The sequence below is a fragment of the Vitis riparia genome, chromosome 4, assembly GCF_004353265.1.
Source record: "Vitis riparia cultivar Riparia Gloire de Montpellier isolate 1030 chromosome 4, EGFV_Vit.rip_1.0, whole genome shotgun sequence".
NCBI classification, from domain to species: Eukaryota; Viridiplantae; Streptophyta; class Magnoliopsida; order Vitales; family Vitaceae; genus Vitis; species Vitis riparia.
This window is the reverse complement of record NC_048434.1, coordinates 17,397,470-17,469,558: the sequence shown is the minus strand read 5'-3', so window position 1 is coordinate 17,469,558 and position 72,089 is coordinate 17,397,470. Positions and strand designations below refer to the sequence as shown.

At 32.2% G+C, this 72,089-nt stretch overlaps 4 protein-coding genes across 5 annotated transcripts; 1 reads left to right on the top strand and 3 right to left on the bottom strand.

Annotated features, from left to right (window-relative positions):
- The first annotated feature begins 2,003 nt into the window (after positions 1-2,003).
- On the top strand, positions 2,004-5,450 carry LOC117912004 (serine carboxypeptidase-like 20). Of its 2 annotated transcripts, none has more exons than XM_034826406.1 (13): positions 2,004-2,219; positions 2,305-2,450; positions 2,832-2,890; positions 3,024-3,146; positions 3,218-3,358; positions 3,445-3,546; positions 3,625-3,705; positions 3,840-4,082; positions 4,275-4,340; positions 4,444-4,565; positions 4,692-4,805; positions 4,905-4,950; positions 5,022-5,450. In XM_034826406.1, the coding sequence occupies exons 1-13, from the start codon at positions 2,074-2,076 to the stop codon at positions 5,103-5,105; spliced, it is 1,473 nt and encodes a 490-aa protein (XP_034682297.1). In that variant the 5' UTR covers positions 2,004-2,073; the 3' UTR covers positions 5,106-5,450. The 2 variants fall into 2 exon arrangements, with proteins under 2 accessions (XP_034682297.1, XP_034682296.1); XM_034826405.1 differs by having other exon boundaries at positions 2,005-2,219; positions 2,814-2,890.
- A 5,609-nt stretch (positions 5,451-11,059) lies between these two features.
- LOC117912752 (probable protein phosphatase 2C 33) lies at positions 11,060-16,302 on the bottom strand. Its single transcript, XM_034827446.1, has 5 exons — positions 14,955-16,302; positions 13,290-13,676; positions 13,074-13,191; positions 12,007-12,230; positions 11,060-11,923 (listed from the first exon to the last, which is right to left on the bottom strand). The coding sequence occupies exons 1-5, from the start codon at positions 15,204-15,206 to the stop codon at positions 11,444-11,446; spliced, it is 1,461 nt and encodes a 486-aa protein (XP_034683337.1). The 5' UTR covers positions 15,207-16,302; the 3' UTR covers positions 11,060-11,443.
- Positions 16,303-42,379: 26,077 nt separating this feature from the next.
- On the bottom strand, positions 42,380-50,238 carry LOC117913697 (riboflavin biosynthesis protein PYRR, chloroplastic). Its single transcript, XM_034828755.1, has 9 exons — positions 49,543-50,238; positions 48,752-48,886; positions 46,873-46,972; positions 46,531-46,656; positions 46,108-46,421; positions 45,701-45,820; positions 44,619-44,864; positions 44,412-44,537; positions 42,380-42,785 (listed from the first exon to the last, which is right to left on the bottom strand). Exons 1-9 carry the CDS (start codon positions 49,870-49,872, stop codon positions 42,522-42,524), a joined length of 1,761 nt encoding a protein of 586 aa, XP_034684646.1. The 5' UTR covers positions 49,873-50,238; the 3' UTR covers positions 42,380-42,521.
- An 870-nt stretch (positions 50,239-51,108) lies between these two features.
- Positions 51,109-58,208, bottom strand: LOC117912823 (basic leucine zipper and W2 domain-containing protein 2-like). Its single transcript, XM_034827556.1, has 8 exons — positions 58,095-58,208; positions 57,437-57,460; positions 55,977-56,082; positions 55,821-55,889; positions 53,724-54,217; positions 52,994-53,255; positions 51,993-52,201; positions 51,109-51,347 (listed from the first exon to the last, which is right to left on the bottom strand). The coding sequence occupies exons 1-8, from the start codon at positions 58,097-58,099 to the stop codon at positions 51,281-51,283; spliced, it is 1,236 nt and encodes a 411-aa protein (XP_034683447.1). The 5' UTR covers positions 58,100-58,208; the 3' UTR covers positions 51,109-51,280.
- Positions 58,209-72,089: the final 13,881 nt, after the last annotated feature.

Genomic DNA, 72,089 nt, shown 5'->3' with positions numbered 1-72,089 from the left:
AAATTGATCTTTTAGAGTTAAAGTACTAACCTTTAGGTTTGGATGTTCCTAAACCTTAAATTCCAAGTGTTGAAGACGACTTTGAAGTTATTGGAAGTCTTGTAAAGCCACAATCTTTCGTCGACGATTCGACCTTGTTCTTGGCACACTTCTAGTAGGGAGGAAAGAAGGGTGGAGGCTATGATTCTCTTTATCTCTAGATGACATAAGACAAAAGTGATGGGAACACTAACCCCTAGGGGGTATTTATAAGGTTCCTAATTAAGCTTAAGTGAATTGAGCTCACATGGGTTTAGGTCACTTAATTTAGCCTAAATTAGGTTCTAATTGATTAATTAACCCAATATGACCTACTAATTAATCAATTAACCCAATTTAGAGACCTTGTTCACTTACCCTTATGCAACCTTGCGTAATTATCAAAACGTCCTTATGCACAAAAGTAAATTTAGAGGCAATCCAACCCTCATAACCCATGTTAACAAGGTGTATGAGCTTAGAGCGGGGACCATCAAATTTTGAAATTTATTCAACATCTCACTATAGATAATCAACTAAACTATAGTATCCTATGTAAATAACAATGAGACACTATGTGCTCAGGTCTATGACGTGTTATCCATTATGTTCCGTCTCCCCATGAACTAGTATTCGTAGTCTAACAAGGTGAAAGTTATTGGCCTTTCAAGACTACCTCTACTATTCTTGAGTTACAAATCCTCCCATTGTTTGTTCAACTGATATGTCTTAACTCTCGAAGAGTCTATGTCAAGTTTCACTTAAAGAACTATTATGACCATAGTTTCCATGACCACACCTCCTTAGGATCACTCAATGGGATACACTATCTCAGTCCCATCAGATATCATGGTGCCTCCATGAACTACTATTGTTTGCTACCGGTTTCCATTAACAGTGACCTAATCTATAGGGAATAAATTATCCAATTGCGATCTCACCCATTGGTCAAAGTCATTGCTAATTTTAGTATAAGCTCAATATTCTCTCAAGGTTGAGAGACAACACAATGAAGTGGTTTGGTGAGGTCATGACTACTTGATAGCTTTAAGTCATAACTTACTTAAAAAACATACTTGATATTATAAAAACGACCACATTTGGTTCTAAGAAAATACTAAGAAAAAAGATATTAACAAAATTAATGATTTTTCATGTTTGGGTTTCCCATAAAAAATATATAAAAAATAAATATAATTAAAATTTGTTAAAAACTTATACATTTTAAAATTATTAAGTTAATATATAAAATAAGTGATTTGAATTTAACGTAGTATATGAAAATAATTTATTGACTTTAAATATATTTTTATTTTTCCCCATATTTTTCCTCAAATTTTCTAGAAACTAAACATAACTACAAAGAACTTGAGAAAATGGACTAGACCACAAGAAGGATCTTTGTTTCATAAACTCATAATGTTTCAGATCATGTGATCATCATCCTTTTGTTAAAGGTATATTAACTTAATTGTTAACCTATTTATTACTCATTAGCTTAACTTTAATTTAAAACTCTAAAAAGGGTTAGAATCCTTATGTTATGGTCTCTTATCTAAGTGTTTGAACCTTTAAAACCTTATAGTTGGCCTAAAACCCTAATATTCCCTCAACCTAATCCAGGTGATAAGAGACTTAAACAAGAGAGAGAATTAATTCATGTGATTCACCAGCTGTGTTCAGCGGTATCACAACCACCTGAACTCTCTCTCCCCCATTCCCAACATACAAAACTGATCAGTGGACCCAACAACCCAACTCTCCACCCAGAGTTCACAAACAACGTTTGGAGAAAGTTAAACAAACTGGGCTCCACCGTCTTTCCATCTGCCTGATATAAACAAATCAAATGGTGTTACCAAAAGTAGGAAAGAGCTTAAAAGTCTAATGGAAGTGCCAATTATTTTCCACCAAAGATCCTTCCTGTAAATATTAAAAACACACATGTACATCACTTGTCTTCTTTTGGATTAAAAGATCACAATTCTATGCATTTTTCCCATCCTCTCATTATAAGTACAAATATCATCACTCATTATCTTCTTCATAGAGGCCATGGCCATGACCAGTTTCTATTTGTTCACTTCTTCACTTTGCATCCTTTTTAGCTTTGTGGTATTCACTGAAGCAGCCCCTAAAGGGTCTCTCATCACACACCTTCCTGGGTTCAATGGAACTTTCCCTTCCAAGCACTACTCAGGGTATGTATATATAACATTTGTCATTTTTTTTCAGTGTTGGGTTGTGCATGTTTTGATGGGGTTCTGTAATCTTGGGGGCTTTCAGTTATGTGGACATAGGGGGTGAACCTGCCAAGAATTTGTTTTACTACTTCGTGGTATCTGAAAGAAACCCCGGGAAGGATCCTCTTGTTCTATGGTTGAATGGTGGCCCAGGCTGCTCTAGCTTTGATGGTTTTGTGTATGAACATGGTACTAATTCTCAAAACTGTGAACTTGATACTAGAGTATAAGTAACAGTTATTTTGATTTTCTTGATATTCTGAACTATACACACTGCCACCATACTTACTACATTTCAGTTTGTTTTAATTTTTATTTTTTATTTTTTGGGAGTTTGAATTAGCTGTTGATTTTTTGGATACATCTTAATTGATTCATAAATTTATCAAAGGGGACGGAGCAATATTTAGAATATGAGATTCTTCCACTCTGATGATCATCTAAGTTGTATGAATTGGGCTTTCTTTTTTTGAGGCAAAAGGTATGAATTGATCCACTCCCATAACCTGAAAATTTTGAATTTGAAGAGTTGTTTGATACAAATTTCTGCAGGACCTTTCAATTTTGAAGCAGGAAAGACACCCAACAGCCTGCCCACTTTGCACCTCAACCCATACAGCTGGTCCAAGGTGAGAGTTCCTTTTGAAAACAAATCCTTGATAATTGGTTTTTGTAAGTTGAATTACCATAAATTTCGTCTATCAGATATATACCTAGATGGATATAGCATACATATTGTTTTCTTGTGTTTCCCTTTTTCAGGTTTCAAGCATGATATATTTGGACTCTCCTGCTGGGGTTGGGTTTTCATTCTCGAAAAACACATGGCAATACAATACTGGAGACCTTCAAACTGCCTCTGATACACATGAGTTTCTCCTCAGGGTAAATTTAACATAACAATCACAGATTGATTGAAAAACTAGTATAATCATTTTTTTTTGTCCTGCAACTAGTGGTTTGGCGAATTCCCCGAATTCATCACCAATCCATTTTATGTGTCTGGAGAATCTTATGCTGGAGTTTATGTGCCGACTCTTTCTGCTGCAATAGTGAAAGGCATCAAAAGTGATGCAAAGCCTACTATCAATTTCAAGGTATGTCACATTAGATCTACCCACCTTGAAAATTAAGTGAAATATGTTTTAAAGACTTCAGATTCAGTTTGGTTCGGTTTATGCAGGGCTATTTGGTGGGAAATGGGGTCACAGACATGGAGTTTGATGCCAATGCCCTAGTCCCATTTACACATGGGATGGGACTTATATCAAGTGAGATGTTTGAGGTACTGAATTTTATTAGTTACTTTGAGCTTAGTTCTTTCTTGAAAGCAGCTTAAATAGTTCCAAAACAACTGGTGCAGAAAGCAAGAGATAACTGTGGAGGAAACTATTACTCAAATGAAAGTAAAAGCTGCATAGAAGAGCTGAACAAAATCTATAATGTGAGATGGTTGTTCTTCTCTCATTGATCTTGTCTGAAATTCAGCAAATTCTGAAGAAAGTGGAGCTAGTTATGGTGTTTGATTAGTACTCTATATATATGTATCATGGTTTCTTCTGGTTAATTACCATACAGGCCATTTCTGGTCTCAACAAATACAATATCCTTGAACCTTGCTATCATAGACCAGCAAAGAAAGGTGAAGAAACTGGAAATACGACGCTACCACTTAGCTTCAAGCAGTTAGGAGCTACTAACCGACCACTTCCAGTGAGGACGAGGATGTTTGGCCGCACCTGGCCTTTTCGTGCACCAGTTAAAGATGGCATTCTCCCTCTGTGGCCTGAATTAATCAAGCAAAACCCCATTCCTTGCACGGCAAGTTATTCATATTAGTCTTTGGATTGCTAGAATATGACTGCTAATACTATTTGATAGTAGCTGCCTTAAGCTCATTGTTTTTCAGTTGATGGCTACATAAAGAAGTAAACCAACTAGTACTAGTTCTAAATGAAATCGCATACTTACAACTACTTCATTCGGATAACATTTTCATCTGTCCAATTGCAGGATGATCAAGTAGCAAGTGTTTGGTTGAATGACAAAGGAGTTAGGACTGCAATTCATGCCCAACAGGTAACACAACTACTCTAGCTAGTCATATGAATATTTCTCATCAGTACTATGCATACTCTACTGAAATTTGGAGCTTAATTAATTCAAATTGTTTTTTGTTTAGAAAGATGTGATTGGGGAGTGGGAAATATGCACTGGTAGACTACACTATTCCTCTGATTCTGGGAGTATGCTTCAGTACCACAAAAGCCTAACTGCTGAGGGATACCGAGCACTTATATACAGGTAAACTTTGCCTGTATGAATCGTGTTTTTAGCGACTCATCTCCATTCTGTATGATGTTTTAAAGATGTTTCAAGTACACAAGAATTTTCCCATGAAAATCAACCTCCTGTTAACTGTTATGGCAGTGGGGATCATGATATGTGTGTGCCATTCACTGGGAGCGAAGCATGGACAAGGTCACTTGGATATAAGATTGTGGATGAATGGAGGGCTTGGATTTCCAACGACCAAGTTGCCGGGTACTCGAGGCAGATGAAACCATCGTCTTTCACCATTTTGTGCATAGTTCTTTGTTTCTTGTTGAATCATTGTTCTTGGGTTAACTGTATTTCTTGCAGGTACACACAAGGATATGAACATGGCCTCACCTTTCTCACCATCAAGGTCAGTCTTGTATACATTCTGTTGATTTTTTTCTGAGTTTCTGCAGTGAAGTTGTGTAAGTGATGGTGCAGGGAGCTGGGCACACTGTCCCTGAATACAAGCCAAAGGAAGCACTGGACTTTTTCAGCAGATGGTTGGACGGAAAAGCAATATAACCAACATGGAGAAGCAATGCTTACAAGTCTTTCATCAATCTATCATTCATCTTCTTGGCTTAGGTAGAGAAATGGGGAAAAAAATTGTACTGATCTAATAAGAGTTTAACACAGTTTAATTAGTTGATGCCTAGTTTCTTCATCACATGAGTCTAATTTTTTCATCTCTAAGTCTCTGGTGATGCTTCTCATTCCAAAGGGTGAGCATGGTTCGGTTTGGAATCAAGCCGAATTGGTCGATTTTAATTAGGTCCATCTCCATCTAGAATACAGAAAATGCACTATCAAACAGTTGGTGTTACCTATACATCTTTGTTCCTATCATTATATTTTGATTTAGATCTAGATTTCATCTTATATATTTAACTTTCTGAAGTTGGAGTTCAATAGATATCACTTTGGTATCTTTGATTTTTTCCTTTTAATTAAATTAGAATTGATTACATCAAATTTATTTTAACTCAAATTAACCCAACTTAACACTAATTCAGTTCAATTTGATTTGGTTAATTCAATTTGACGTAAAAGTAGACCCATATGTTTTTCACCTTATATTAATTTGTAAGAAAACCCCAATGATCAACATTATCATTAGGGATGGCAGTTTGATGGGTTACCTGCTCCGCCCTGCCTCGCCCCACCTTGCCCATTTTAAAATAGGTATGGAATTATACTAATCAGGGATGGGACAATTATGGGGCTCTCATTCAAAACCCAAATCGGATTTAGCACGGGTATAGATTTTGTACCAGCATCCTGCCTCGCCCCAAATGTAAATTTATGAATTGACCCTTCTGATAAATAGCTATTTCAATCCACAGTTTAGGGCTTCTCTCATACGACACCTCTTCTCCCCATTTCTTTTGCCCTAAAACCACATCCTCCCCCAAAATCAAATCACCATTTCCTCAATCGGTACCTTTCTTCTTTGATTTTTTGATTCGCAAATTCCAAAGGGCTTTCTGAGATTGCTTTGGCAATGAGAGTTAGGGTTTCGACCACGACAACATTCATTTGAGATCGAGATCTCGTGGCGTTGGCCCAAGTCCTTCTCCTAACAACACCAAGGGCTTGGTGTTGGTCCACTCCTCTAGTTTCTTTCATTGTTGTCAGCTTCGTCATCAAGAGAAAAAGTTTTAAAGAAAGCAAATGCTTTTTAGGGCTGTTATTTCCATTTTTTTCAAATATATGTAGTGGATTTTGGGATGTTTAATACTTATGCACAATAATTGTGTAAAACTAAGAATGAAATTTTGGAATTATTTGGGTTGTTATTATGTTTTTTGATTGTTGGCCATGGGATTTATATATTTGTTTTGATTGGTATATGATTTTGTGTTAGAACCCTAACCCGACAAAATTACTCCTTTGAGGCGGGATGGGGCGGGATGAGATTATTGTTATTTTTTGTAAACAGAGATGGAGGCATATCAACCCGCCCTGTCCCAAGTTTAGGATGGGGATGATAAAAATAAATATGTAATTGGGACGAAAATGGGATAGGGGTGCCCCATCCCAAACACGCCTTATTGTCATCCCTAATTATCATATTAATAATAAAGGGATTGTGGATTACTAGAAGTGGGTTAGTGATACTTGGTAGTGTCTTAATAAGTAATCCACTTATTTAAAAATGAATATGCATATAGATGTATATAAAATTAACCCAATAAAACTTTTTCTTCTTTAAAAAAAAAAAAAAATCATTTTGTGTCTATGCAGTTTGATTTTATTTTATTTTTTGGATTCATTAATTTGTCACTTTTTTTTTTCCTTTTTTAAAAAATAATGTTGGAACTAATTGTAATAGATTTATTTATTAACTTAAACTAACTCGACATAACATTAGTTTGATTTGATTTAGTTCAATGAACTCTATTCAATCAAAAATTAAACTCATATATTTTTCGTTTTATGTTTGTCATAAAACTCAAATGATCAACATTATTATATAATGCTCAACAACAATGAAACCAAAATAAATAATGTGTGAGAATACAATTGTTGGTTACACATTACTAGAATTGAGTTAGTGTGACTATTGATACTAATTTTTTTCCCAATATATATATTGTGTGTGTGTGTAAAACCAATCATAATATTCATTTAAAAAAAGAAAAAGAAAAAATGACCCAATAAAACATATTTATGTTGTAAGACAAGGATAAATGCAATGCAAATCAAAGTAGTAGAGATAAAATATATCTTACTTTGAAAAATAATATATAATAATGAAGAAGGAATTAGAGAAGAGAGTTGAAAAAGTTGAGAGAATGAAAGACAGAGACAATGAGATAAAGTAAGAAATTTCTTTCTTGCTTAGGGATGCATATTACAGGGGATGGGAAGCCCTTTTATAGGCTTTCCAAATGACTTCCATTAATATTCCCATTAATGAATATTAATGGAACTCATAAATAACATTAATGGTTTCAATGAGTATTAATGGTTTCCATTAATGAGTATTAATGGAAGTCATAAATAATACTTAATTAACATTTATTATAATTAATGTGGTGGCATTCATTACTTCAGTTATGACAATTTAATATATATTGACTTGATGTGGTTTTATTTAATCTTATTGGATTCATTAGGTTGACATATTTTTAATAAAAAAAAAATGTTGGAACAATTGTGACAAATTTGTTTATTAGCTCAAACAACCTCACTTAACATCAATTTGGTTTGATTTAGTTTTAATTTGGTTGGTCTGAAATTAGGCATCTATGTTTTTCACTTTATAATTGTCAAAAAAACTCGAAGGGTCAATATTATCATTCTATGCCCAATAATGAAAATTAGGGAAAAAAAATGTGTGAATGAATCTTTAGGTCACAAAATTACTAGAAAGTGATACTAATTATTGGTGCCAATGGTAAGTATTGTGTTAGTTATCACACTCACAAATCTTAATATCAATTATTATTATTATTATTATTATTATTATTATTTTGGTTAATTTTATTTACTTCCTATGATGAGGTTTTAGCTAAATGTACCTAACCCCCATCTCATTGCATTGCATCAACATGTAGGTGCTAGCTAAGCTCATTTATGTGTCTTGCTCATGTCTAAAACCCTACATCATGTTCCTTTAGTGTGGTCAAGCTCGAGCCACATTTTCCTCTCTGACTTGAGTCATGCACTCTTCTCTCTTGAAGAGCATTTTAAACCATTTTTGAAGTATATGGGGTAAACATTAAAGGTGCTTTAGGAGACATAATGATTTTTCATTACTTAAAGAAAATCCACAAAAAAAAAAAAAAATCAAAATTTTACTTGAAAGCCCCATCTCAAAGCTTCCTCTTCAAAGAAGAAAATAACAACATTCCAAAATTCAACATTTGAATTTTGGTCGAGTTAAGTTGTGTCATGTGCTAGATTGCATGTTGAGTCAAATGCTAAAACGTGTTGAGCCACGTATTAGGACTTTCTAAGTCACAAGTTGGGATATTCAATATGCTTGAATGCTCTAAGCCTCGTAAGATGTTCTCGACTGCATGTTGAGACATCATGAGCCAAGTGTTGGGTGTTGCTCTGATGTGCCAATAACATATGTTGCATCTCTAATCAAGGATAAAAATATCAATAATTATGAATATATCGGTACTTCAATTTTACAAATATATTGGATATATCGGAGATATATTGACAGATATTTTGACACAAAATATCAATGGATCTAAAATTGATCAAAACTTATAGAAATGTAAAAACAAAAACAAAAACTCCTAAAAATGAAATTAGAAGTATAATAGATATTTTAAAGTTATTTTATTTAAGAAATTGATATATGTATAATATAATTTATCATATTTCATAATAACACTGTATAAGTTGATAAAAAAATATAAATTTCATAAGTATACATTTATTATTAAATTATTTCAAATATTATTCGATAATAATGTTGTGATATTTGATTATACTTTGTCTAATTTAAAAAATATATTTAATAATAAAATTATAATTCATTTAATATATGTATAATTTTTAAAATTTAATTAATATATTAATGATATTAAAAACACTATGAAGAAAATTATCATGATAATTTTTATATTTTTAGTAATCAATTAAATAAAAAATTTTCATTTAATTATAAAATAATTATAATTACTTTGTTCATTAAAATATTATTTTTAATATTATGTTTATATGATGAGTTTTAGGTTATATATGTTTGGTGCGAAACATGTTATAAACAGCAAGTGGCCCAATGGTTGGCCAAGTTGCAAGTTGAATCTATTGGTTGGGGTTCAACCCCCCTAACTGCAAAAAAATCAGGTGAGCAAAATATCGCAATAAATTGTCGAAAAATCGATAAAATGACGAGATATCGACGAAATTCATGATATTTTTTAACATATATCCAATGTAATTCTGTGATAATTGATTTTATATTATCACTAATTGAATTATTGAAATCAATGATTATGTAATCAAAGATGAACTTGCATTACCAACTATCAGTAGTGTCGTAGGGGGTTGGTTTTCATCCCACAAACATAATGATAACCACTAAAACCAATCTGAATCAATCCAATAAAACTGAGAAGTTTGAAAAGAAAAATCATCTGAACTCGATTTGATTTGTTTGGGTTGATCCATTTCTGACTTCTTTTTCATGCTGATCCAAACAATCAAATATTCCGTACAAACTTTCTTTGTCTTTCCTGGGAATTTCTTTAACAGATATGATCCGACGGTGCCCTTCTTCAAAACTCCATTATTGAAGTAGAATCAATGACGGGCTGAAGCTACTGATATTCGACCAAATGGGTCCCCCAAAAGCTAATTCAAACCTGCGGTTTCAGCAATATTTTCTCAAGTTTTCATGGATTGACAGTGTGATGGAGCCTCTGGATTTTCTTTACACAGAACTGAAGCTGATCAACGATTAATCCTTTGAAGTTGCAGTACTTCTGAGGAATGATTTCCAGGAGGGTACATTGGTCAAGGACGTCTCATTTTCATAGCAGAAAACACCAGGTACGTATGATGATTGGGGACCTAGAAAATATTAGGTGATAGGAACTTGAAGAAAATCTAATAAGAGAAAATGATTAGCAAGAGGGTCACGTAAGTTTAAATGAAGATGAACTTGCTGATATTCAAATAGGGCACGTAAATGTATCATGATTCATGTCACATTCATCTCCTCTTCCTCATCTCTCATCACTCGGTATGAGACAAAGTTTAGGAACCAAACATAATCTAATTATATTTGCTTTTCTTTAATATTTTTCATACACCAAGTCAAATATGAGAAAATTATTTTTCTTAATAATTTTTTCCTTTACTCGATACTTTTTAGAAACCAAATATAACCTTAAATGTCTATTTCGAAACTTTAGGTAGTCATTTCTAATTTACTCCCAAACATATCCTAAGACACTTTAGGGTATAAGATATTGGGAGACCCACATACTTTTTTCAAGTAAAGTTTAGCATGAAGTGTCTGTCCAAAAAACATTCAACTTTTCCATACATGTTTTTTTTTATAACCAAAAGTTAAAACCTTGTCAAAGAGCATTCGATATGCTGCAAAATCTGGGCATGAACCTGATCTCAAAAGGCAAAAACCAGAGCTTTGCTAAAAGTTACGGCTGTGTCAAAGAATCCATGAGAAGGACAAAAACATACAAAATATCTGCATTTTAGAATTGGAATAAGGTGAGATAAAAGGCTTCCATGATAGAGAGACACTTGTCCTGAAAAGGACCACCACATTGCCTTCCTGCCACAAATCCAAGCTTTTCACATTCACACTATGTATTTGTTTCTTTACCATCTGGGTTTCAACATGGCAACTTGAGCTGCAGCTGCACTCTATATTTCAGACCACAGAGAAGTAGAAGTAGTAGAAGAAGAAGAAGAATACGTTTCCAGTCCTGTAAATGTGAAGAATGGTGGCAAATACGAATACAGCAAGAGGGAAAGAAAAGAACTGGCCAAATTCCAAGTTGAAACTAAAATGGAGGCTTCATTATCACAAGATTATTATCAACATAATAGGGACCAACAAATCACACAAGAAATTTGGAAGAACAAAGGAAATAAAAATAAATAAATAAAAAAAACTCGGAGAGTTGGATTTTACAAAAATTCCAATTCTACCCACGCTAGAGAGAAAAAGGACGATTTCCCAGACACACTAATATAGCCGGGTCCACCTCTCCGGTCCAAATGAGACATCAACGACCACCCTACAAATCTTTTTCCCCCTTCTGTAGAGAGAAAAAACCATGAAACAGAGATGACCATGAAAAAAAATCAACAATGAAGAAAATCAATCAAAGCCAAACTAATCCCTTCCTCTCCCTTGGGATTATTTAGGAGGTTTTTCCAGAGACTTTTTTGTCATCTTTTCCAGGCACAAACCTTGGCAGAGTCAGAAGGGTATTTACCCGAGACACTCCCTCAAGAGCAGACCATTCTATGCCTGACTCCGTATGAAACTCTTCCTGCTTTGATGCTTCCTCTTGGCTATCTTCTGGATGGATCTCTTTGCCCGTTCGAACAGTTCCTGAGCGGTCCAATCCAGTCGGGCCTAAGAGATCTTTCTCAATGCCAGCGTCCGTTTGTTCCAATGGTGTCACCTGCTCTTTGGATTTGGTGGAAGCAGTAGAAAAATTGTTTGTGTTGGAATTGAGGAAGAGGCAAACTACAGCACAGTCATCAACTTTGGAAGTTGGGTATTTGAGCCTCCAAGCTCTTACTGCAGTCTCAACCAGGGTTCGAGCTGCAGTGGAACGCGATGAGGCCGAAGCTACAATGTCTACCACTTCTTTGTTGGAGAGCACATCCCAGACCTGTGAATAAATATTCATGTAAACTTTAGTCCTGAACAGAAATGATAAATCCACTCAGCAAACTAAATGCCTTGCTTCTTTACCCCATCTGTAGCCAAGACGACAAATTCATCCTTCTCAGAGAGGCGCCGATAAGAAATTTCGGGCACAGAGATCAGACCAAAATCCTTGAGGCAGAAATCTCCGAAAGCCCGGGCCATGGCAAGACCAGGGGAATCATTGTTTGGCAGCCAGACTCTGGCAACCTCAGGTTCATCCTGAAGGGCAAAAACACGCCCTTTGAATCTTCGAATTCTCTCTGCTTCCCCTATAATGAAAGAACAAAAAGAATTATGCAAGAACTACATAACTAGGAGAGAGTTTTCTGACCATTAATGGATAGCTTTTACAAATAAAAAATAAATGAATAACAACCATCATTTGGCAGGGTGAGCATACAGGGTTATAAGTAGATTTTTTTTTTCCCTATCTTTTATACACTAGCATGTGCAGTGTCTTGTCTATGACAGACATGATCTAACTATTGGATTCCAAGCTCCTCTTGATGCACCTTCAAGTCTCTATTAGGCTGTATCTGTAACATGTAACTGTACATTCTTAACAAGGAACCTCTACTGTGGAGTTTTTTCTCCCAATCTGTACATTCAGCCTATAATTTTCCACGTTCCTTTTCATCATGATGATGTATAACTCAAAATATTTCAACACTTAGTTGCTTTAGTTGATCGGACCCTCATTGCTGAATGATGTATCTAATGCCGTCAGGTCAAATTCTCTCCTAACAGGGAGCAACCACTCTGTTCTTTCTGTATGTTCACAAGTAACATGTGCATGTGTTACATGTGAACCGAAGTATGACCAAATCTCACCAAGCTTCCAAGCCAGACTCCAATAATTCAATTTGGATGTATTCTCTGCAAAAGAAACAACCTTTCTTTTTGTCCTTTTCTCAGAAGCAACCAGGCTATGTTTTCATATGAAAGGAAATATGGCTGTGTTTTCAATCACCAATTACCTATACTGGTTTTGAGCAGCTCACTAGTTACTAATCTTTAAAGTTAAAAAATAAATAAATAAACAGTTGCAAGCATTTTAGTGGGAGTGAAATTGGATTTTATACACACAAACAGAAAGAGAGAAAGAGAGAAACCTGGAAGATTTGGTTTGAGATCGACGGTCAACTGAATGGCAACAAGATAACCGTCCTTATCTCTGGTACCCAATACAGCCCGGGAGTCCCCAACATTTCCAATGACAAGATCCTGACCCTATATAAAAACAGCCAAGGCAATTGTTATTAGGAAAAATAAAGTCCATGTCAGAGAATCCTATCTGAATCAAGTTCGGAATGCTTATGAGACCATACCTGCTTGACCAGAGTAACCGCTGTTGTCCCACTACAGAAGCAATCTATATTTGTATGCATTCTCAGCTCCCTGTCCATGACTTTGAAAGCCTTCAGAAATGATTCTTTCAGTGCCTGAAAGATCTCAGGCTGCTTTTCTGTTTCTTCAAGATCAATAGAGGGCCTGGATTCCTCATCGGCAGATATGAAGGCAGTATCTTCAGAGTTCATGCTTCCGGTGGTGTTAAGGCTGATCTCTTTGAGTACATCCTCATTGATATTGACTTCCCAGTGTGCACTCAGTTTTAGGGGAAGGGAATCCCTCACCCTCTTTGCAACCATATGACCATATGGACCATGGCCATCAAAAACGCCACAGAAAACCGTGTCTGTTCTTGAACCAAAATTCTGGAAAACCAGTCATATAGAATTAGCAACAAACATTATATCTCACAAGAACAGCAGAAAAAGCAATAATAATAAATAAAAAATGACAAAATTTTAATATTAAAAAAGAGAAATGTAATATTTAAAATCACAGAGCTTATAGGCAAAGCCCCTTTTAGTCAAATAATATAATAATTAGAGTGAGGAGTGAAGGACAAACAATAAATGTAAGAAATGAAAGAAACCAAAAAATTCTTATTGGGCTTTACGGACTGGCCTAGAAAAAACTAAGTCATATATAAACCTTGTGATCATCCTGCTTGAAAGGAGCAGCATCTTAACAGTTGCAATATTCTCTTGAAATACCGAGCTCTATTGAAATAATGAGCCCATCACTTCACTCGCCGTCTTACCTGAGAATGTTCCCTATGTTGTGACATTATGTAAATGAGTTATACTAAAACTACATCTTACAATATATTGAACAAACACAGTTACATCACGCTTCTGGTTTTGGTCTTTAAAACACCACATCTAAGTCTCACTAGCTCCAACATATGCTTCTTTTCAAGAATAATACATCATAATCATAAGTAATTAAAAATGAACAAGCTCAGAAAAATTAGCAGTCAACGTTCCAAAGGAAGAAACAAATTAGAAGATTGCAGTAAAAAAAAAAAAAAAGGAAGGAAAACCATGAAGAAAACTGAAATAGGATGAGATCAACTGGTATATATGATGGGACATCATACAAACAAAGAAGAGTCCCAAATACCCATAAGAAAGCTAGTTCTATGGGAACGTTGACTCAGAGAAAAGGTATAAAATACTCATACGACTGGAATAGCTTGTTCAATGAGAACTTTTGAGTTTATATGACAACAAAGGTAAGACAATTGTTTTATCATATCAATATCAAAAGCAAACTAGAAACCAAAAGCATTATATCTCTATACCACAAAAAAAGGATAAACTAAAATTGAAAAACTGCATAAGTGAATATTACATCCATACACGAAAAAATATCAGTTAAGATTATCAAAAGACACCAACCCTTATTCTATATATCATGAGCTATGCAAGTGTTAAACATTAAAATAGTGATTTTGGGGCAAGGACAGGCATGGAACCGGGGAAAGTGCCATTAACACCGATATCCTAACTATGCAGCAGCAAGAACAATAACAACAATATGGAGAGCACATTATTTTATTCAACATATGGAAAAAATATTAAATTATGGAGATTTGATCATTTGAAAAGATAAAGAGTAACTTGGAAGGAAAGAAAAGAGCTCACCTCCCAAACAATCATGGCATCCTGGTTGGTCCCTTTCTTGCCCTGCTGTGTAAACAAAGAGGCGAAATCACTCGCCCCATTCAGGAACATTCGCCCTGGAATCTTATGCAATTGTTCTTCCCTCCGGGAGTCGAAGGAGGAAGTCCGAGACCCCAGTCGTCTCTTGGAGTTCTTCCTCCTCCTGACCCCTAAAGAACCCGAGGGCGAACTGGGGAGAGGGCGACTGCTTTCAGCAGACAAGCAGGACCCCATTCTCAGGGCCCTGATTATATTTAATATGCACTCCAGACCAGCCAGACAGTCACACCCCTTGTTTTCTGTAGACGGATCCGTCAGAACCCGCCGATAAATCCACCAAAAAATTCTTGATTTCCTGGCCTAATTTGCAGGATTAACCCACTAATTTTCCTTCAAATCTTTCCAATTAAGCTCTCAATTTCTCAGCTTAATTACCAGACTAATCCTCAAATTCACCCACAAATCTCCCCAATTATGCAATTCTCAAATCGATCACTCCAGAATTCAACTCCCAAAAGCTTTAAAACTTAACCCAAAAACCTAACCAACAGTACTTTCCAGAACCCTTTTAAAGCTGAAACACAAGGATAACAATCATCACCCTTTTTTTTTCCTTTTTTCCAATCAGAAATCTTAAAATATTCACAAAAAGCTAAAAAGGGGATACAATAAAGAGCAGATCTATGCAGAATAACAAAGGCATACCCCAAGATTGATCCAAAAGCACTCAATCTCGAATCTGCAAAAAATCATTCAAGTTCTCCAAAACCCAGATACAATTTCCGCAAATTGTCAACAAATCAAGCCTCAAATCACGCCCGAAGCACCAGAACCCACCGATTTTTCCTCAGATCAAGCCCCAAATTAACCCAACAACCAGCCAGAACAACCAAGAAACAAAGAAAACATTACAGCTGCAGCGCTTTAATGAAGAAGAGCCCAATTGAGAATTGATGGTTGAGAGAGAAATGGATGAAAAAAAATGAATGGGGAAATAGGGACAACCACCACAAATAAAGAGAGGTGGGGAGGAAAAAAACGCGGTTCAAAGAAGGCGAGCTTTCTAGAAAGAGAGAAATGGAGGCTTTTTCTGAAGAGTTGGTGTCACTTTCAAATCTGGGACGTTCTTAACAACGGAATAAAAAATAAAAAAAAATGATTCCAAGCCCAATCAATGGTGGGGTTTTGGAGATAATTGGTGGGTTAATCTGCAAAATTTGAAGAATTCAGGAACAAAAAAGAACAAGGAAGAAAAAGGGAAGAAAGGGAAAATCTTTTGGGTTTGTGATGTGGGGAGATTATATAGAAAAAGGTGATTGAATGACTAGTGGATATATGTATGCATATGAGGAAGAAACAAATAAGCAACCTTAGATTTTGAGCCTCCTGCTGGATGCTTTTCCCATTTCTATCCTATGGTTTCTGTTTTTTCTTTTTTCATTCTTCATTTTTTTCTTTTTTATATTTATTTATAACTTTTTTATATAAAAATATAATTTGGAACCTTTCTCTTTCCATTCTGGTATCTGGGCTGTAATACCCTGCTTCATTTTATTTATTTATTTATTTATTTTAATTTCAAATAATTATAATTAATATTAATCATAATTCATTATATTGACTATATAATACTCTTATTTTTATAAAAAGTATAATTTAATAAGATAATTTCATTTTTTTTAAATATAATTTCTTTTCTTTTTTTATTTTAGTTTTGGATAAAGATAATATTCCTGAGTGAAGTCTAAGGGAATTATCCTTATATATTTATAATATATAAATGTTTTTTATTTTATAAAATTTTATATATTTTTTTTTTTGGAAAATTATAAAAATAAGATTAGATAAATAATTTAATTATATAATAAAACCATTTCAACATAATTTCTTCTAGATTTAATCATGTAATAAATGCAACACAAACCCTCAAGGTATGCTATTAAATTTATTTTTAATTAAAAAATATAAAATTAATATATGAAAATAAAAAACTATTATGTGTCAATTGAAATTGTTGATTACGTGGTGGTTGAATAAAAAATGCACATTCAATAATACTTTGAATATATTTTATTTTATTTAGTTGTTCAATGGCGTACAGAGAAATTAAGAAATTATCATTTTATCTTATTAATTTTTTTTGTCAAATAAGTAATTTAATAATATAATAATCCTAGATATAAGTATGGTATTTTAATTTTTGTTTATTTCATGAAAGGATAATAATTTTTTTATATACTAAAAAAATTTACCCATTATATAATTGATATAATGTTTTATTTTATCTGTTGTCGAGTTGGGTGGATGCCCAAATCAATCCACCCAAATCAGGTTAACTCAACCCGATCCAATCAAGAGACCAAGGAAGCGGTTTTTGATAATTGAAATTGTAAAAAATTGTCCAAAAAAAAGTGAAAGACTTTTGTATTATGAATGACTTGATTTTTTATTTTAGTATGTTTCCATTCATGATTTGGGATGAAGAATTAAACGGTAAAACAATTATTTTTTAGATCATAGACATTTAAAAAAGACAATCCCAAGTTTTCCTAGATTATCAATTAATACTTTTTTTTTAATTTTATATTGGATAAATATACTCTTTTAGATATATAATATTTTCATAGTATTTTGTTTTAATCAAGGCCTATAATGTATAAATATTAAAAAGAATATTTAATACAAATACTATAAATCAGCACACTCTTCCTAAGTTTTTGTTTGTAAAATAATTAATTTTATATCTAAAATAAAATTATAAAATTAGCATATTAAATTTAAAATTTTTCATTTAGTATATATAAGATAATATTTTTAAAATTTTAGCTTATCATAATTTTTTTTTCCTCTCTACTTTTCTTTTCTTGAAAATTTATTTGGTTTTTAGATTAAATGTTTAAAATATGGAGTATTTGACCATAGCTTAGTTTTTATAATAAGATAACATTTTTAATAATTCAATAAATATTGTCAAATAAAAAAAAATTAAAGGGAATTTTTTGTTTTAGGTAATGATAAATAAAGTTTTTTTTTTAACTTGGATAAGAAAAATGTCATATAAATGTAGACATAGATATTGTTAATCATATTAGAAAATTATGATTATTTTTTGAAATTTTTGCATTTTTATTAGCCTTTCTTTTTTTAATGATACTAGATAAAAAAAATTATCTAATAATAATAATAATAATAATGAATGATTAACTATGTAAAAATAAATTTTATTATTTTTAAAAAATAAATTTTTTTTCCGAGCAAGTTGGTTTGGGTGGGAGTTGAGTTAAGTATATTTTTTTATTTTGAGTTTACTTATACTTAAATAAATTAATTAAAATTTTCAAAAATAGGTCATAATCTTAATTAACATTTTTATGTGAAGCCTTTTAGACTCAATTTGGAACATGGAAAATATTAGAAAATTTTAAAAAGTAAGAAGAAAATTCAAACGACCTTATTTAGTTTTCCTATAAAAAAACTAAGAAAAATTAAATATAAAATTATTTAATGACATGCACATTTTCAAATATGTTTTTCCATGCTTGAGGAAAGGAGGCAAATATATTAAAAAAAGGTTTCTCATATTTTTATATTCCTTTTCTTACGCTTACTTTCAAACTTTTCAATTTAAATAAAGATAGTATTTGTTTTTTTTCATTGAATAGAAAAATATCAAAATGTTTTACTTTTTCTATTTAGTTAAAAGTTAATTTGTTGATATCAACTAATATAATTAAACTAAACTTCTTATCGATATATTCAATTTATTTATGTTGTTGATTACTTTTAACGGTATAGAAAAAAGCAAATATCAGGTAAAAAACAAACATCGCCTTAATATGATTAGTCTAAATCACATATTTATTTCCAAAATCTAAACTTATGATAAAAAATAAAACTATATATATGTATTCTTAGAAATGAAAATAAAAAATTTATATTTAAAATAAAAAGTTGTTGCATGTCAAGCCTAATTAGTTGGCCCCGTAGGAAGGTGGCCAAGGCTTGGTGGACCATGAGCCAACTTGATCCATGAGGTAGTACATAAAATAAATTTCAACAAAATGATGATCATATATTATTACGTTTTTATTGTATTATTAATTTTTAATTAGTTTACTCTACAATGAATTGAAAGATAATAAATCTTTCTTAATTTTCATGAAAGATGGTAAATCTTTATTAATTTTCTCTTTTGTTTTTCTTTAATTGAAAGAATGCAAATAAGATAACTAAAGTCGTCAATCATAACGTTAACATGAAATATTTTTAATATTGGAACTCGTTGGAAAATATCCTAAATTCCTAATTAATATATATTATTTTTTGTAAAGAATATTGTATAAAATATTTTTTAAAACAAATTGTTATTATAATATTAGATTTCCTTATTGAATAAAGAAAGTTATTAGAAATATTTTTATAAATATTGTAGGTCATAAGGCAAAAAAAGTGATGAGATGAAGATGAGTTTGTATAGATTATGCGAAGTGGAGGGAAAAATGGAAGATGTCTCATGGAACGAAAGGGAGTTATATGTGGTTCTGATCTTTGTAGTATTCTCTATGGTATAATTGAATTATTTTCTCTTATTCGTAGATATAAACATGGTTAATCGAATCACATTAAAACCTTATGTATCCCGTATATATGATTATTTTATCTTTATATTTTGGAATTAATATGTTTGTATTAAAACTTCTATTAACACAACGAATTAGTTATATCATACAAATAGAATTAAAAAGGCATACTATAATCACTTTTTCCTCATAAGAAAATTCAAGAATAGTCAAATTCTTTATGTCACAAATGAACCGAAGAATAAGAAAAACAAAGGACATTATTATTGTCTTGTTTCAAGTTTTTCTTATATTCTATAGTTTCATTGTACAAATCTCAAATCAGCAACTACGTTACTACATAGAAAATTATGAGTCATTTGAAAATTTTTGTTTGTTGACAAAAATAGTTTTAAAAATGGGATTGTTAATTATTTTGATGCACGTTTTTCTTTCTTGTACAGCTATTAGGACTCGAGTCTTGTCATTATGCCCACATTATGAGCTGTTTGGAAATCTCTTTCAAGATGGATGATAGTTTGTTTTTCAAAGGAATTAGAAAAAAAAAATGCAGACAAAGAGTGACCCTTCTTTTTATTAAGTAAATAACATTTAAAGGGATGTGGATCTTTTATATATATATATATATATTATACTTTTCCTTTTAACTTTAGTTTTTTCATAGTACAAATCATAAGACAGGTGAGATCTTTCCATAAAATTTAAAAATTTAATGCTGAGTTTAGTTACGAATGTTTATCTAAAGTCGATTTAATCAATTTTTGGATAAAAAATGAATCAAACTAATATAATTGATTTTATATGTGATAAAAACTAAATTGATCGGATTTGGAAAGAAAAAACCAAACCAAACCAAGTCTTTTGAGGTTGGTGTGGTTCAATTTTTTGTGAATCAATTTTCATCCAACTTAATAATCTTTTTTAGTCTTCAACCTAGTTATAAATTTGTTTTTGTTTTGAGTTCAAATCCTATTAATTTGAGTTTATATTAGGCCTTAAGTCTAATTTGTTTTTAAAATTAATTAAAACCAATTTGGATTTTATGTTAAAAATATATTAAATGCATTTAGAATTAATTTAGCCATAATATGAAAACAATAAATTATTTTTATTGGGTATGAGACAAGAAAATCGAAAACCAAATCAACAAGATCGGTTTTCAAAATTCTCAAATCCCATCGATCTTTTTTATTTTTGAAAATTGAACTAATATGATCAATTTTGGTTGGTTTGGATCGGCGTGTCTATTTTTTCGGTTTTGCTTACATCACTACATCTAGTCCTTATAGATTTGAAATTTTATCAAATATTTACCTCATCATTTTTATTTCTTATTTTCACTCACCTCTAATCTCATTCAAAATAAAGAAGGCGCATGATGAAATTTTAAAACTAGATGTACTTAATTAAAACCTTAAATAAGGTAAATGAAATTAACCCAAAACAATATTGCCATTCTTGATATAAATTTTCTTTCCCAATTATAGTATTTGATTGTACAAATCTGAAACATGCATCATGTCATTGTGTTGGGGATTATGAATTGATTGAATGATTTGATTTAAACTTGAAAACTATTCAAGTTTGATTATAGGTACACAATGGCCCTCGTATTGTTGTCTTTCACTATATTCAAATTCACATGAATCACACAAAAACATTTGATGAAATAAGCTTTAATTTTTTGTTTTAATAAAAAATATGTATTTCATTTAAAATTCACAAAATTGCTGCCAAGCAATAATTATTTGGCTCCATGCATTTAAAGATCGACTAGGCTTGGTGGATAATCGTGGACTACACATAGCCTAAATTTCAAATACCGTTAAAATTTTGATTTAATTACATAGATAAACTATTTAGCTAATTATAAATCCATACGAATCAATATATGTCATCATATTTTTGTGTTGCAATGCATTTAAGTTCACATGTATCACGACATAGATAAGATTATTCCAAATAAATTTTTTTTCTATTTAGTTTGGTATTGAAAATGAATATTTGATTTAAAAAATCTCCACAAGTAGAGCATGCAAATATTATAACATGAATGTTGAAAAAAAATGTCTTGATGTGACAATTAGGTAGGTGACTCACTCTCACATGGTGTTTGAATGATAGCATTGAAATTATAGTTTAAAGCATATGGTTTGAGAAGTCCATTATTTTAATTTGGGGTGGACTTGGACATTGACCATGTGAAGCATGCCTTAGTAAGAATCATTGTTACTATGTAATGAATACAATTTGTGGATGAAAGAATATTACCTAAATTTCACACTACAAGTTGAATTTGTCATTTGGACATTCCTCATTGATAGTTTCATTCTCAAGGGTGTTCATTATTGTATCTTAACCTCAATTCTATTGAAAGATTGACATTTTTTTTTTTTACTATGTTATACCTACTCTTAGATGCTCATTTATGATGGATGTATGCTTAGAGGAAAGGTTCTTTCTTAATTTGGTATAGAAATATTACTTGATATTGTGAATGAAATAGTTATATCGTTATGCTTGAGTAGGTGTTAAACAAGGTTTAAAATATTTGTAAATACGGATATATCGATATTTGAATTCAAAATATTGGTGGATATTTTTACATAAATATCGATTGAACATAAATGATTCAAAATTAATGGAATTGTTTAGAAAACTTTTTTAAAAAAATGATAAAATAAGAAACATTTTTTAAAATCACTACCAAATGTACTCGAGTAGTGTGTTTGATAATGATTTTAGAAAGTGTTTTTAGTTTTTCTAACACTTGAAAATTTTTATTTTTCAAGTATTATAAATACTACAAACACTTTTCAAAATCATCGTCAAATACACTCTAAGAGTCCATTTAACAATGATTTTAGAAAACGTTTTTAATCTAAAAAGTATTTTTGTTTTGGAGCATTAAAAGTGTGTTTGATAGTGATTTTAAAAAACGTTTATAGTCTTTCTCACATTTGAATGATAAAAATTTTCAAGTGTTAAAAATGTTAGAAGCGTTTATTAAAATCACTGTCAAACGGGGGCTCTAAGAGTTCGTTTGACAGTGATTTTAAGAAGTGTTTTTAATATAAAAAATGTTTTTGTTTTGGAGTATTAAAAACCTATTCAAAAGTAATTTTAAGAAGTGTTTTTAATTTAAAAAGTATTTTTGAAAAAAAATGAGGTGATTTGCAAATTTTTGGAAATATTTTTAAAATATTTTAAAATTATTTATAATGTTTTTTTTTAAAAAGAATCAGGATGATTTTTCTAAAAAAAACTTATAAAGAAAACGTTTTCATTAAAATATTTTGAATGAAAACATGGTCAACCACACTATAAATATTAAAGATGAAGTTTCAACTTAAAACCCTCTTTCATTTTACAAAAAGTAATGAACTTTTTTTATAGGACATTAATTTTATTTTTTATTTTTTTTACAAAAAATAATAATGTTAGCATGCAAAAATATTATTTTTATTACAAACACTAATATTCTTAAACAAATATTTTATAAACATTAATACGCATTTAAAAAAACACTTAAATTACACCAAAAAAAATATCGATGAACTGACATAAACCCTAAATGTTTATTTTTGTTTTTATTAGAAAAATCCCTTACATATCATTTCCTTTCTAATATCAACAATACAAGAAAAATTTTGAAAAAAAAAAAAACATCTTACATAAACCTTACTTTAAAAATATGAATACAATGATCTTCATTTTGTATTTCTATTGTGGATCAACAAAGATCATCCACTATGAAAAAATTAAATAAAAATTTATTAAGAGCATGTAGGAAGGTATCCATAACTTTATAATAAACTTAGATTGAGTAAACTTAGGAAAAAATATATATGTATATCTTAAGATGATATCAAATGTACATAGAGATTCTCTCATGTGGTGACACATATTGATGTCCCTATATATGGATAGAGGTGCATTGGCACTACATGTTGGGTAGTATTAAATTTTAGGGTTTACCCTAAATCAACTCATGTTGTGGGGTCCTTGTATTAACATTCTTGTTTTTATTGTTTGGGCTTCCCACCACCACATGGTCAACCTCTTAGCCTTCATGGCAATAATTACAACTCAAAACTAATTGTCAAATTCCACCATCTTTGACTGCAATCTTGTAATTGACTCAAGGTTTTTGGGTCATTTGAATTTGTGCCCAATTTTTATTTTTGTTTTTGTTTTTTTGGTTGGAATAATTCATGGGTTTTGACTCCTTCATTCCAACAGACAAAATTATACAATAATGAGTGAAGACTAAACTCCACTCCACAGGGTGCATTTTTATTTATTTATTTTGTTAAGCAATTCCACTTATATTTGGTTAACTGAAAGTCAAAAATGTAAATAAGATTTCTTCCTCTTTTATAATCTCTGGAGATTTTTCTTTATCAGCACATTATCTACGACCAAACTCAAGTTCTATGATGTCCACCTTTAATTCTGGTCCTTCCAGCTTCTTTCCATCCTCTCAAGCTTCCAACCATTTAAACTCCTGAAAGTTTTTAGGCAAACCTTACCCCTTAGCACCCCGGAAAAATGCAAGTTTCCATTTATGGAAAATACAAAAATAGTAATAATAATAATAATAATTAAAATTAGTAAAAAAAAGTTATATTTTTAAAGTATTTAATTTTTATATAGAAGTGTTACATAAGTTAGATGAGTTTAAAGTGAGATATGAAAATAATTTATTAATTTTAAATTTATTTTTTATTTTTCTTCTAATTTTTTCTCACTATTTTCTTCCCTTGTATTTTTTTTTTCTCATTTTTCATCTATTTTTATGAATGGATATATTTTTTTACAAACTCAAAAAATAATTTTTTGGATTTATTCTTTATACGGATAATATTTTGTGATTACTTATAATATAAAAGTTCTTGAAGTATTTTTTTATATTTTCGGTTGTTTTTTTTATAATACTTTATATATGAAAAAAAAACACCTATAAATACCTTTAATATATTTTAAAATAAATTATAGAAAACTATTTTCAATTAAAAAAATTATTAAAGGTGTTTTCTAAAGTAAAAAAAAAAACTATATATAAATAAGTAACAATTTTTGTTTTTTGTTTTTTTTTTTAAGAAAAAAGGTCTAATTGCAAATTATTTAACACAAACATTAATAATAATAGTAATAATAATAAAATAATAATAATAATTTCAAGTAATTTAATTTGGGATTATTTTTGCAAGTCAATTTTCACTCACAGTTGCCATGAGAGTATTGATTGAAGTCAACAAGCCATCAATGGCAATCAACATCATCAAATAAAGTAAAACACTTTTTAAAATTAAGTCATGTGAGAAATGCAAGGCTTTTTTATTGGTTTACTAATTACTATTAAACATTATGGAATCCAAAGTATGTATTTCACTTTCATGCTTGCTGAGCTGGCAACATTCAAGCACTTAACTTGACCCCTCCTTATAATTTTACACTTTATTAAATTATTTTAAAACCTATTAATTTCATAAATATAACAATGGTTGGCCCAAATACCTCTATGAATTTTGAGTCACCCTCCCTAAATGACATAAGATTTTTAGCTTGGTTTGAAATTTATGTAAAAATAATCATTTTTTTTTTTTGGCCATGTGGATGCCATGTTGTTATTTTGATATAAAAAAAAAAAATCAAATGAGAGGAAAATTTTCATACTTGAAAATTATGATGGTAAAATAAAAAAATGCATTTAATTCCCAAAAAACTTGAGGAAAGGAAAATTGAGAGAAAAAGTAGAAGGAAAATGAAAAATAAATTTAAAATCAATAAATTATTTTTATATATTTATTTAAACTCATTTCACTTATTTTTTTTCATTATATAAAGATTAAAAAATTTTAAAATGTACACATTTCTAACTAATTTTAATTATATTTTACTTTCTTTATATTTTTTACTGTGCAACCAAATATGAGAAAACTATTATTTTTTTCTTTAATATTTTCTGAGAACCAAACATAGTCACAAATTAAAAATCAATATTTAAAAATTATGGTTTTTATTACAAATTTAAAATCTATAATTTTGAGAACCATATTAAAAAAAAAATATTAAGAGATTTGTAAGAAATCAAATTTGTTTTAAAGGCACAATTTCTAGATGTGATTCTTTTTTTCTCCTTAAGAATGATTTTCACATATTTGATTATATCATGAAAATAAGAAAGAAAATTAAATATACTTAAAATAATAAGAAACATATATTTTTAAATTATTTAATTTTTATATACAAGAGTTAAATAAGTGAAATAAATTTGAAATGTGACATAAAAATAATTAATTAATTTTAAATCTATTTTTGATTTTTTTCACTTTTTTTTATCCTTTAACTTTTTCTCCCTATTTTCTATCTTTCATATTTTCTCCCAAACTTTAGGGAACAAACATAGCCTAAAGATTTATATAGGAAATGTATTTTAAAAAAGAGTCAACGCAAACCTGCCATCAAACCAATATTACAATGAATGAAATACTTTCCACTCATTTACAGCTAATATATAACAATCTTAAAAATCACATACCACATAAATTGTAGGTATCATGAGAGTTGTAGTGTATAGTTGTAGACTAGTAGTTGTACTTTCTATTGTAAATGTCACAAATTGAGAGTCCTCTTTGTGGTCCAAAACCACTAACATTTCTTAACCAAAATGCCCCACGATGGACCACCACCCCACCTCACCTCCTACTTTTAAATATATATGTACATTTTCTTTATAAAAAAATTAATATTAAAAGTTTTTACAAACTTCATTAAAAATTGAATTGAATCCATTGCCAAATTATCTTTAAAAAAAAAAAAATAAATAAAAATTCAATCTTGGAACATGAGATTCTAGTAAAAGAATTTCTATGTTAGCAAAAACATTGTTTTGCTATGAATATGCTAATACTTGTTAAGGAAAAAACAAAATTATATTTTTCCTGAAATTATATTTTTCCTCAATTATGATAGAGAAAGCATATTTTAATTTGATTTAAAATTTTAAAATGTCAAAATTATTCTAATTTTTAATAAAAGTATTTATCTCAAACATAAAACCGATTATATAATGAAAGTAATATTTCAGTGGTGTTCTTTTTTAAAACTTGATTTCGAATAGAACTTAAAATTAAATAGTATTGAATAGTGTTAAACATTAAATGATTTATTTTTATAATATTTTATTTCTATTAAGTATTAGAAAAGAAAAAAAATATGTTACTTTTTTTCATTTAGAAAAGATCAAATATTTTGATTTTTTTATTCAATAAAAAATTTATAATAAATCATAAAAAAATAAAAAAACAAATAACATTATATTTAACAAAAACTTAAAAAAACAAACACTCTCTTCCATTCCTACTTATAATGCTAAAAGCAAAAGTTAATTGCTACCCTAAATGGTGGTGGACATTGGTTTAGGTTAGCTTGTCATCACATGCTTTAAATAATGTCAAGGGTTCTACATGATTATCTCAAACCCTAATAAATTTATTTATTTATGGTAATGGACTTTTGGGGGTTGGAGAAGATGGGTGGTCCATAGCTTGTATGGTTGTTGTTTTCATTTATTTAGTTCAACAGATTTTCAATGGCTGTGGAATCACATGACTGACTAGGGTTTTTCACCTACATTTCAAAACTTGACCCCAACATTTAAGTTTTTCAAGGGTTTTCTGCATTAAATGATGTTAGGATGTACTCGATATTACTTAATTGAATCTGAATTTAGATGAATTGTGGTTGTCACATTATGATGTTCAGATGTCATCATTTGAATTTAAATGATGTTAAGATGAATTATTGTTTCATGCTTACGGGAATTTTGACCAAAAATAGTGCCTTTTGAAAATATAATCCATAAACTAGATTTGCTTAGTGCATTTTCGCCACATAAACATTCATATCATAAAACTATAGTTGGTAATTATACTTTTGATTTTTTTTTTAAATAATCAAAACCGTAGTCGTCAATTACGGTTTTAAATTTAAGCTTAAAATATTAATTTGTGGCTATTATTTTGAACTAAACTAAAATATTTTAAATGAAATAACATAATTTCATATGTATAAAAAAAATTTGAAGTTAAATTCAAAACCGTAATTACTAACTATAGTTTTAAGCTTAAATTTAAAATTGTAGTTAGTTACTATAGTTTTAATCATTTTAAAAAATATTCAAAACCATAATTATCAACTGCAATTTTATCACGGGGATGCTTATATGGCAAAAACTTATTAGATTGGGAATTATTTTAAAACCCAATCTAGATTTTGAATTTCAGTTTTTGAAGGAACTAATTTTTGCTCAAAACTCAATTTAAAGTCCAAAGTGAAAATGAAAACTATTTTCTATTTTCGAAAAGATAATTAAAATGTTACCAACTATATATTTGACAAAGTTTTCAAAATAAATCACTTTTAGAAAACCTTGAAATTTTATATTTTATGATATGAAAAATAAAAGCATTTTAATAATTAAAAGTGCCTATGGTCAAAATCAAAGTCCTACCTTCAAAACCAATTTCTATTTTTACTCCCCCACACACCCTTAGATTCCAAAATTCTGTCACATCTAATAATAAACTTTAGCCCATTGTTTCCATAACATCAATTTCACCCATGTCTAACCCCCTCAAAAGACAATAAATTGAAATAATATTAAATACATATTCGACGATGTTTTTGAAATACATTATTTTTAGAAAATCTTTGAAAGATTATATTTTATAATTTGAAAAACAAAGCAATTTAACGATTATAAGTGGTCTATTTTCAAAATTAAAGTCATGTCTACAAAACCAATTTTCATTTTCACTATCAAATACATTCTTTCGCATCCAATAATAGATTTTATCCCATTGTTTAGTAACATCAATTTTAGACATAGTAAGCCACTCAAAAGCAATTAATTGAAATGATTTAAAATACATATTTCATGATGATTTTAAATAGATCATTTTTAGAAAACGTTAAAATATTGTATTTTATGATTTGAAAAATAAAACACTTTAACAATTAGAAACAATTCATTTTCAAACTTGAAATTGTGTCTTCTAAACCAACTTCCATTTTCATTATCAAATATAAGCTTAGATTTCAAATTGTGTCACACCCTTTGTAACATCAATATCATGCATATGTAAACCTTTTAAAGGGAATCAAAATGATATTAAATACATATGTGATGACTTTTTTTAAAAAAAAAAATTCATATTTTGAAAAACTTCAAATATCGTTGTGGACCCCGCATTTCGGCTCAATGCATTTCCCACTCGATAGTGAGCTCGATTTTTAATTTGAAAAAAATTGATTTTATTTGATTAAGAAAACTGACTTGGAGTCGCCACTTATTTTTGTTTTATTTTTAAAAGGGTAAACAAAATAAGAAAGAAAAACCTTAAGTGTGACTCCTTATTTTGGAAAAGGCGGTCTGCGAAAAACCGGATAGAGTTCGGGGGTCAGGTTACTTATCGGGAAGGTACGGTAGAGACTGTAGCACCCCTCTAAGTCCCTAAAGTTGGGTCTCTACTAATAAAATAAAGCAATCAGGGCAATAAACGAGTAAAACAGTGAGTACCCAGAATAAATCATGCACACGTGAGAATCAAAATATGCTTAGACAATTACCAGAGTGAAAGTAGGTGCGTACCTAGGCAACGAGCCATCGTGTGCTATCAAGAGAGAGGGTTAGTGCACAATTAAGGAATAATAGCATGCGTGTCATAGAGCAGAATAAGATCAATCATGCATGGCAGTTAAATTAATCAATCAATCAATTATAAAGTCACTTATGTGAGGCCCCCCACCAAAGCCCGTTTATTTTTGCATGAATTAATTCCATAAACTCCATTATTCGGAATTACGAGATTGAATCTATCCTTATTTCAAAACATTTTAAAAAACAGAAGAGTTGTGAAAATTGCTTGCCAGAAAGAAAGATGACAGAAAAATTTTATTGGAAATGGGACTCTTGGGTGATCTTAAAAACTCTAAGGATGAAAGATAGGATGCTTTGAAATGGTTTAAAAAAAGAAGTTATAAAACGAGGATCCGGACATGTCTGACGGGGGAAGTTGAATCGCCCCTCTCTCCCATCCGGCGTCAGGCGTCGGATGTGAGACATCCGAAGAAGGTGGGATGTCGGCTGATAGAATTCCGGATGCGAGGCATCCGGAGAAGGTGGGACTTCGGCCGGACAGGATTCCGGATGTGAGACATCCGGAGAAGGCGGGATGTCGGCGGACAGAATTTTGGATGCGAGGCATCTGGAGAAGGTGGGACTTCGGTCGGACAGGATTCCGGATGCGAGGCATCCGGAGAAGGTGGGACTTCGGCCGGACAAGATTTCCGGATGTGAGACATCTGGAGAAGGTGGAACGTCAGCGGACAGAATTCCGGATGTGAGGCATCCGGAGAAGGTGGGACTTTGGCCGGACAGGATTCCGGATGTGATACATCCGGAGAATGCGGGACTTCGGTCGGACAAGATTTTCGGATGTGAGACATCTGGAGAAGGTGGGACGCGCTTGCATGAGAATAGAGATAAGGGTCATGCAGAGTGAAGACATGTGCATGGACATAAACACAATGGGCAAGCCACCAGCAGACGTGCCTCCACGTCTAGCCGACGAATATGCCTGGTAGCATGCAACCTCGGGTGTTTGTTGACTGTGAAAGCTTGGAGAAAACTAAGAAGGCCTGTTCTCATCATCACTAAAAACCCAGATTCTAGCCACAAGGTTAAGAGCCTTGAAGCTTCACGGAAAGCAGCTGAGACTTTGGAGCCTTGAGTATGCACTTAGGGAGGAAAAGAAAACAAGGGGATAACAGGATAGTAACAAGAAGAAGAACATGAAGACTTTAACCAGCATATCGGACCCATTTCATCATTTCATTCATGGGTCCAACATCCAGTGAGTTAAAATGGAAAAATACTCGTCAGAATAGGGCATAAAACATAGCAAACTCTTCCAATATTTAATCAGTAATCACCAAAACAGAACAACCCAACAAGCAGAAATGAAAAATCACTAAGAATCAAACCTGGACAGTCTGAGAAAAATGGAAATTATACAAAAAAAAAAAAAAAACAAACGGTCATACCTGGAAATCTCTCTTCTCAGCTTTGTGTCCTAGACTCCCCAGCAACTCCACGCTCCTCTGTTCTTGGCTTCCTCCTTCAAGTTCCTCCCATACTCTTTTCCTCTTTTCCCCTCTCTTCCTTTTGTCTTTTTCTTTGGTCTCTTTTTCTTTTCTTTCTTGGTGTCTTCTCTTGCAAGCCACTCTTCTGCACTCCTGTTCACTGGTCAGCAAGCATGGTTTGCCCAACCACTCTCCCTTTTTCGGATTTGCCTTCCCAACGATCCCTACCGCAGCCACCTTTCCTGCACCACTCCTTCTGCAGCCACCTTTCCTTCTCTCTCATCCGCGCCTCCTGACGGCCTACGGGACCCTCTTCCAGAAAGTTCCTCCATGTGTCAAAGTCCTACTCTAGCTTCAAAAAGCGAGGTTGATTCCTTATGACTATTAAGGATGTGACACGTGGCCTGTTGGGATAGTGACACCTGACTAAAAATGTGATCTGCAAAAACAAATAGAGAAAAAGTGACCCATGCCTAAATGGGGGTCTACAATCGTATTTATGATTTAAAATATAAAATTAGTTTATTTTCAAAATCGAAATCATGTCTTCAAAATCAATATTTTTTTTTTCACTATCAAAGGCAACCTTAAATTCCAAAAATTTGTCACATTCAACAAGAAACTTTAGCCCATTGTTTGCATGACACCAATTTCATAACATGTCAAAGATAATTAAAATGATACTATATACATATTCTACAAAGTTTTCAAAATAAATCATTTTTAGGAAACCTTGAAATACCATATTTTATGATTTAAAAAATAAAACACTCTCACAATCGCAAGTGATTTATTTTCAAACTCTAAGTCATGTCTTCAAAACCAATTTCCATTTTCACCACCAAATACTCCTTGCATTCCAAAGTATGTCACATCCAATAATAAAGTTTCGCCCATGGTTTCGATAACATCGCTTTCATGCATATACACCTCTCAAAAACAATTAAAATGACACTAAACACATATGTGACGATTTTTAAAAAATAAATCATATTTAGAAAACCATCTTATGATTTGAAAAATAAAGCCCTTCAACAATTAAATGTGGTCTATTTTAAAAATCGAAATTGTGTCTTCAAAACCAATTCCAATTTTCACAACCAAATACACTCTTAGATTCCAAAATTGTGTCACATCCAATGATAAACTTTAGCTCACTGTTTCCATAACATTAACTTCTTGCATGTTGATGTGTAAGCCTCTCATATCGACTCCCTTTCTCACCAACATGTTGTCATTAGCTGGCTATCTACCCATGTGCCTATGACTTTTAGTTGAAGAAATATGCTATTTCCACTTTCTACATAAAGCTAATTCATTTATTTTGCATGCATGGAAATATAAAACCCCCCTAACTTTTGATTTTCCATGAACTATTATTTTCTTGACAACCAAACAAATCACTATAAAATCCTAATTTAAAAAGAAAATTTTAGGTTGTGGAGAAAATAAGCATGAGATATAAGTTTAAGAAATGATACTAACTTTAGAAACGACTTTTAAAAATGTTTGAATAAAGCTTTCGAATGTAAAGTCTCGTATAACTTAATCTTATCAATCAATATTTTGAAGAAAAAAAAATATATGAAGGCTTGGTTTTGGATGTGTTTTTTAAAATAGTTCTGAAAAATAAAAATTTGTCTCGAAACTTAAAATATTTTTAACATATTTTTTTCTATATTTTTAGATATATCTTAAAAATAACTTTTATATACATAGTATTTTACTTTGGATTATTTTTTCTTATTTATATAATTATATTTTAAAACAACATAAAAATAATTAAAAAATATTTTCTAAAAATACATTATTTTCTATTTTTAAGAATAAAACATTGTTTTTTTTTTTTTTGTATATTTTGGTTGTGGAACTTACTTTTAAATATTTTTCATATTTTTAATTATGTGTTAAACCACCTTATAAAAAAAACACTTGAAAATACCTTAAATTTGTTCTAAAAATTAATGTATCTTTAGAATAAATTTTAAAAAACTGATTTTATTATACAAATTTTCAAAATTGTTATTCAAACTAAAAAATTATTTTCTTTCTAAAAAATTATTTTCTAAGATGATTTTTAAACATGCGGTTAAAATTCCAGCTGCACAACCAGAAACTTCTTTGTCTACTTGTGATCTTTTCAAGAGATCCAAGAAACTCAAAGATTTAATGTTAATTTTAAATGAAATTGAAATTTTGTCACCCTCAATCAAATGCAATAGTGGACTTTTAGGCCGATTTTATTCTTTTTTAGTTCTCAATGGGGTTTCTGCTGAAGTCTTGTCACTAGATTTGAATCACAAGAGAACATGAAAGGAAAACAAAGTCGCTTTTATGAGAGAGAGAGAGAGAGGTGGAAATTGGAAGATGCATTGAATTACTATTCCAGGAAAATGATGGGGGGAAAAGGAAAATGAAGATACCCATAACTCAACTTGTGGCTGAGTTGGGTCTATAATTTAGGCCTTTTCTTTTTGATGGGGGATTTTCATGAGATTTTTGCTTTGCCTGCTCCACATTGATTAATTGCAGAGAATGATTCCAATAAATTGTGGATTTTTCCATCAGAAAATTCAAAGAAATGGGTTTATGCCACATGTGAATGTAGTTAAAATTTGACAATCTTAATAATAATAATAATAATAAAAAGAGAAAAGAGAAATGGATTTGGAAAAATATATAGGAGAAATTTGTTAAGTTTAAGCTTTTATTTTTATTTTTTCACCTTTTTTTTTTAAAAAAAAGAATAAAATATGATTTTCCAAAGTTAAAAAAAATATTTTACTAATTTTCAACTTGAAAATAGTTTTTTTTTTTTTAATTTCTTTTGAAAATGGAGAGATTTTTTTTTTTTTAAATTAAATTCCTTAAAACAATTGTTTTAAGAAATGTTTTCAAAAATTCATTTTCAATAGTTGAGTTTGATCCATCCAGATTTGTTTGATAACCTTTTTAAAAATAGTTCTTAAAAAAATAATTTTTAAGAATAAATTTTAAAAACAGTTTTCAATTACTTTTAAGAACAAAATTTTGATTAAGAATTCAAATATAAAAAATAATTTTCTTACCTTATTCTTCGTATGAAAAGTTTTTAATCATATTTTAAATTATTGTTTAGAATACTTTGCAAAAGACAAAAGAAAAAATATTTCGTAGATAACCTTATTTCCACGCAATACTCAGAAATTCTTGATGGTATCTAGTTGGAACAACTTGCTCTTCATGAATACCCGATCCAATGCCAAAAATTTACTTAACAACTAATTTTTTTTTTTTAAGAAAAAAAAAAGTCTTAAAAAAAAAACCTATTTTATGTATGCAGTATGCAAACCCATTCAAGCCCTTTGTTTTTATTTTCTTTCACCACAATCCTCAGCCTGGCCCACCTCAATAGACCCTAAGTCCCTTTTTCTTCCCCACCCTTGATTGGAACAATTTTAGTGAAGCATTGAGGCTAAGACCTTCCTACAACCCATTACAGTACTGAATTATCGTCAAACAATTTTTTTATTATTATTTTGCTTTTACCTAATCGAAGGCCAAAAGCATCAAGGCGGCTATGCTTAGTTTCTAAGCGATTAGGGTTTCAAATGTGGGTCCTCATTCATCCTATTGACCACGTTTCAAGTTCTAGTTTTGGTATTTCCATGTGCAATCAATAGCACTAATCATTCTGCACTAGAAAGTTTTGTGTACTCTTTTTTGGATTAATTTGTTCATTTTCCATATGATAATCAAATTGATTGAAGGCATAGAAATTTTGACCAAAAGTCTAATTAGATTGACATCACTTACATGTTGTGTAAACGTAAACTCAAAAAATATATATATATATTTTAAAAATTAGAAAATAAAAGATATATCCAAATAAATCCTCAAGTGATGTTTAAATATATTTTCTATTTTTTGTTTTTAAAAATAAAAAAGACTTATAGAAAACATAATATTCTTATACAAAACCTAAGTATATTTCTTGTATACTTGAAAATATTTTTAAAAATTTTTAAAATTTAAGAAATGAATTCTTATCTTCTTGGCCACGGACCTGTTCCTTATTTTTTCTCTTTTCATGTTGCTTCTTCTGAAATCCAAACTCAGACCTTTTCTTGTTCTTCACTATCTAGAATTCAATCAATACTCATGGTTCGTAATTCTACATTCCTTAACTTCCGTTTCAGTCTCCTTGTGGAAAGAGTCTTCAGAGCAATACTTTCTTGACTAATTCTCCATTATTGTCGAAAGATGCTTCATTATTTTCTTCTCAATTATGGTTAACCATTCAAGAAGGGAAAACCCTCTTCCACCTGCTCATATGGAGGCACTTTTTTGTGCCCATCTTTTCAAACAAACTCCGTTAGTTTCTCCTGATATTACTCTGAACTTGCACCCTAATCTACCTTACTAAATCTACAGTTCTCAACCTTGGAGGTCTCAATCTTTTCGGCTTTTTTTTTAGCCTAAACCATATCTAAAACTTCCCATGATACTTCTTTAAGCACCAAGTATTCTCTTGGAATAAATGATACTAGAGACATGATAACCATACCACACAAATGGGTAGAAATAAAGAAAAGACGAGATTTTTAACGTGGTTTAACGATCAATGTGATCCTTACGTCTATAGAGTACACCAACATTCAAGAATCCACTAAACAAACGAAAATGAAAGGTTACAATAGTGAAGACTCTCACTCTCCTTTCAATTACGATCACACTCTATTTTTTTTTCCTAAAACAAAACCCTACATCATAAGAAGGTTAAAAATACAATTGGGGCAAACTTGTCATAATTGTTTTTTTTTCTAAAGGGCGCTGCCCCCTTAAACCCCCGACAAGCTAACCAGGCAGCTCAATCTCCGTTATCTCAACCGGGAGTTTGACCCCCAACATCTCCTGTGAAGCACAATAAGACTCCTCTGTGATTAACAGCTGATCTGGGGCTTAATCAGAGAGGTCCCAATCACAGTGCTTTCTAGTACCCCACACTTCATTCCTCTAATTCTACCATGGCAAGCTTCTTCAACCTTATTAACTACAGCCTGCCCCATAAAACCATAATCCTCTATATATAATAAATTCCATTAGTTAAACCAGAAAATTCAGTCCTCTGCCATGGGGACTTCTTCTTCAACAACTCACCTCCAAGCACCAAAATCCTCTATATAATATACTCAACCTGTTAAACCAGAAAGAACAGTCCCATACCACAGTGACTTCTTCAAACATTTTAACAAAAGCCCATCCCAACCCAACAATCTTCAATATATAATAAATTGAACCTATTAAAACTAGAAAAAACAGTCCCCTACCGTGGGGCTCCTTCAACCTTTTTAACTAGAGCTTTCCTCAGAACCCCACAATCTTCTGCATATAATAAACTCAACCTTTTAAGCTCTAAAGAACAGTCCCATGCTTCACCTCTCCTATCATAGCCCTAATTCTGCCTAAAAAAGAAAAAAAAAAAAAAAAAAACACCCTTCTCAGATTCAGACAATTGGGCAGCTGTCATAAACAGCTTCCGTGGGCACCAAATTCTAATAGGTAGCCATCAGAGGCAAAAGAATACTAATCCAACTCAAAATGAATACTAATCCTCAGCCTCAGCTTGTTTGAACAGAATATCAAATCAAGGAAAATGGGGGTGGAAGTTTGTTGGATAAGTCATGTATAGTTATGATTTTAGTTTTGGTACAATCACATTGTTATTGCTAACATAATGGAAATGAATGAGACAATGAAGATAATATTGGTTGCATTTATGGAATCTTTCAAAAGAATAAAATAAAATAAGATAAAGTTCTATGTTTTTATTTTGCAGACCTAATATTTGGTTGCATTTCTTTAATTAGATGAAGATAAGTTTAACATGGATAGGAAAGCCACAAATGAGCAGGCATAATGCCCCACCAATGGATAGAAGTTATGACTTGTAAGGCATGACATTTGATGATAATCATGATGAGTCAGAGGTGGGTACAGAATCAGCATCCTTGTTACAACCCCTGAGGCTGACATATGCATTAGGGATATGCATATGAGCAGGAGGCTACATTATCAAAACTTCCTATCAATCCAGTACTAACTTTACCTTCTTTTTATTTATGTTTGTAGGAAAGATCTAGCCTCTTTAGGCATTCATTTTTTGTGGGACATGGGCTACAGTCAAGATACTTACAGTCAAAAACCTACAATCTAAACTTCTGGGCATGAGTGCAGGCTGTGGTCATTGACCATTATGCCTCCCCAACTCATGTTGGTTATCCTTTCATGAGTATTGCTTGATTGACAGTGTAATTCTTTGACCAGAAATCAATTAGTTTGCTCCAACATCTAAGGCACAAGACACAATACAAGGCTTGAGTGAAGTGAAACCTGACTTAAAATGCATATCAAAAGTAATGAAATTATACAAATTTCAAAATACAATTAAAAATTTCAAGAATAAATGTAAAGTAGACAAAGGGGTGCCTCTTCAATAAGACTAGTCTTGATAAGCAAAGCGCTATAATTACAGAGTAGTTGCGTCTTGGAGCTATGCGTGCTTTAAACATGCCTTTCAAAACTATGCAAATACCCTTGCAAAGGAACCTCTGTTATCCGTCTTAGTCAAAAGAGACTTCATTGCTTTCTTCATTTCAGCTTCTTCTCAATTATTGTTGACCACTCAAAAGGAAAACCTTCTTCCAGACATTGAGGCGGCCCAGCAAGTGGTAAAGGGTTGGGGAGGATTTGTTGGAGGTTTTGTAGGAGGCTTCAGGTTCAAAGTCCAAATGGAACAAAAATTTACCGGGAAAACATTCTTCTACCTATTTTTTGTAGGCACTTTTATATCCATCTTTTCAAGCAAACTTCATTACTTTCTCCCGCTATGACTTTGTAGTTGCACCCTAATCTATATTATTAAATTTACAGTCAACTTTGGAGGTCTCAAAAATTTCAAGTGTTTCTTGAGCCTGACTTCTCCCTAAAACATCTGGTAATACCACCAACCATTCTTCAGAAATGACACTAGTGATCCTGGACTAAGCTCTGGCCTAAGCTAACCCAATATACATATAAAACTCCTTTGTGATTGGCATGTTCAGTGAAGGTCCCAAACACAGCGCTTTCTATACCACACTTCATTCCTCTAATTCTACCATGGCAAGCTTCTTCAACCTTATTAACTACAGCTTGCCCCATAAAACCATAATCCTCTATATATAATAAATTCCATTAGTTAGACCAGAAAATGTAGTCCCCAGCCATGGGGATTTCTTCTTCAACAACTCACCTCCAAGCACCAAAATCCTCTATATAATATACTCAACCTGTTAAACCAGAAAGAACAGTCCCATACCACAGTGACTTCTTCAAACATTTTAACAAAAGCCCATCCCAACCCAACAATCTTCAATATATAATAAATTGAACCTGTTAAAACTAGAAAAAACAGTCCCCTACCATGGGGCTCCTTCAACCTTTTTAACTAGAGCTTTCCTCAGAACCCCACAATCTTCTGCATATAATAAACTCAACCTTTTAAGCTCTAACGAACAGTCCCATGCTTCACCTCTTCTATCATAGCCCTAATTCTGCCTAAAAAAGAAGAAAAAAAAAAAAACACCCTCCTCAGATTCAGACAATTGGGCAGCTGTCATAAACAGCTTCCTTGGGCACCAAATTCTAATAGGTAGACATCAGAGGCAAAAGAATACTAATCCTCAGCCTCAGCTTGTTTGAACAGAAAATCAAATCAAGGAAAATGGGGGTGGAAGTGTGTTGGATAAGTCATGTATAGTCATGGTTTTAGTTTTGGTACAATTACATTGTTATTGCTAACATAATGGAAATGAATGAGACAATGAAGATAATATTGGTTGCATTTATGGAATCTTTCAAAAGAAATAAAATAAAATAAAAAAAAGTTCTATGTTTTTATTTTGCAGACCTAATATTGCATTTCTTTAATTAGATGAAGATAAGTTTAACATGGATTGGAAAGCCACAAATGAGCAGGCATAATGCCCCACCAATGAATAGATGTTATGACTTGTAAGGCATGACATTTGATGATAATCATGATGAGTCAGAGATGGGTACAGAATCAGCATCCTTGTTACAACCCCTGAGGCTGACATATGCATTAGGCCAACATCTAAAGCACAAGACACAATACAAGGCTTGAGTGAAGTGAAACCTGACTTAAAATGCATAACAAAAGTAATGAAATTATACAAATTTCAAAATACAATTAAAAATTTCAAGAATAAATGTAAAGTAGACAAAGGGGTGCCTCTTCAATAAGACTAGTCTTGATAAGCAAAGCACTATAATTACAGAGTAGTTGCGTCTTGGAGCTATGCGTGCTTTAAACATGCCTTTCAAAACTATGCAAATACCCTTGCAAAGGAACCTCTGTTATCCGTCTTAGTCAAAAGAGACTTCATTGCTTTCTTCATTTCAGCTTCTTCTCAATTATTGTTAACCACTCAAAAGGAAAACCTTCTTCCAGACATTGAGGCGGCCCAGCAAGTGGTAAAGGGTTGGGGAGGATTTGTTGGAGGTTTTGTAGGAGGCTTCAGGTTCAAAGTCCAAATGGAACAAAAATTTACCTATCAAAAGAAGGGAAAACCTTCTTCTACCTATTTTTTGTAGGCACTTTTATATCCATCTTTTCAAGCAAACTTCATTACTTTCTCCTGCTATGACTTTGTAGTTGCACCCTAATCTATATTATTAAATTTACAGTCAACTTTGGAGGTCTCAAAAATTTCAAGTGTTTCTTGAGCCTGACTTTTCCCTAAAACATCTGGTAATACCACCAACCATTCTTCAGAAATGACACTAGTGATCCTGGACTAAGCTCTGGCCTAAGCGAAGACAATATACATATAAAGCTCCTTTGTGATTGGCATGTTCAGTGAAGGTCCCAAACACAGCGCTCTCTAGTCCTCCATACTTCCACCCCTAATTCTACCATGGCGACTTCAACTTCTTTAACTAGAGCCTACCAGACACCAAAAACCTCCATATATAATAAATGCAACATGTTAGTCCATAAAAAACAGTCCCCTACAATAGTGACTTCTTCAACCTTTTCAAACCAGAGCTTGCTCCAGAACACCATTGTGAAACCAAGGTTTGGTTAATCTTGATTTTGATGATAACAAAATAAGGTTTAGAACTAATGATCATATTTCAAGTGTGATTAGGCAAGACGATTTCCAAAGTGGCAAAGATCTCAAAGTGGATTCCAAAGGAAAGAAAGACTAACCCTCTAGGACCCAAAAAGATATGGGTACCAAAGATTACTAAATTTGTTTTGTAGGGATCCATGCAAAAAGGAGGATATGCTTACCTTGGAAGAAATGCATTGATAATATTGGTAATGGTATCCCTTCTAAAGCTAAATTTGCAATTTGTATCATTTTGCTAACACTTGGTATATCTTTTGGTAATATAACTTTTGGTATCACTTTGATAAAATTGGAATATTTGTTAAACCAAGGTTTTGGATTTAAAAAGAAGATTTTTTATATACCTATGTAAAATTGAATGATCATATGCTTGTGTGCCCCAAAAGTTTTATTTAATTCATGTTAAATATCTTTTTAATGCATATGTTCTCCCAAATATTTTTCCAAATCATGCTTTAAATTGGGAATGCTCTAAAGATGAGCAAATCTTTTATTTGGAAACTATTCTCAAATGAAAAAGGGGGAGATTCATTTCTCATGAGAAATCATATCATGCTTATTATTTATTGTTTTAAACTTTTGATAACATGTGATTCCCCTTATATACTTTATTGAAACTTTTTGTTGATGACAAAAAGGGGGAGAAGTAATGGTAGGTTGCTAACTTGGGAAGATATTTCAATATTGTTTTAGCAATCCTATTCATATTGATGCTATGTGCTTTATTGGTTATTTTTGTACGCATCATTTTTAATAATAATGTCTTGCCAAATTGCTAAATGCTCTTTATGCTATTTATGTTTGATTATATCATTTTGAGCATCCTTAATATACTTCTTGAAGTTTCTAAACTTGAAAATTTTTAAATTCAAAGGAGCATATATTGAGGGGGAGCTTTTTAGCAACCTTGGTTTTGTCATCATCAAAAAGGGGGAGATGGTGAAACCAAGGTTTGATTAATCTTGATTTTGATGATAACAAAACAAGGTTTAGAACTAATGATCATATTTCAAGTGTAATTAGGCAAGACGACTTCCAAAGTGGCAATCCAAAGACAAATTAAGTCAAAGGAGAAATCATGAAGAAGAAGACCACCTCAAAGAGAAGAGTTTTTCAAGACCAAAGCTTCTTAAGATCTCTTTGTAAGGTTGTTGGTGCACTAGGACTTTCATGCATTTCATTCTTTATTTATGCACCAAAATCATTCAAGAGTAATATTGTTTTAAATATCTTGAGAATTAGATGATTTCATGTTTTCAACTAAAACCTTGTGTTAAATGATTTTCAAACTTGTGTTAAAAGGTTTTAAGTTGAAAAAGGTTGAGTGTTGAGCCAAAAGAATGGCTCAACCAGTTAAACCGGTCGACCGGTTGTGCTCGATTGAGGGAGGCCAAAAAGTTTCTCTCTCTCCCAGTGGTCTTCTCTTCCCGGTCAAGGTTGAACCTCAACCGGTTGAGGTCCGGTCGAGGACTGGTTGAGGACCGGTTGAGATCCGGTTGAGGCCCAACGGTCACTTTTCCTAATGGCTAGTCAACCGGTCGAACCCCCAACGGCTAGTATGACTTTTTTCTTCTATAAAAAGGCTCCAAACTTCATTGTTTCATAAGCTAAACCTTCCCAAATCTTTCTTGATTATATTTGAGCCTTGGAAGAGTATTTTTTAGTGCACCATTATTCCAAAACTTGCATATCTTTAGTGCACCATTCAATCCTAGTTTTTCTTGTATCTTTGAACCTAAAGTTCTATTACTTGGATTTTGAGAGATCATTATTTGTATATCTTTGTGAGGAATTTTCTCAAGTGAGGGGTATCACTTGAGAGGTTGTTCAAGAGAGGGATATCTCTTGAGGAAGTGTAAAGGGTGCTTGGAGCCAAAAGTCCAAGAGGGAGAATTGGAACCATAATCCAATTGTACAGACATTGGAAGCTTGGTTGAAACTTCAAGATAGTGGAACCCTCACTCGGTTAGGAGGTTGAGGAGAGTGGACGTAGGCAAGGAAGTGCCGAACCACTATAAACTCTCGTGTTTACACTCTCTCTTCCCTAACTCTTTTAAATTATATACAATTGTGTTTATTTTGTTTATTATATATTTGCATATAATTGTCTCTTATTTTTGCATAGTTTAAATTTGTGAAAAAGAGATCATCACCCTATTTAACCCCCCCTCTAGGGTGATTACCATAGTTTGGATTAGCTTCAAATTCCTAACAACCATAATCCTCCATATATAATAAACTCGACCTGCTAAACCCGGACAAAAACAGTTCCATGCTTCACCTCTGTTGTCATAATTCTACAAACAATATCCTCAAAGATTCACACAATTGGGAAGCTGTCACAAAACAGCTTCTATGAGCACCACAAATCTGATAGGTTGCCATCAAAGGCAAATGAGAATATTTTCTTAGAGGTTTAAGTGAATAGATGATTTTTAGGACAGAAAAACCTGAGTCAGGTTTTTTTTTTTTTTTCTCAATTGAGATGCAATGAAGATTAATCCTTAGTAATGATTAGGATTTTTATTGAAAAACATCTCATGAAATTACACTAATTATTTGCATAATGATAATGTTACAAAAGGGATCTACAGATTATCAGGGTTAAGTTCTCATTATACTGTCTCTTTCTTCATATATTATAGAGCTAGGAAAGAGCTCTCACTTGATGTTAAGGACTCGCCTAGGAATTCTGACCTCAACTGCATGAGAAGCCTACCCAGATAATTTAGGCCTTCTCCATCCCGACCTCCGCCCCAGAAGAGATCATGTGGGGAAGCTTCAACGAGAACTGACCCAGCAGTAGAGAGCAGCATAGAATTCAAATGAGGATAAATTGAAAATTTGCATTTCAAGGCCCTGTACATGACATCAATCTTGACAGCGTCCCAATCAGATCTTACCTGCATTACACACAAAAAATAGTGGCATCAGATTGCAAAGTAAATGCAAGCAGTTCAACTCAACATTAATGCTAATCATAAGCCTCAGTTTGTTTGAACAGAAAATCAAATCAAGGAAACTGGAGGTAGAAGTACGTTGGATAAGTCATGTATTGTTATGATTCTTCTTCGGTCATAGTTACATCTTTATTGGGAACATAATGGAAGTTAATGAAGAATGAATAGACATTCAGCATCCAAGTAAATAACATCCCAAAACTAAAAATAAATTAATTATTAGTAAACGATGTAAGATTACCTCTCCTTGGACAGTTATGGAATCTGTTATTAAAACATAAAATAAAATAGAAATGTATGTTTTTGGGTTGCAGACATGATACATGATACCAGTTAGCACTTTGTAATCAGATGAAGATAAGTTTGATATGGAAGGGAAAGCCATGACTGAGCTTGCACAACTTTCCACCAATGAACCAAAGTTGGGAGGCATGAAATTTGATGATAAGGTAACAATTCAGAGATGGGTCCAGAATATTCCCAATCAGCATCCTTGCTACAACCCCCGAGGGTAAGATGCATTAGGCATATGCATATGAGCAGTAGGCTACAATATCATAACTTTCTATTGATCCAGTACTAACCTCACCTTCTTTTTGTTTATTTTTTCATGAAAGATCATTCTTTTTTAGGTCCACATTTTTGTGGGACATGAATTACAATCATGATATTTACATCCAAAACCTATAATCTAATTTGTTGACATATTTTGAATCCAATGAAATAATGGTTTCTTTTATAAATTATACATTATAGCTGGAAATTAAAACATGTATTGTGAAATAATATTTTTATACAATGGTACACCTTAAAATCAAGAAATACAGCCAAAGTTCATAACCACCGAATTGTGTGATTATGGCCCCCATAACCTCATGAAGTAGTTAATAGTAAGTAACTTATTATAATTTTGTTTATTTTCATGTCAACTTTCAACCATATAATCATATCACTTATTAGTGATTCATATTTATTTTAGTAGTTGCAAAAGCAACTATGCATGTATAATCATATCACTTCGTAAGTTGTTCATAGCTCTTTATCTTTGTGCATGATTTTATGAATGATGTGCCCATGTACCCAAATGTAATACATGGTCCTTTGTGGAAGTAGATTTGGGGGGGTTGGATGGATTGAAATCCTGGATTTTCTCCAACCACCTACACCCACATCAACAGTTGACACCCACACCTTTGTGCTGGGGCAGCCCTTTTTTGTTTGCACAAAAGCAGTTGACATGGTAAAAAGCAAAAATCGTTGGAGAAAAATAAATAACACCTATTTGTTCTCCTTCATGATGGATCAAAACGATGGAACTTAAATTTTACATAACTTTTCCAGAAAAAAAAAACTTTGAAATATAGCAATAACACCCCACAAATTTAGGAAAAGTTTACCAGTCAAGGAAGTCAAAGCTGATAACGTTAGGGATCTAATAGTTTAATTAACCAAGTTTCTGCAGGGAAATATTTTTAGACAGAAATAAATGAATATTAGAAGAAATTGTAGTCATTTAACTGGGTTTTGAGTAACTAGACTAGAAAAAAATCAAATGCATGAGAACCATACCAGATCAGGATGCTGCCTCTGTATTGTCCTTCCCATTCTTGCTGCTTCCTCAGGACTTTTTGCAGATTTTATGTCCTCGACAAAATCTCTTGCTACAGGGTCATTAACCCCAACAAACTTGTGTGCCTGCAGTTGGGAGAATGCTTTGACATATCTCAACCAAAGTTGCAGCAAGAATAATATAATTTATGCAGCAAAAGTAGTAACCTGGTAATAATGCTCTACGCTTGACCAGGTCTGATAATCACCATTTTCATCAGGCATTTGTATAGGGTGAGGAGAGAAGTTTGAAAAAGCTCCATAAAGATCCCATGTTTTATAAAAGAATATGATGCTTGATTCATAAGGAGTAACAGAAGGATCAATTGCATAAGTTTCATCCACTGATGGGATAACAGGAGTAGGATCAGGAAAGGGCTGAAGAAATCCACTAATAAGCATGTCAGGTCCAATCTGCAGTTCATATGCAAGAAGTAAGAACCAGTACAAACCCAAAAATAAATGCAGACAGAAATTTCAAAACAAAGCACATGCATTATAATTATATTTCATGGTCATTGCAGCCCATCCGAAGTCTAGTAGTCTTCCCCATTTAGCTCTGCTCATGAAGATTGCACTTTTGCAGAAATCTAATTTATCCATTTTTTTTAGTAGACAAAAAGATACCCTCACATCATGCATACAATAGAAATTCTAGAGTGGCCAATTTTATCATTTGACTTTTAAGTTGCAATTGAAGTTTATATAAAAGGTTTACTGATAACCAGTACAAAGGAGTGATTTAATTTATTTTAAGATTTAATTGATATAAAATATGTAATAAAAGACAAGAAGTAGCACAAACATATTTAAGGATAATAAGTATACAAGAAAGCTATTAAAAAGTTGGACGGCATTTTTTCTCTCCTTGCTTTCCCCACAGAAGTGCTGTTACAGGTGCATTGGTTTCTTGGGTGTTGTTGGGCTTCTGGTTGTCTTTCTTCTCTTTTAAAGAACATAGTTTCCTTCCTTGTGTCCTTTTTTCTATTGATAGAATTATGCTTCTTATGATAAAAGATTTAAAGCCCGCAAGCTGCCAGTAACAAGTATAGTCTAAAACAAATTTGCCTGTAAGTTATTATATAGCATTGAGAAGTAAATACAATAGGCACACAGATATTAAAAATTAAAAGGAAAGATGAATGATAAAAAGATGCAATCAATCAGACAGACACAAACTTAAGGCAATGAAGAGATATTGTCAGTGTGAAACAAATGTAGTGTCAAGTGCATACAGAACCACCACCAACCTGCTCATAGGAAAAATCGATTAAATCTAGTGCTTGCGTCATCTCAACCATTCCCAGTTCACCGACAGGAGTTGGCGCATTCTTTCCACCTATAATTTTAGGGGCAACAAATGCAAATACCTACATTAACAAGAATCAGTTGAACAACCATAAAAAAAGCCAAAACCACAAGGGAGCCCAAAATGAGGAAAATATTTACAGTAACATTTATCACCTAAACTAGCAAAAATCCTACTCTTATTGAAAATTTGTAAAGAGCTTCACCTGATAAAATAATAGGCCTCAATAATACACGAGGATATACAATAAACCTTTCAATGACTTTTCCTTATCAATTGGCTAAAATTTAACAAGAGAATGAACAACCCTGTCGACACATTTGATATAAATTCATAACTAACAAGCACCTTGTGTATGATGCCAGATGAAATAGCAGATGCAGCCAATGTTCCTCCGCATTCCCACAAAATTGAAAGGTACCCACGATCATAAAAATATTCCATAACATCTCTAGTGTTTAGGATGTCAAATTCAACTACTTCAACACCTTTTGAAGCAAGAAATTTCTGGAAACTCTTCCTTGCACCTCTTTGTGTTACAACTATAGTAGGTACACTTGATACATCCCAAAGATTGGCTACCTCAGGAAGATTAAGTGTCCGTGACATTACAATCCGAATGGGCACGTGTCCACCTCCATGTCTTGCAGTTAGCCGTGGATCTATATTCAAAAGAAAATGAAGAAAAGGAAGAACTTGTAACAGCAGCCTGAGCATCTTCATAACTACATCACTGGATAAGCTTCAAAGCAACAGAAAATGAATACATACTGTCTTTGCGCACAGTGTTTCCTCCCACAACTATGGCATCACTTCTACCCCGCAGTTCAAATACTCGATACCTAGATTCTTTGCTGCTTATCCATGACGCATGCCCACTACTAGCAGCAATTTTTCCTGTTAGAACCAAAGAAGACCATCAGAGAATAAACTACTGTTTATTTCAAATTTTGAAGTCCTCCATAATTAATTGGAGGTTAAGATTACCATTAAAAAAAAAGAAAGAAATTGGAAGAAATAAAAAAAAATTAAAAATTAAGAGAGAGAGAGAGAGAGAGAGAGAGAGAGAGAGAGAGAAGAGGGTAAAATTTTTATTAAATTCATAACCCTCACCATCAAGGGTCATAGCATACTTGAGAACAGAAAAGGGAACTCGAGAAGCAGCTCTATATATCAAAGGAGCATTGACGATGAGGCACGATTTTAAAGCTTCCTAAAATAAAATTTTGAAATGTCAGCCAAAATATAGCATTGAATACTGAAATCACTTGCAATGAGTGCTTGGAAGGCAAACAGCTCAGATCACTTTTCCCAACAAAATCAGCATAGAAACACAATGTATAATGCTCATTACACATTAATTTTTGAGCACCTTCCAAGAACCTATTTTTAAAATATTCCCATACTATATATCTTGTCAATAGTTCTAAATGTGATGCTTAATTTATATATCTCGTAGTAAGTGTTTAAGAGACAAACAGCTCAAAACACTTTTTTCCCATTGAAATGAGCATACAATCATAATGTTACTCATGATACAGGTTTTTTTTTTTCTTTGATAAGCAAATAATACAAATATAATAAAATGCACCAAAAGACGACACACCAAAGTACATAGGACGTATACAAATAGCACCTAAAAGCACATCAAACAAGAGAGAACATAAAAAACAACACCCTCTCTTAACAGTAAGGCTTTATTGGGAAGTGTTTTTGAAAACGATTCTAAAAACTGTTTTTGAGAACAATTTTTAAAAATTGTTTTATGATGTTTTGTAGAATAAAATTCTGTTTGGAAATCTAAAATGCTCTTAACTTATTTTCTATGTTTTAAAAAATAACTTTTACATGTAATGCTTTATTTTTAATAATTTTTCATATTTGTATAGTTATTTTTTAAAACAACTCTCAAAAAAACAAGTGAAAACAACTACAAAATGTTCTCTAAAAACACTATTTTTTGTTTTTAAGAATAGAAAAGTGTTTATATTCTCTAGTTTTCTAATAGCCAAATGCGTTTTCCTTTTTTTTTTTGTTCTAGAGAAAAGAAAATTGTTCTAAAAACCAGTTACCAAACAAGGCCTAATTGTTGCGCACTTTTTGAGACTATATTCTTAAAATATCCTGATGCTATAAATCTTTCAATAGTTCTAACACGTGATGCTTAATGATTTATATGTATGCACACTTATGTATATAAATGTGAGAAAGAGTCCCTAACAACTGAAATCTAGAACAAGCTTGCATTCATCTAATGAGTTTTCCATTAATAATAAAGGCAGTACCATGCCCACATTTATGAACCAAATATTCAGTACTGCAGAAGGCATTGTGGCAAGAATATAGCTTCTGGCTCAAGTGCTATTAATGTTAAGAAGATTGGTCACAGGTACTGAAGCATACATATAAGAAGGTAATACATATTCATACTCTTCCAATTCTAAATTCTAATCTAGTACAGCCAAAAATTTTGCTAAACTCTTGAACTTCAAAACACCTAACCATATGAAAAAATAAACAGTCAAGGATGTTGAAGTACCAACTTCATAAAAGCTTAAGCTGTGAGGATTTGAGCCCAAAATGTATATCATACTCTCAACTCTAGTACCTCCTTCCGTGTAGTCCCATATTCACACATGAAAAGACATACAGTGAGCAGACAAGAGGGAGACAAATCACAAATGTTAATGACATTGGCAACCAATTTTCCTCACAGCTCGAGCTGTTAGGATTTAACCCATAATGTATATCATGTTCTAGCATCCCTCTCAAGTACGGCCCCATAATTGCAAAAGGAGAGACAAACAGGCAACTAGCAGACAAATCACAAAATTTCATGATCACAGATAGGGATAGTGAAATGCCCACTTTGTCACGGTTAGGTAATAAAATGTAACCAAACAGTCTTCAAGAAAACCTATGAAGCACATCAAACAAACAGGTCGAGAATGATAGCATCATAGACCAAATTTAATGAAGAAATTGTCACCACCTCAACAATTTTACTTTTCAGATCCTCTCCAAGAACATCCACCTGCAGTCCTTCACTCCTCATTGCCCGTAGAGCATGGCTGCGAAGATGTTGCAAAGGATGCCTGATCCCAACAACAACTCGTGTAATTCCTGCCTAATGTCAGACATATGTCAATGCTGAGCTGACACCAAAATCAATCATTTAACTATTTATGCAATTCGTTAAAACAATGGACTATAAATTTCAAGCCTCAATGGCCTAAGCTGCCTTGTATACTTCCTGTATGCTCTGCGGCGTTTTGCCTTTTTAATGCATATCCTTTACTTATCAAAAAAAAATTTTCAAGCCTCAATCATCTTTAATTATTAAAGTGTTTGAATTTTTTAAAAAAACTATGGTAATAGAAAAATGAAAATTACACCAGAGATGTTTCTGATAAAAATAAATGATTTCTAGAACATGAGAAAATAACATTTTCACCACTGCCAAACTGTCTTATATTTTCTAGGCTTTCTTTACTGAAAACACTTCAACATTATTCCAAAAACAAATCTGTTTCGAACACATTCTCAAAAAAATTGTTTTCATTTTCCAAACCTGTTTTCTAAGTTATAAAACTGTTTTCATTCAATAGAAAACTGTTTTGAAGAACATTAGTGTTTTCATTTTTTTCAATTCCCTAAAACAGAAATCAGATACTTCACTCATAGCTAGAACTGCACAATGCGATGAAGAATTGAAAGGAATCAAAAAAACAAACAAACACATTCAAAAAGAAAAGAGAGACAGAGAGAAACTCGAGGCCAAACCTTGACAAGAGCAGAGACCGCCGTACGGTCACCGTGACAATCGCCGGGCTCCATGTTGAGATAAGCAGTGGCGCCTCTGCACAACTCGCCGGCGGCCTCCACCGCCTGGACCTCCGCCGGCTTAGTTCCTTGAGCGTAGAGGTAGCCCTCCCCGACGACTTTCCCGGCGGTGGCGATCACGCAGCCGAAGTTGGGGTGCGGCGACGTGAATCCGGCAGATTTGTCGGCGATCTCAGCGGCACGTCGCACGTGGAAAGAATCGAGCGCGTGGGGATGGTTGTTGTTGGTGGTGGCTTTGCAGATGATGGGCGAAGGGAAGGACGCCGCCATTGATGAGAAGCTCTCGCTTCTCTCTACTCAAAACCCGGCGTTGTGGCAAACTACGCAACTCTTAACTTCCTCACGATCGCGTTGGTAACCATAGAATGAATATACCATATCCAATGCAGATGATTAGAAAACAAAAGGGTAATTTTGAAAACTATACCCCACTATTTTTACCATAAATCGAATTTTGGGGTGTGAAAAACTATTTTGGTTTTGTTCCTACATAATGCTAAATGTTTTTAGATGAGGTGAGGCTTTTTGACAATTTGGAGAATTTATTTATCATTTTCTTGGTTACCAAACAAAGGATGGAACCAATTCTCATCATATTTAATGGCAGAACTCTTTTTCATGAGGAGGATTGTCTTTTAGGAGAGGATAACACTAGAAGTGCATCAATCTCGAGTATAACTCAGTTCCTATTGTAAGATTTCTCAATCTCTCATATATAGTGAAAGTTCTCTTGAATATTTAGATTCATTGTGGTTCATTTAGATTTCATGTGTGGATTCTTGAATAGATCTAAAAGATGAATAAGTCAGACTTTGAATTATGAAAATGCATTTCATATTTGTGATAGATCTTGCTTAATGATCTTCTATCATTTGAGAGATCCTAATTATTTTGTTTCAAGTTTTCATCATTATCCAATATCATAATTTTTTTAGAACCATTAATCCTTGAGTAATTAATATGATGAAAACTTGATAAGGAAGTAAAAATTAAATTTTCTCACTTTCTCAAATTTTTTAAATTTTCGAAAGAATTTTAAGAATAAAAATGTAAACTTCTCTGGTTAAAATATTTTCTCTACAAATATTTTTGAGAAAATCACTTCACTGGTTTTTCAATTTTTGAAAAACGCTATTTAAGTTTCATCAAAAGTATTTTCTTTACGTTAGAAATGTTTGCAAATTTTATGTTTTCTAAAAACACTCTGTAACAAACTTTATCATTTACAAAAATGCTTCTAGAAAACATAAAATTCAACCAAAATCATGAGAAAACTCATTTCATACTTCTGTTTTCTCAGCAACCAAACGCAAGTTCCACTACCAGAAAAGAAAACTCCCATGCATGAAAATGTAACCAGAATACAAGATGAAACCGGTTGCTTCTCCATACCTGGTTGAGGCTGGACAATTAGGAAAGTAGAACCCACCGATCTTGTTAGTCTTAACTGGAAATTTTGGGGTTTCTTTCCCCCCAAACATTCAAGCATATAGAAGATCACACAGCTAAGACACAAAGTTTAGTCGATTATTGCAGATATTAAAAGCATTAAGGTTTGAACATCATCATCATCATAAGTCATCATATCATCAAACACACACCAGATGATATGGAAATTTTTAGTATCTCAGTAATGGATAGTAGAAAGAGAAGCGAGGTAGATTGCAGCATGCTGCACTTATTCTTCTTCCTCGGCCTCCTCCAGCCAATTCACAAAGGGCTCCAGTGCCTTCACGAAAGTTTGCCTGTTGCATTCAAAAACCAACACCGTAATCATAAGTTCTGTTCACAGTTTAAGCATTTAAGAAAATTGAAAAATCAAGCATGGTATCAAAGCTCTGGTTTAACTGGAGGCCTTGGGTCCCCATGATATTTATCGAATTGAGATAATTCTCCATTCTGGAGAATATATTTGTGTCTATAACTGGCTAAACCAAATGAAATTTTGCTTGCTTAGTATCGGAACGAAATGGATTTCAAAACACTTTTTGATTCTCACCATAGAAAAGGTTGAAAATATTCACTTTTGGGATCTGTTTTGTGAAAATACTTGCATTTTTAAAACAGGAATATACAATATTTTAACATTTTCCAGGAATAACCCGCTTTGGTGAAATATTTTTGAAAACACAGTCCAGAATGCATTTTCTGCTTTCAGTTTCATATCCCTGTTTTTGAAAAGGAAAAGAGAGGGAAAAAAAAAAAAACACCTCATTTCCATTACCAAACAGGCCCCGATATTGATTGCACCCTTATTATTCAACTTGGCACCACAAATAGAAACGGAAATGATTATTAGAACCCATCAGTTAACAGAAAGCAATTCTCGATATAATTAAAAAGGTGTCTTGTGTATCAAGTGGCAAAGTAATGAACATACGTAAGTTTGCCGGCCCTTAGAGTTTGTTCCCCTGCGGAACCAGACAAGAATGGTGTCTTCAGCAAGCACATCTTGGTCATAGAGAGACCTCACAATTTCAGGAAACAACTTCATCAGCTTGGCATCCTCATAGCATTGGATCTGAACTTTGTACAACAGCTCTAGTTCGAGCTTCCCATTGGTGCAGAAGGTGTTCAGAAGTTTTGCCCATGCTTTCACCTGTAAAATAGGAGACTCTCAGCAATATAGAGGGCATTTCTTTAAAACAATGGGAAAAGAAAAGAAAAGAAAGGTTCCTCTGAAACAAAAGAACTTCATATGCATTTCTCATATAATGAGACAGAGGCATCACACAGAAATTCCTGATGTGGAGAGAACCTGGTTTGAGCATATGAGCGATCTCAGAGGGGTATGTAACTTTTATAAAACAACATTCAATTTTTTTTTGATAGGAAAAACAACAATCAATTCAAAGTCCATCCATTAGTAGCAAAGCATTTTCTTCACCATTAGATAGTCTAAGAATCTCGAGTCATCGAGGTCTAAAGTTTATCAGAGCAAATTCTAAAGACACCCTCTTGCCTCTTGATTGAACTTTCTACAATCACCCAACATGTATTAGCTAATGAAACAACATCTAGAATTGGGTAATTCTAAGACAGGTTTCTTATTCTTAAGATCATGAGATTGTTTCATGGTTTCCCCTAAAAACTATTTCAAGCATCCTAAAAGATATTTAAAATAAATTTTACTATTCAAAAAGGATCTCTCTTTCTAACTTCTCTTTTTTGGGGGTGGGGAACAGGCTTCACTTATTCTTTTAAGTAAAACATCACTTTTTTTTCTTTTAACAAATAAAACGGATAAAGCATTAAGAAGAGGCAACCACCAAAAAATATCAATTATGTAGCCAATATCTTTGGCTCAATCACTCTATACAAACAAATATGAATATAGAACATTTAAATGTTTCTGGTAAAGAAATAAAGAAATAATACACCAAAAGCATACCTGGCGGAGAGCTGCATTGGCATTCTGCTGCTGGTTTTTCCCAGACCACTGAACTGCATCCATTATGACATCCCACAAGATTCGCACAACCTCAATGTCTGGTAGCTTAGCATCTTTAACTCGTTGTTTCACAGTTTCTATTACTTCAGATATATCAGTATCATCGGCAATCTGGGTTGTTAATGCAGATTTCATTTCCTTCAGTTTCACCTCAAAGATCTTCTTTTCATTGTATTCAACCAAGGGGACCAGCCCTTCTTTGCTGAAAAATTGAAAATAATCAGACAGATATAAATTCAAACTTACAGTGATGCATCAAAGAAACTATAAAGTATTGAGAACTCCACATGCTATTGTTCACATCCAGTGACATACGATATATGCAACACTCTAAAGACTTGAAATAGGAAATCCACAAAGAGCATACTTTTGCAAATACAAGTTCATTTGAAAAACCACTCAGACTGAACTAAATTTTCTCATATGTTTGACTTAAACCCCAGCATCATTCCAGTATTTATATGTAAATGTGGCTAACATTTACATGCAATCTAGATAGAATAAGCTATCAAAAAGGTCTTTGGTGAATACAACTGAATGTTGCAAAAATTAATGTCCAATAATGTATCAATCAAATACACACTATCTAGGTTTTCAAAATTGTAGGAATCTGGATCATTAAGAAATGATTTGTAATGACATTCCCTCGTCTTTAAAAGGAAACACTCACGTGAAATGCTCAGAGAAACCTTCAGCAGAACGCTTAGCAGAAGGGAAGAAGATAAGAAGATTGTCCTCCATTTTTCCCCTTTTCAGGAGGGAAATCAAGTCATCAAGGCTATTATCAACCAGATATTCCTTGAAGAAGTCTGTTATAAAAGAGAGAACTAGCCCTTTGGCGACAAGATTATCCTTGAGCAGTGGTTGGAGCACTGTCTCTGGTGGAAGCCCAGATAGCTTCTGAGAGAATGTAAGTGCTGTGAAAATAGCCAGCTTCTTCCTCTCATTTTCCTCAAAAAGCTCCAATGACTGGAGGAATCTTCGCATGACATTTTCAAGATTCTTTATGAGAAATGGCCTCCGCCTTAAAATCTTCTGTATGTAGATTACAGATGGTAAAACAGCTACACGATTAGGTTCACAATCAATTATAGAGTAAGGATGGCGCTCCCCCTCATCAGACTTTGTTGTGCCAGGTTGTGTGCGACCTCCGGTGAAGACAACCTGCAGTAATAAAATAATTAAATCCCAAATCAAAGTATATAATAAATGTTATTTCACCAGCAAATGACAGGAAAATAAAAATAGAATTGTACAAAACCCACAAACAATGAAAATGTCACAACAATGACCTCAATCCCAAATAACTGGAGTTATATGCACAAACACTAATTTTATTTCCATGCCAACCATAACCTCCTTGAAATGGTGTTACATAAAGAAAATAAGTACAAAACACCAAATATCCATCAAGGTAAGAAAATCCTATACAATATAGACAACCCTATTGAATTTCTTTTCCTTTAATTTTTTTGCCATTTCAGAAATATAGGCTATTGCAGTCATGAGTACAGCCTCTGAAAAATAAACATGGATAAAGGCATCTGTTTCCACTTATGACCAGTGTTAGCAGGAGCAAGATGGTTCCATGTCTTACAATATCTACACACACAAACGAATGTTCCATTAAAAACCATATTTCAGCATTCAACAGACATAAAGATAATGGACATGCCGAAGGAATGAATCATATAAGTCAAATAATTGAACCTATTTTCACCAGTAAATGGGTATGGTATGATAGAGAAACAGGGCTCAGATTTTAAGCATAAATTTTATTGCACAGAAATTTTTAGAACCCCTCTATCATCAAGATATCAGCATCTTGACAGCTAAACTAGTAAATAAGGAGACTTTTTCTTTTCTTTTTTGGTAGGAGTCACAACAAGTTTGAATAGCTCTCAAAATCCATGATAAGTTTTAAATCAATCCATGATAGAAGATTCAATGAGCTACATCTTAGGTAGATCAATTTCAGAATAATAATAACAAAACAGTTGGTCCATTTCCATTCTAGCTTTTGCTAATGTACTCCACATCCTTTTTGATTTATACATAATATGTTCACACAGATAAAATCAACATGAATTGGATGAAGTAGTGTCAGGTTGCCTCAACCTTGAAGAAACCCGAGATGAGCATAAAAAACATTATATGCTGTTGTTATGACAAATAAATACCCATATGCACACAGATCTTAGGTTGATGCAAATAAACTAAGGTGAAGAATGGTACGAGATGAATAATGCTTTACTTATGGAAAATGTGTGCTACATCAACCTTGAAGAAACCCAAGACGAGCATAAAAAACAATTATATAGTGTCATTATGACAAATAAATGCCCATATGCATACAGATCTTAGGTTGATCTAAATGAAATTAGGTAAAGAATGCTACGAGATGAATAATGCTTTGCTGATGGCAAATTTATGAGTTCAGGTGTACCTCTTAAAGAGTTGGTTTTGTGCAAGAACTATATCAAAACATTGATGGATTTGACTAAGAGAATGTTCTCCAAGTACAAAGACTTAAGACACATCATTTATCAAGTAATAGAAATGTGATTCCTATCTTGTATGAATTACTGAAATTCCAACAAAGAAAACTTAGTTGAGTAAATTGATCAATTTCAGATGGTGCATCAGATAAGGGCACTCGCCCAAATAATGGAATTTATCATTGCAACGTCCACAATAAATGAAATCATGCTTCAGAAGACATCATACGGAAGACATTAAAGAACTTCTATAAAGAATCAATGCTTGCCTCAAAAAAGGTGTCACCGTATCTAGAGAAGTTAAGGTCTGAAGATTCAATGCTTCTAGCGATAAGTTCCTGCATTTAGAAATTGCCATATTAGCTGCACCAAAATGATAAGGTGAAACACAAAACATATAGGATTTCAGACACAGGAAAAATTACCAGATCACCAGCATTATCCAGATAAATCTGGACCACTGCATCTGCAAATGTTGCAGGGTCCAGCGGCGCTGCAATATTCCGTTTGCGGGTCTTAATCCGCGTGCCACTGGAAAAAAATAGAAACAAATGACAACAGGCTTATGTCAACAAATTTGATAACAAAAACACACGTCAAGAATGTTCACTACTGTAGTTACTTTCCACCACTTACCAGGCAAGTCATTCTAAACAAAATAACAATAATAATAAATCAAATACAGCTAAAACAGGGTGGGGGTTTACTATCCCACATACAACTTGGCACCAACAGCAAGACCAACTCATGAAGAAGGGTAGCCAGTTAGTTAATAGGCTAACTACATCCTTATTCATTATATGAAAGCTTGCACCTTTTTCTCTCTCTTAGCTGTTACATAGGTCAAGGATATCCTACTTCGTTGGGAGAGAGAGAGAGAGAGAGAGATTTGAGATACCCTAGCCCTGTTTGGTAACTATTTTCAAAAACAGCGCTCAAAATTAGTTTTTGAGAACAGCTTTCAAAAATGATTTTCTAATATTTTGTAGAGCAAATATTTGTTTGAGAACTTAAAATGTTTTTAACTTGTTTTTTTATGCTTTTAAATATGTTTTAATCATTCTCCATATTTGTAGAGTTATTTTTTAAAACACCCTTAGGAAACAAGTGAAAGCAATGGAAAACAACAAAAAGATGTTCTCTCTTATTACCAATGTGTTTTCCTGTTTTTTTTCAAAAACAATTACCAAATAGGGCCTAGGTAGCTCAAATTCCTGACATCTTACATTGAGCTCGCTAGGAAAGGTCCCAAGCTACAATTGGAACAACAAATTGAGCAAAAAGACTTACTGGATTTCTTTAAACAATCCTTCCCCATGTCCTCAGCCGCCAACCCTAAACTCTTAACACTAAAGCTTCCTAAGCCATATGTGGTTAAGTTACCACCACCATCTTCATCGTGGTTACATGTGCAGATATGCACACTGACCATCTATTATTAATGGAAATGGTGACGATTGAGGAAATTAAACCAACAATTAATTCCGCACAAGAATAGCAAATAAATTGCATTAGGGGGAGACCCATTTTTTAATCAACTTAGGCTTCACAATAAAAAAGTTGAAAAAACCGAACATAGGGGAACAAAAAGAGCATATTCAGAAATAAAAGCAGCAGAGCACTCAAGGAAAACAGAACAATATCAAGAATAAAGTGCCCAACTAGAAACTTAATGGCCCAATGAACGCAATTATTCAGGAAAGGTAAGAGAGAAAAACGAGAAAAAAGGTTAAAACTTTGTAGGGACATACTTCAATATACCGTTGGATAACAAAAAAATATAAACATAAAATCCAAAACTTTATTTTCTTTTCTTTTCCTCAGTTTTTTCAGCAACCAAACAGGTAAATTACAAAATAAGGATTGTGAATATCACAAAACTTACCCGAGAGTGGGTCTCTCCTTCGAGCTGCAAAAATGAAAAGAAAACACTTAGAATTAATCAAAATTAAATAAAAATTTCAGAATTACCCAACAAAAAACCTCATACCACAGTTATCACCAAAGGAATGATCTTTCTTACATCACCAAATTATCAATTTAAAGAAAATGAAGATCCAATGATTCAATCAAGAAAAAGCCTAAAAATTAGAAGTAATATTCAAAGATTATAAAACAAGTCTCAGATTCAAACCCCAAAAAATGTCATCAAAAAGGGGTAATTTTTTCAGGAACCAAAGTAGAAGAAATCAAGAAAGACCCACAAAAGGTACCTCGAAAAGATCAAATCAAAACCCCACTTCAAGGTTTGAAAATCCATCAAATCAAATCATATCATTTTCCACAAAGTAAAACCCAGCGGTAAAATCAAGAGATCCAGTGATTCACCCATCCCCACAAACCAAAACAACAAACCCACATCTTTAATCCAAAAAACCAACCTCGACCCACAAAATTTTGCCCAAAAACGATCACAAAAGAACTTTCCTTTCTGGAACAACAAAAATCAAATCAAGAACAACAGATCTACGAATAACAAATTTTTATTTTAAAAAAAAAAACAAAAAATGATGCATTAAAAGAAGAGAGAAGGAGAAGAGAACCTCATAAACCAAGACCGAAGAGGGATCGAAGGAGAGGTGAGGCTGAGACTCTGCGTTTGGAGATTGCGAGAGAAAGAAAAGAGAGAGAGAGAGAGAAAGAGAGGGCGGTTCAATTGTGTCAATGGATGCAGATATTTACCTTTTTGGAGAGAGAAAAAGTAGAGAGAGAAAATAAAAATAAAAATAAAATAAAATAAATTTTAAAAAATATTAAAATTAAATTAAATTTTTGGTGCCCGTATGTTCTCTCTTCCTTAAATTTCTCCGGTTTGGACTCAATCTTAAAAAATTAATAAAGAATTGTTTTGTAGAAAAAATATATATATTAATTTGATAATTCTTTAATAAATTTTTTATTTTAAAATAGGTTATTTGTTAGAAGAAAAATAAATTTGAGGTATTTTAATTTTTTTTAAGTATTTTAAAATATAATTGAAATATAAAATATTTTACAAATTGACAATTCTTTAATAAATTTTTTCTTTTAAAAAATTTGTTTTTAAAATAGGTTATTTTTTAGAAGAAAAATAAATTTGAGGTATTTTAATTTTTTTAAAGTGTTTTAAAATATAATTGAAATATAAAATATTTTACAAATTGTGACCTTAATTAAGAATATATCAAAAATTTTATTTCAAATTTTGAATTCTTAAAGATATTTTTAAAAAATATTTAAAATTTAAAATTATTCTAAAAGTGGTTTATAAAAAAGTTGTTGTTTTCTTTTTGTTAAGAAACACTAATATTTGTTCGTAGTTTTAAATAATTTAATTAATACAAGTAAGAGAAAATATTTTAAATTTAATTGCTACTTTTGGTGAAGTGTAACAAAAATAAATGATGAAGGATGAAAAATTTATAGTTATAATAAAATTAAAGAATTAAAGGATATTTTTCGAACAATTTTTTTAGAACAATTTTTAGTTTTTCAAAACAAAAAACACATGTTCAACAATCGAAAAACCGTTTTTTATTTTCTGTTTTTATTTCAAAAAAACATCTTTTATATTTTCATTTATTTTCTAATGATTTTTTTAAGAAATAATTTTAAAATAATTAAAAATAAAACATTATATATAAATTTTATTTTTAAAATATATTTAAAATAAATTTAAAATATTTATATTTTTAAACAAACTTTTATTCTATAAAATAAAAAAACGGTTTTCAAAAATTATTCTAAAAAATTATTTTTTAAAATTATTTTAAAAAACAAATACCATCAATCTTAAAGTATTTTATTTTTTCTATTTTGATTTTAAAAGGAAGATAAAATTTTAAAAAAATTAAATGATGCTTTAATTATTATATTATTACCAAAATAATGAAATAATAATGAAAGAATTTATTTAAGTACATAAAATTTTCTATTTTTAGAAAAAATTTAAAATAAAATAAAAATAAAACTCATACAAATTAAGTAAAAAAAGTTTTCAAAAATTATTCTCAATAATTATTTTTTAAAATTATTTTCAAAAACAGATACCATCAATCTTAAAGTATTTTACTTTTTCTATTTTGATTTTAAAAGGAAGATAAAAATTTTAAAAAAATTAAATGATGCTTTAATTATTATATTATTACCAAAATAATGAAATAATAATGAAAGAATTTATTTAAGTACATAAAATTTTCTATTTATAGAAAACATTTAAAATAAAATAAAATAAAAATAAAACTCATACAAATTAAGTAAAAACTCTCTCGACATTTTTATCACATGAGGAAAGATAGTTGGGACACAAGGAAACGTGTTCGGTTTGCAGCATATCACGTGCAGAGCTGCTGGTAAAATTGTAATAAAAAAAGAAACTTTCCTTTCCAACAACATTGGGCCCTGCCGCACGGGGGCCCAGCCCAATTAAAATGGAGATTTTGGGCTTCAAACTTTTGGATGTTTTACACTTTTTAAGGTACTAATGCATGAATCCCAGCCCACTCAAACCCACAGATTTTAGATCTCAAATCTTTGGATAGATTTTTTCGAGTTTCAAAAGTTTGGAATTACATTTAATTTTTATATTTAATGAAAAGATTTTAATAAAATAAAAATTTACTTCCTACGTCATATTTAAAAAAAATTAATATTTTTGCTTTTCTAAAATCTGGATAGATCATGTTTGGAAGTGTGTTGGTGAGCTCTAATATGTTGTGATGCCACTTCAACTATATTTCATATTTTAAGCTTGATTTGTATATTAAACAAATTCTTAAATTAGTCAATTATATGTTACCTTATGTATGATTGGTTTTTTCATATTTTTGATGAATTGTTAATGTTTACAAACTTTTATCATGAATAATGATGATTGGGAGATCTGAAATACAAGAGTGAGGTATTAGCGGAGTTGGACGATCAAAGTTGCATGAAGATTAATGACATAGTTTTATTTCGACTAATCAAAAGTTTGAGGATAGTTGTGGGGTTAAATATATTCAAATGAATGAAATAAATTTTATTAAATTCTATACTCTTTTTGAAGATCAATCTTACCAATTTTTAGAATATTTGGACATCATTTGCCTATGCAGAAAAATTAGGAAAGATTGGTGAAAATAAGAAAAAATCTAAAGGAGTTGAGGGGCGTTTGGAACACTGAAAACGCATGAGACCCACATTTTTTTTTACTTTTCCTAAGCTATTATTGGATTTCCTACATTGTTGTTTATGCCCCAATATGGTATATCACTTAGGGTAATATGGAAGCACCTATTTAAAGAAATTTTGTAGAAAAAGAACTAGGATTTTAAGGCCCTTTAGTAAGAAACTCTTTTTCAACCTCTAACCTTGGGACCTGCTGCAACTTCAATTTTTGTAATGTTTTTCAACTTTTAAAAGTTTTTAATGAATTTTTTTTTTTTTTTTTATCTTGACCGTGTTTACATTTAAGTATATTAACTTTGTAATTTTGTATAAATTTGAAACTTAATCTTAGATTTCAACAATTCTTATTTTATACTTTTTTTTTTTATTTCATTTTGATTCAATTTTTGTCTCTTTTGAGTAGTGGTTTAGGCTAAGAAAAGGGGGCCCTTAGGACCTCCATTTTGGCCTTGAAATGATACTTAAATCTTAGGTAATTAATGATTTATTCAACTTGTATGTTAGATCTCTCCATTTATAATTAGAAATCCATGCCTTGATGCTTGGAAATTGGAGTTTAGGGATTCATTTGAAGTTATCTTAAGGACTTAATAGTGAAAGCTATTTTAACTTGAGACAGCCATTATTGAGCCCTTGATGCTATAATTTGGCAAGCAAATGGATAGTGGATTTAAAGATTTCACAAGAGGTTCAACTCACCGATTGAGAATACCTATACGTAGTCTTGATTATGTTAGCATAATTAAGGGTCTTTTCATGAAAAGAAGGGAGCTCAAGGGACCCCCTATCCTTAGCACACTTGTAAACCATGTTAAGCCAAATTTCAATTTAAGTTCACTTGTTTGTTTTTTCTTTTTTTTCACAAAATTCATTAATCTTCTTTTTTTCAAGCAATTGAATTGAAGTGTTTGCCTAAAAATTTGCCATTCATATTCTAAACCTCTTTATTTCCTTGTACACCTAAGATTATCTCACTGGGGTTCAATATGCAACTCATCGGAATTTTAAACTACAACTGACTCTTTTTACCTGGGAAATGATATCGACTCTTTATACTTAGAGTAAAGGGTTAGTTGTAGTTTTAAAATCTTAATAAGTCAATTGTTGAACCATAGGGAAATGATCTTATGTATATAATAGAAATGGAGAGGTTTAGAATGGATACAAATTTTTGAGGCAAACTCTTTCACTCAATTACTTAGAAAAAAAAAAAAAAAGGTTAAAAACCAAGTAAACTTAAATTGATATTTAACTTAACAAGATTCGCAAAAGTAAGACTTTTTTTTTCCCCATGAAAATACCCTTAATTAGCTAAAACAATCAAGACTATATATAAGTGCTCTCAACTGGAGAATTTTCAATACAAGTAAAATTTAATTAAACTCAATGCTCCAAACTTGTGAGTTGAACCTCTTTGTGAATTCCTTAAAGCCTCCAATACCCATTTGCTTGTCAAATTGTAGCATTAAGAGCTTAATAATGATTGTCTCAAGTCAAAATAGTGTTTACCATTAAATGTTTGAGATACCCTCAAAAGGGCCCTTAAACTTCAAGAGATTCGCATCAATGCATGATTTTCTAATTAAAAATGGAGAAGTCTAACTTACAAGTTGAATAAATCATTAATTACCTAAGATTTAAGGGTTCTTTTAAGGGCAAACAAAAAGTCCTAAGGCCCCATTTCCTTAGCCTAAACTAATACTTAAAAGACATGAAAGAGTTTTTTCATGTCTTAAGGACACTAGTTTTTTCTTGTTTTTCACAAAATTCATTAATCTTTTTTTTTTTTTTCAAGCAATTGAATGAAAGAGTTTGTCTAAAAAATTTTCATTCATTTTCTACACCTGTTTATTTCCCTTGTACACCTAAGATCATCTTCTTGTGGTTTAACATCCAAGTCACTGGAATTTTAAGACTACAATTGACTCTTTTTACTTGGGAGACCACATTTTGACATACACATTTGAGAGTGATCAAGTTTTTTAAGATTTTAAAACTACAACTAACTCTTTACACTTAGAAAACTATTTTTTGACAACTTCATGAATTTCTTCCACTCTCTTCACTAAGTTGTCAAAAAGTAGTTTCCCTAAGTGTAAAGACTCGATTGTAGTTTTAAAATCTTAGTTGCATAAACCATATGAAATCATCTGTTATAAATGTTATAAATTTCTATTCTAAGCAATGTAGGTGTACGCACAAATTTCGTAAATGATCCTACGATGTAAGCAAAACAATAATAAAAATAATGCGAACAAAATATTTATTGAAATTTAAAATATTGTGGGTACAATCTCAAATATAATATTCTTTACAAAAGAATTTTTTCGCTTTGACCACAACTTGAAGAATGACGATGATTTTTCCTTGATTTCAAAGATCAATTGAGGGCCACAAGTGGCTTATCCTCGAATGAACTCGTTGAATGACGAAGAATGCGTGTAACAGTTCTTTTGCTGTTAACCGAACTTGCAGGGAAATTTGATGAAGCTTTTTCCTTTTGTTGTAAAACTTTTTTTTTCTCGTACGAAGTTGCCTTTGGATTTTCTCCCTAAAATTTTCCTTTCTGGATTTTTTTTTATTTCTGAATTTCTCTTCCCATCTTGAAAGAAGACACCTTTATTTATAGGTGAAGATAGAAAATTTGAATTTCAAATTCTCAAATTTTAGTTGCTTAATTCAAGGAATTTAGTTAATTGATTTTAGCAATTTTTCTTCTCCTGAGATGTTTTACCAACAAGATAATAATAATAATATTTTTCTTATTATTATTATCCTTTTTATAGTTGGAGATTAGTTTCTTTTGTTTTTTTTTAAGGAAACTTATCCATAAAAGGATATCTATTTTTTTTACTCATTTTGAAGACCAAATTAGTGGTAATTTAATCCACTAAAAAAAAATTATGTCAACAAATGCTCCCACTTCAAGACGCATCACCTACATGCATTGTCATGTGGGTAAGGTGAGTCTTGAAGTATTTTTTTTTTTCAAAGAAATATTTTAATAGGAAGTTTCCTATTTTTTTTTTCAAAAAAAATATTTTTTCCTATTTTTTTTTTTCCAAACTCCACTTTGTTCCCTTTTTTGCTTTACACTTTGAATCCTCTTCCAATTCGTTTTCCTTCTTGCTTTATACTTTCAATCATCTTCCAATTTGTCATCTTTATGTATTTTTTTTTTCATATAAAGGGGACAATAGTTGAGAAACTTGACTTGAACTTTTTCAAAGAGCTCTTTTGATCTTTGGGTGTTCGTCAACCCAACTCGAGAAACCTAACTTGAATCCTTTCAATTTTTTATTTTTGTCAATTTTTGGGTGATCTTCAACCCAATTTTAAGAAACTCGGCTTGAATTCATTGTTGGTTGTGTTGGGAGATGTCATCATTAGGCTATATATCTATATATTGGTGTAAGAGTGAGGATTTAATATATATATATATTCACACATGATCTCTATATTCAATTTTTTTTTTTTTTTTTTTTTTTTTGTGTCAAGAGATAAAAGTACTCATATTTTTCAAACATATGTTGACCTTCATTATTCATAGAGATGAATTTGATTTCAGTTAATTTAATTAATTAATTAATTATTTTAAATTACCTTAATACTTGAGGGGGAATTTTTAATAAACTTAAATATCCATAAAAAAATATAAATATTTAAAGTTTGACCCTTATGTAATCAAGTCATAGTCTTGACGTGAAGCGGTGTCATATTTTTGCCACTTATGTGCTAAAGTCTTCACCCATGCAAAGTGCCTTGACTTGAATGCATAGTGGTGTTCAAGTTTTAACATTTAATTAAAATTACAATAATATTTGGTATCTATGCAAACAAGTTAAGCCCTGAGGCATGACTTTCAGTACTTAATACGACTTACGTGCTAAAGTCATCACTCATGCGAATTGACCTAACTTAAATGCATAGTGGTATCTAAAAACTTAGACCCATATTTTATTATTCTCTTTCTCTACCTTCTTTTTTTTTGTGTAGGATGACGTTCTTCAAATGTTTTAAGGAGAAGACTGTAACCATTTTTGAGAATGATAGTGAAGATTTTGAGGAGGAGACTACCTTGTCAATGCATAAGTCACTTACTGACCTTCAATCTTTGTTAGTGCTAGTGATAAAGGATTCATTACTCATTTCTTCTTGGTCTCGAGTTATATCTTGCAAGCTTACAAATATCAGCAATTCAAAACTCAATAAGGTGAAACTTGTTTATGATGTTCTGTTGTCAAATTCCTCTCACCCAACTATTGCTAAAGTTCATGATGAATTTGGATTGTTGGGTTCTTGTGTTTGTGACAGAGAAGCCAAATGATGAAGCTCATTCAAAGTACTTGGGGAATCCTTCTTTAGCGAAGGATATTGAATGGGTAGAGGAGGTGCTGGGTCGACATTGGCCATTTCTTAAAGGATGCAAGCTTTATGAAACTATTTTTGCATCCTTATTTAGCTATGATTGTCATGCCTCTGTTATTAGAGCCTTTTGCGAACGTTACAGTCATACCACTAACACCTTGCATACTTCCATTGGAGAGCTTTTCATCTATTTTTGGGACGTGTATAGTATTGCTGGACTACTCATCATTGGATATTTTTATGATGACATGGTACCAAGCACTGAATAGTTATCTAATGATGCAACAAAGTCCTCACTCCCACCAAGTTGTCGAAACTTCTTTAAAGCATATCATCGAATTGGCTCTAAGATGAAAGGGAATTCTTCTGTCAAGTTAGCCTCTTGGGTGTCATTTTGGTACAAAGGCTCCATGAAGTATGCAAAACCCCTAAAGAAAAGTACAAGGAATAAGGCGCATAGGCCTAAGGAGACTCATAACCCCTATGGGGATATTGATCCTGTTAAATCTCGTACTTAGTCGGAGATGGAAGTTTTTGATGACCTTGGTGTAGCTGAGTTTGATGTTAAGGAAACTTACTTGGTCACTTTCTTGGCATGTTGGTTATGCAAGTTCGTTTCTCAGTGAGTGTCAATTTGATTTGTCCTGGAGTCTTCAAGGTAGCTACTAGAATGGCTCAAGTTAAGACATTTAGTCTTGTTGTTCCGATGTTAGCAAGCATTTACAACGACTTAAATGAAATCGTTTGATCTTCGAAGCCTGGGACTAATGTATCTATTTTTCCTATTCATTATTTATACGGATGGTTAGGTGAATATTTCAATACCCATTTCATTTCTCCTTCTTGGAACCATTCCCCACAGCTGACTTATTACGCCGACGAGTTTTTTGCTAAGTGTTTGGATGATTTGCAAGCTCAAACTTTGATAATGTCTTACAAAGGCAAAAAACTGGATCATTTGGCATTGCGCCACAAGGAGCATGTGCATTGGACTGATAATGAATCTATTATTGTTACTAAATCTTCTTATTTCATAAGTCTTTCCTCTAGCTATTTATCTTTGCGACAAGGTAACCCTCGGGTAATCCAACCGTATTATCCTCATCGGTTTTCCAGGCAATTTGGGTATTCTCAAGACCTTCCGAGGGGTTTTCCAGAGATCTTTCGCATTGAAACCTTAGAGGCGGTGTATCAACATTGGGAGTCATACACTAGGCTTGGTACTTACTCCAAAGTTACTATACCAAATTATCATAGTCTTAAAGAGTTTTCAGTCACCAAGGCTTATGCGGATTGGTGGATCAGAGTGCACAGTCCTAATAAGGAAATTCTTACTGCTGCTTGTGTGGAGTCCTCTCCTGATTATTCTCGACAAATACCCTCAAAATCTTTAAAGAGTAGAACGCGCAAGGTTGACTCAAGTGTTTATACTAAAGGGAACATTAGAGAAAATGTTGAGAAGAATTTTGATGATTTACCTAATGATTCAAGAGCTTCTTTTAAGCGCTCAATGGGTGGTCATCAAACTAATACCTCTACACACTTGGAGTATGAGGAAACTATTTTCAATTGTGGTAGTGCTCACTGTCACAAGACTTTTAAGCAACATAACAATCTACAAGGTCTTTATGTATCAGATGACTACTATGAAAATACAAGTGAATGTCACTTCAAACACCGAAAGATTAGACCCAACCTTGTGTACTATGATGAGACTAACTCTCATCCTCTTGATGTAGATGTCTTTTTAGCTAACGTCCCAACTTCTACTCAATCGATGGAACTTGATGGTGAAGAGGTAATTTTTTATTTTATTTTATTTTTTTTTGCATTGATACTAACAAAAATAAATATTTGCCTTAGGTAGTGGGTGAAAACCAATTTGTCGATGAATGGGATGAGTCATCTTCTAAGGATCGGTTTGAAAGTGTTGTTACTACTAGGAGATCAACACCCTTTACCTTGACTATACAACAAGATGATCACTCTATCATCCCATTACCTTTATCTCATTCACATTTGGGTGATGAAGGTATTACTAACATCTTAAGTGATGTTCTTATTGAATCTCAAGGTCAAGAAACCATAATTGGAGATATAACATATGATGAATTGACATTTTTAATAGTTACAGGTTTAATTGTTGAACAACAATCTCTATGCCTTATTATTATGGCTCTTTCTACTTCCATTCACACATTCGATGTCGAACAAATCATCCTTAAGGCCCAACGCCAAGCAGCACTTATGATAGGAGAAGACATTAAATAAAAGATTATCAAAACTTCCAATGAGTCTCTCCCATTATTGAGAGGAAAAATTGACGAGTTTTTCGATGCTATCACGAAGACTGGAGTGGACCCTTCACCATTAAAGTTTCAGATTGAGAAGTACATAGAAAATGTAGATCACCTCAATGCAATGCGACACACCCATTCCATGAAGATATCTCTAGAAGTACAAAGCGAACATTTAGCTATTGTTGCGTCTCAAATTGTGGATGCTCTAAACTCTAATGGTGTACAGGCAAACTATCGTCAATCATTAAAGGTTGACTTAACTACTCTCGATACTAAATAGGAAGCACTTAATAAGGAATTATAGTAATTAGGTATACAAAAAGAGCACCTTCATAACTCAATCTTGGAGATCAATGAGATTATAACCAATAAATAGAATGATGTTTCTCACTTGAGGAAAAAACACGTCATTATCGCCTAAACCCCTTTGCTTACTGATGTCGATGTCAAGACTTTAGAGACACTTCAAGAAACCTTAAGCACTCAACGTGATGAGCTTGCATGCTTGGTGTGGATGTGATCGTTGTACCTTCTTACTTAATTTTAGCTCTGATTCTTTTCCTCCATTCATTTTATTTATTTATTTATTAAGATGTAATAAAGTCTAGCATTTGTTAGCCAGATTTATTTATTAATAAAAATGAGACTTGTTTTTTTTTTTTTTTTAGTGACTGAACTCAAGTAGTTTCCCCGAATTGCCTACGTATCTTTCAAAGAGAATGGATCAAGTCAAACGTAGTTCCATTTTTTTTCACGCTTTAACTTTTTTCAAGACTAAAAAGAAATATTTAATCTTGTGAGCATATGTCCTAACTTTTGCCTAAGTCGTTTTTTCAGGTTTTTGACTTAGTGGATTTAAAATTTTTTTTTTTATGCTATAACTTTTGCCAAGACTAAAATAAAGATTTAATCTTACGAGCATATGTCCTAAATTTTGCCTAAGCCACCTTATCAGGTTTTCAACTTAATGAACTTTTTTTTTGGTGTGTTGTCTGCAACTTATGCTTATGCGAGCCAGAAGCGCAATGTGACTCAAGCATAGTAATGCTTTAAGAATTTGCCATTGATAGGGTCAATTCTTAATTCGTCTTCAACGACGATCTTATAAGCACCATTGGTGTAAACTTCTTGCACTACATAAAATCCATCTCATTTTGATGTAAATTTGCTCTCAGTCTTATGTGTGGTGATGATGGGTCTACGAATGACAAAAAGTAGATCACCGACTTGAAAAAATCAAAGGCGCACAAACCTTTTTGTTAAAAGATTTTGAAAGGCGTGCTTGATAACACTTTAAGCCTTGCTAGGCTTCAAGTCGCTTTTTGTTTAATACTTCCAACTCTTGAAGACGTAACTTGACATTTCAATCCTTCATGTATAGCAATCCTTAATAAAGGGATTTGACGCTCAAGGGGCAATACAATTTCTACACCATAAACGAGGGAATAAGGGTTGCTTGTATAGGCATTTGATATGTTGTTGAATATGCCCAAAGTGCTTCTCATACGCATTCATGCCAATCTCTCTTTGACTTATCAACAATTTTCTTCAATAAGTTGCCAAGGGTCTTGTTGAATGCTTTTGCAAGACCATTGGCCGACGCATTGTACATTGATGAATTGTGTTGTTTGAAATTGAACCTCTCATAGAGATTGTTCATCAATTTGTTATAGAAGAGTTTCTCATTATTAGTGATTATGTACCATGGTGTTCTACACTTCTTTAAGTGGCAAAGCTTCTGCCCATTTAGAAAAATAATCTATTGTTGCTAATATGTAAGCATGCCCAATAGAGGATTTAGGAGTAATGGGTCCGACCATATCAAGTCCCCATGCATCAAATGATCATGATGCAATTGTAGGATGGAGTGGCTCAGGGGGTTGGTATATAAAATTTGAATGGAATTGACATGATTGACACTTCTTTGCATATTTCATACAATCCTTAACCATAGTTGGCCAATAGTATCCCATCATTTTAATTCCAAAATGAAGTTTTGGCCCTAATTGGTGAGCTCCATAGATCCTAGAATGAGCTTATTCAATTTCTTGATTTGTTTCTTCTCCTCTAGGCATTGAAGAAGTACTCCATCAAATGAGCGACGATAAAGTGTTTCTTTGTAGCAAATTAAGCATGGAGCTCAACGTCGTATTTCTCTTTAATGCCTTAGTTCATCAAATAATTTCTCATGCTCTAAGTAGTTAATTAATGGTTGTCACCAATCTTCACTATCAATAGTGAATATTGATGTAGCGTTTACCTCTTCTTATTGTAATATTGGCAATGGTGGTAGTACCCACCTATGGCAAAGAGGGACATGTATAGTCTCATCCTTAAGCAGTGTTAAACTTACAACCAGATTAGCTAAAACATCTACCATTTGGTTTTCTTTTCTTGGAATACGAATTAAAGAGGCAACATATTGGAAGTAAGGAATCAAGTCATCACTTTTAACCTCATACAGGGCTAAAAGTTTATTGATTACCAACTTAGAATCCTCACATATCTCAAAGCTTGTGATTTTCATTTCAATCGCCATTTGTAGCCTGATAATTTAGGCTTGGTATTTCAGCGACGTGGTTGGAACATCTCTCACTAAGAACAAATGAATATGGTAGCATCTATCTTTGTGGTGAGACAAATACAACACCTACACCTGTTCCTTGATAGCATGCTGACCCATCAAAGAACATCATCCACTAAGGAAAAACATCAACATAAAATATCCCTTCATCAGGGATGTCGTCTGAAATTTCCTATGTTGCAAGGATAGGATGATTTGCCAAGAAGTTTGCAAGTGTTTATCATTTGATTGCCTTTTGAGGGTTGTAGATTATTTCATACTCAATGAGTAGCAAACCCCATCTTACTAATCATCCTGAAAGAATTGGCTTTGATAGCACATACTTAATGGAATTAGTATGTGCTATTAAGTGTACCGTGTATGCCTATATGTAATGTCTTAGCTTTTTTGTCAAGAAGATTAAAACCAGACAAGTTTTCTCTATTGGGGATGTGGACCCGCATTTTTCACGTGCGTCCCCACTCGATCGGCGAGACTCGTTTTTTATTTATTTGTGAAAAATTAATTTTTGGAAAAAAAAGTTGGAGTCGCCACTTATTTTATTTTTATTTTAAAGGGAAAATAAAACAAGAAAGAAAAACCCTAAAAAATGACTCCATAATTTTTGGAAAAAAAGCATGTCTTTGAAAAACCCGAGTCTAGATCCGGGGATCAGGTTACCTATTGGGAAGGTACCTTTAAAAGGTAGCACCCCTCTAAGCCCTATAAAGGTCTCTACTGACTAAGTTGAGGGAAACGTGGCAATTAATCGGTTAATTATGGATACCTAAGTAGGCTAGGTGGTTAAAAAAAAATAGCATGCCAAACAAGATCAAATCATAATAAAGAAAGGTTAGGATGCGTACCTGGACCGCTTCTCAAGCGCTATCATAAAACATAGATAGTTAATTTAAACAATATATCATCTAACATGTATTTTATTAGAAATAATCAAACAATGAAACATGTGTATCAGAACACTCAAGCATTATTAGACATAAGCATTATTTCACAATGACAAGCATATTCACATAATTCAGAAAGTAGGTGATAGAGGACATACTTGGATAGCATAGATAATTTGTAACGTGCTTCCTCAAGTTATAAGGGGTTAGATAACAAATAATAAAATATAGAAATCCTAGCATGCTCGTTATCTAATTAGCATAGCAAAAGTGATCAAAGTATACAGAATCATCAATTATCACATACATCTTGTATATAATTCCTAAAAAAATAGATAGACGTGATTTCAACAAGTGTCAAATGTGGCAACAAAAATAAATTTTGTAAAGATTTTCTTATGTAGGGGTTTCACCAATTCCCTAATCGATATACACGAACTTAGCTTAGAATTATCCCATTTATTTGGGACCACAAGCTTTGATTCGTGTTTTATTCAAAACTGTTGTTTTATTTGAAAGATGTGAACCGATCAAAACATGGTTGCACATTATTTTTTTTTAAAAAAATGAGATTTTGATTCTAAGAACTCTAAATGAATTTTTGAAATGGATTTTTTTAAGGAAAATGAGCTTTTGAGAATAGTGTTGTATTTTAAAAATAAAAAAGAAATTAATTTGAAAGCAATAAAGTGTATGAATCAAAATACCAAGCAAAACAAAATAGAACAAAATCACAAAGTAGAATTTTTGACAACCAAGAAAATTGAAGTGGTGAGAATGGAGGCCAATCTTCACTATTTTTCGATGGCCTCCGAAAAGTAAATTTTACTAGAGACTACCAAAGCAATTAAACTATTCAAACTTAGATCAAATAAGCTAACGAGATACCCACCAAGAATTAATGACGAATATTCAAGAAACACATCTATTAAGAATAACAATCAAGAATTAGCATGAGATCAATTAAACACACAAACACATCTAGATTAACATACCGAAAGCCAAACACTCATTCAAAAGATAGATTATCGCAAAGGCACCTAAAGGTTCTACAAAGTCCAGATTAGACAAGGAAAAGTGATGTGCATAAATGAATTTTTAAAAAATAATAAATGATCCTATAAAATCATAAAAAAAATCACACACATATTTCAAAATGTATATTCACATAAAAAATAAATTCGGGGTTGAATAGTACTCAAAAATATTTTTAAAACTATAAATCTAATCAGATGTACAAACTCCAGCATGCGC

Bases quoted from the DNA above. Each gene is read 5' to 3' on its own strand.
- LOC117912823 (XM_034827556.1), bottom strand. The intron at 53,256-53,723 runs GTGAGTGTTTCC...TCAATTTTTCAG, and splicing joins GGTTTCTCTGAGCATTTCAC to CAAAGAAGGGCTGGTCCCCT. The intron at 51,348-51,992 runs GCAAACTTACGT...TGAATGCAACAG, and splicing joins GGAACAAACTCTAAGGGCCG to GCAAACTTTCGTGAAGGCAC.
- LOC117912004 (XM_034826405.1), top strand. From the start codon at position 2,074: ATGGCCATGACCAGTTTCTATTTGTTCACTTCTTCACTTTGCATCCTT. The intron at 3,359-3,444 runs GTATGTCACATT...CGGTTTATGCAG, and splicing joins AGCCTACTATCAATTTCAAG to GGCTATTTGGTGGGAAATGG. The intron at 3,706-3,839 runs GTGAGATGGTTG...ATTACCATACAG, and splicing joins AGCTGAACAAAATCTATAAT to GCCATTTCTGGTCTCAACAA.
- LOC117912752 (XM_034827446.1), bottom strand. From the start codon at position 15,206: ATGGGGTCCTGCTTGTCTGCTGAAAGCAGTCGCCCTCTCCCCAGTTCG. The intron at 13,677-14,954 runs GTGAGCTCTTTT...CTGGTTTTCCAG, and splicing joins ATGCCATGATTGTTTGGGAG to AATTTTGGTTCAAGAACAGA. The intron at 13,192-13,289 runs GTATGGTCTCAT...GTTTTTATATAG, and splicing joins CGGTTACTCTGGTCAAGCAG to GGTCAGGATCTTGTCATTGG.
- LOC117913697 (XM_034828755.1), bottom strand. From the start codon at position 49,872: ATGGCGGCGTCCTTCCCTTCGCCCATCATCTGCAAAGCCACCACCAAC. The intron at 46,657-46,872 runs GTGAGGGTTATG...TGGTTCTAACAG, and splicing joins GTATGCTATGACCCTTGATG to GAAAAATTGCTGCTAGTAGT. The intron at 46,422-46,530 runs GTATGTATTCAT...TTTTGAATATAG, and splicing joins AAACACTGTGCGCAAAGACA to ATCCACGGCTAACTGCAAGA.